Genomic DNA, 72,089 nt, shown 5'->3' on the forward strand with positions numbered 1-72,089 from the left:
TCTGTATCACGGAGCGCTCCGCACTGCTAAAGCTAACTCTCTCTCCTCTGCTCTCATCCTTCTAGACCTATCGGCTGCCTTCGATACTGTGAACCATCAGATCCTCCTCTCCACCCTCTCCGAGTTGGGCATCTCCGGCGCGGCCCACGCTTGGTTGCGTCCTACCTGACAGGTCGCTCCTACCAGGTGGCGTGGCGAGAATCCGTCTCCTCACCACGTGCTCTCACCACTGGTGTCCCCCAGGGCTCTGTTCTAGGCCCTCTCCTATTCTCGCTATACACCAAGTCACTTGGCTCTGTCATAACCTCACATGGTCTCTCCTATCATTGCTATGCAGGCGACACACAATTAATCTTCTCCTTTCCCCCTTCTGTGACCAGGTGGCGAATCGCATCTCTGCATGTCTGGCAGACATATCAGTGTGGATGACGGATCACCACCTCAAGCTGAACCTCGGCAAGACGGAGCTGCTCTTCCTCCCGGGGAAGGACTGCCCGTTCCATGATCTCGCCATCACGGTTGACAACTCCATTGTGTCCTCCTCCCAGGCGCTAAGAACCTTGGCGTGATCCTGGACAACACCCTGTCGTTCTCAACTAACATCAAGGCGGTGGCCCGTTCCTGTAGGTTCATGCTCTACAACATCCGCAGAGTACGACCCTGCCTCACACAGGAAGCGGCGCAGGTCCTAATCCAGGCACTTGTCATCTCCGTCTGGATTACTGCAACTCGCTGTTGGCTGGGCTCCCTGCCTGTGCCATTAAACCCCTACAACTCATCCAGAACGCCGCAGCCCGTCTGGTGTTCAACCTTCCCAAGTTCTCTCCGTCACCCCGCTCCTCCGCTCTCTCCACTGGCTTCCAGTTGAAGCTCGCATCCGCTACAAGACCATGGTGCTTGCCTACGGAGCTGTGAGGGGAACGGCACCTCAGTACCTCAGGCTCTGATCAGGCCCTACACCCAAACAAGGGCACTGCGTTCATCCACCTCTGGCCTGCTCGCCTCCCTACCACTGAGGAAGTACAGTTCCGCTCAGCCCAGTCAAAACTGTTACGCTGCTCTGGCCCCCAATGGTGGAACAAACTCCCCTCACGGCGCCAAGGACAGCGGAGTCAATCACCACCTTCCGGAACACCTGAAACACACTCTTTAAGGAATACCTGGGATAGGATAAAGTAATCCTTCTCACCCCCCCCTTAAAAGATTTAGATGCACTATTGTAAAGTGGCTGCTCCACTGGATGTCATAAGGTGAATGCACCAATTTGTAAGTCACTCTAGATAAAGCGTCTCTAAATGACTTAAATGTAAATGTGGGTGGAGTCTCTCTGTGTGATACCTACTGATTACAACATGTCAAGATGGGGAGTCTCTCTGTGTGATACCTACTGATTATAATCTCACAGCTATACAGTAACACTATATTAGTCCCAAATGGTATACTGGTGTGGGTGTTTATCGTCAATTAGTTTGAGAGTTGAATAAGGACTATGTTGACATTGTCTGTCTGACTGGCAGGTGAGTCTCCAAACGGCCATTGCCTTTGTGATACACAGAGTTGATGTTCATATCACAGAAACCTTTTGTTGTTTCCTAAATAATTCAGCAATGAGGCAGACAGCGATGTTCTGTCAGCTCGTCTCTCTCTCTCTCTCTGTCTCTGTCTCTCTCTCATTTTGTGTCTGTCTGTCTCTCTCTCTGTCTCTGTCTCTCTCTCGCTGTGTCTGTCTGTCTGTCTCTCTCTCTCTCTCTCTGTCTCTGTCTCTCTCTCTCTCTCTGTCTCTCTGTCTCTGTCTCTCTCTCTGTCTCTCTCTCTCTGTCTCTCTCTCTCTGTCTCTGTCTCTGTCTCTCTCTGTCTCTCTCTCCTTCCCTCTCTCAGAGCCTATTGCACTATAAAGGGAAGGCTTCTATTTAGGACCCAATCAAATAAATGAGGAAAAATACGAGCTGCATTCTAGATTTAAATAGACATCCCTAAGTCCACTCAGGAAATCAAAACAGTTGATTAGGGATGTATTTGAAACGTGCGTCCTCATTTAAAGCTTGAATCCCACTTCACCTAATTAATTATTTACCCCCTTCACTCAACCATGTCAATTATTCTGTTGTAAAACACAAACGAGTCCAATGTCAAAAGGCAACAGTGACCTCCCAATCCTTTCATACTGCTGCATAGTTAACATCCAATGCTCTCTGTGATTCTACATTGATAACCTAATGCATGTTTAAATTCAGCATTGGGGATAACTCTAGACAGACAGCCTCAAAACAGTGTCTTCTACCACCAAGACCCACAGGACTGAGAACATCTAAATCAACAAACCGAAACTTTGAATAAGAAACTAACATCATCACAGCGGATATATGTTTGTTTTTTTAAATGTAACTGTCACATTGTTCTAAGTATTTGAATGGCTTCAGCCTCATTCACACTAATATAGGGCTAGGCCTACTAGAAATGACAATATGGCTGAGAATGGACGCCTGCTTCATTCATTACTGATGAGGCTGTGGTGAATTAATTTCCTGCTAATACAAATGAAATTTCAGTACACAATCAGAGTTATACTTAAACTTCCTTTAATAATAATTAAGCTTTTGCAATAGCATTTTGACTTTCAACAATTCACTATCTCTAATGAAAAGTTAAGTTAATGTCAACATAATAATAACTGAGTCTTTTTTATAGCAAAGATCGCCTCTCAACTTACATGACAAACAGATCCTCAGGAACTCTTCACAAAGGTGCTTTGTTGAAGAAAGGGTATCCCATAGCCAGATAGCATTAGCTATAAATTATCATTCAGTTTGGTCTCCTAAGACGAGGTTCTAATCTCTTTCCTGGTACTTCATATTACAACATTCCCTCATCTAGTGTATCAATTGTCAACTTTAGATATCTCCATCAATTACACCCCACTCCTGGACAAGCTCTCTGAAGGTGGTGAGCCTCTAGGTCCTTATACTGTCAAGATAAGTCCAACATCCAGAGGACCTTGTGTTCCAGACACTGCCACTCCTCCCCAATGGGAAAAGGAGGTAGTGACTGGCGTACAGACGATTGTGGAGATAATTAATTGGTTCTCATTAATCCATACATCCCTTCATGGTTTGAAATAGGTAAAGACACATTCCCTTAAAGAACAATGTTTCAACTCATCCTCCTCCCCTTCTGATATTCTGCGCGCCAGATGGTTTATAAAGATACATTCACATGTGAAGACAAATCTGCCTCTACCCTCCTCTGGGCCCAAGTGACTGGTCCTAGCTGAGAAGGGATAAGTGCAAACTGCCAACCCTATTGTCCAAAGTGAAATATTCTAATGACAAATATCTCTACATAAGCATATTATGCAAATAAAACATCCCATCTATGTTACCCAACTAATTCTGATTCATCCGCTACAAGGCCTAAAAAGACAATGTATAGCAATCAAATTCTAAATGAAACAGCTTGGTTTAAATGGCTCTGTCACTTAGGCACCATCATTTCTCTCAGTGGGCTGTATAATATTAAAACCACTCAGACAATAAGAGAGTTACACACATCCAAACTTTTCACAAGAGCGCTGGACAAAGTCAATAAAATACAAAGTCAATATAAAGGACAAAGATCAATATAAAGGACAAAGATCCAATATAATGGACAAAAAAGATCAATACCCCCACACACCTTTATTTAACAAGGCTAGATGAAAAAGTTCTCATTTAGCTAAACCAAGGCAAGATAAAGCAAACAACACAGTGTTACACAGCTGGAATATAAAGAATAAGATCCGATATAAAGGACAAGATCCAATATAAAGGACAGATCAATATAAAGATAAAAATTAGTGCCCACTCACGTTATACTGCTCCCCAATAGGCCTATGATTTATGGACATAATCAGAACCATCTTACAGGTCAGATCACATTCACATCTCTAGAAGTGTTAATGCAAGCAGCACGGGCCGTTATCACCATAATACGGGAAGGTGTGAATCATTCTAAGTTTAATTGTAATAAAATGTAACAAAAACAGCAATCAATTATTATATAGCTTTTCTCCCCAAATTCCATAGTATCCAAAATGGTAGTTCCAGTCTTGTCCAATAGCTGCAACTCACGTACAGACTCAGGAGAGGAGGAAGTCTGAGCGTGCATTCTCAGCAAACCATTGACCAAGCTACGCTGATTCTGACGTGCTTCTGCTGCCAGTTTAAATAATGTAGACCCTGTCTCCTGCATGGATTAAATAATGTGGGTCATGCCTCCCTGCAGAGTTAAAATAGTGTTAGAGCCCTGCCTCCTGCCTCGGTTGTTAAATAATGTGCAGGCCTGCCTCCTGCGGTTAAATAATGTGGGTTCTGCCTCCTGCATGGTTGTTAAATAGTCTAGCGTCTGCCTTCTGCAGGTTCAAATAATGTGGGCCTACCTCCTGCATGGTTAAATAATGTGGGCCATGCCTCCTGCACTACTGGACAAATGAGTGAGGTCTGCCTCACTGCACGAGTTAAATACTGTGGGTCTCTGCCTCTACTTGCGGTTAAAGCTCAATGTGGTACATGCCTCCCTGCTGCGGTCAAATAGTGTGGGCATGCCTCCTGCACGGTTAAACTCAATGCTAGAGCCTGCCTCCTGCAGTTAAATAATGTGGGCCCTACCTCCTGCCTCGGTTAAATAATGTCAGCTACCCTATCTCCTGCCTGCAGTTAAAATGGCATCAGGCACCACTGCCTCCTGCACGGTTAAATAATGTAAGCAGCGCCTGCACCTCCTGCAGTTGAAAATAATGTGGGCCCTGCTTTGTGGGCCCCTCCGCTTCCTGCACGGTTAAAATAATGTTGTGGCATGCCTCCTGCAGCAAATAATGTGGGCCTGCCTACTCAGCATGGTTTAAATGATGTCGGGCCTGCCTATCCTGCATGGTTAAAAATAATGTGGTGCTCATGCCTCCTGCATCAGTTAAAAAATGATAGCAGACACTGCTGCTCCTGCTGCAGTTAAATAATGTGTGCCTGCCTGCACTGCGGTTAAATAATGTGTGGCACTGCCTCTGCTGCGGTTGAAATAATGTTGGGCCTGCCTCCCTGCACGGTTAAATAATGTGCAGGACCTGTCTCTACTGCAGTTTAAATAGTCGTAAGGCCTGCCTCCAGCATGGATTAGAAACAATGTTAGGTACTACCTCCTGCATGGTTAAATAATGTGGCATACCTCTGCATAGTTAAATAATGTGACACACCTGCCTCCACCACATTTAAAATAATATGTGCCTGCCTCCTCTACGGTTAGAAATAATGTGGGCCACACCTCTCTGCAGTTAAATAATGTGAGGCCTGCCTCCACTCCTGCGCTTAAATAATGTGGGCCTGCCTCCAGCATGGTTAAATAATGTGGGCCTGCATCCTGCATAGTTAAATAATGTAGGCATGCCTCCTGCATAGTTAAAATAATGTAAGGCCTGCCTCCTCTGCACGTTTAAAATAATGTGTGCCTGCCTCCTGCACGGTTAAATAATGTGGCCTGCCTCCTGCACGTTAAAATAATGTAGGAGCTACCACCTCCTGCACGGTTAAATAATGTGGACCTATCTCCTGCACGGTTAAAATAATGTGAGACCTGCCTCCTGCCACCCCAGTTAAATAATGTGGGCCTGCCTCCTGCAGTTAAATAATGGGCCTGCCTCTGCAGTTAAATAATGTAGGCCTGCCTCACTGCACGGTGAAATAATATTAGGCCTGCCTCCTACAGTTAAAATAATGTGGGCCTGCCTCCTGCACGGTTAAAAATGTGGTAGACCTGCCTCCCTGCAGTTAAATAATAATAGGCCTGCCTCCTCTACGGTTAAATAATGTGGGCCTGCCTCCTGCAGTTAAATAATGTAGGCCTGCCTCCTCTGGAGTTAAATAATGTAGGCCTGCCTCCTGCAGTTAAATAATGACCTGCCTCCTGCAGTTAAATAATGTGGGCCTACCCTCATTACGATTAAATAATGTGGGCCTGCCTCCTGCTGCAGTTAAATAATGTGACCCTTTGTTGGACTGCTTTCCTGCTGCAGTTAAAAAATATTGGTGCATGCCCATCTCTGCGCAGCAAATAGTAGTGGAGCCATGCCTCCCAGCATGGTTAAATAATGTGGGCACTGCTTACCTCCTGCATGGATTAAACAATGTAGGGCATGCCTCTGCACTACTTGTTAAAATAATGTGTACCTGCCTCCTGCACGTTTAATAATGTGTGTACCTGCACACCTCCTGCAGGTTAAACAATGTGACCTGCCTCCTGCTACAGTTAAAATAATGTGGGCCACACTCTGCCTCCTGCACCCTTAGAAAATGATGTGGGCCTCTTACTACCAGCATGGTTACAATAGTAATGTGGCCTCCGCCTCCTGCATGGTTAAATAAATGTTGGGCATGCCTCCTGCATAGTGACCCAAAATCATCTAGGCCCTGCACCTCCTGCGTTCAGAAATAATGTGTGCTACTTGCCTCCTGCACAGATTCAAAATATGTAGAGCCATGCCTCTACTGCACAGTTAAAAAAATAATGTGGGCCTGCCTCCTGCAGTTAAATAATGTGGACCTGTCTCCTGCACGGTTAAATAATGTGGGCCTGCCTCCTGCGGTTAAATAATAATGGAGCCTGCCTCCTCCTGCAGTTAAATAATGTAGGCCTGCCTCATACGGTGAAATAATGTGGCCCACTGCCTCCTGCCGAGTTAAATAATGTCCTGCACCTCACCTCCTGCAGTTAAATAATGTGGGCCACCTCCTGCAGCAGTGAAATAATGTGGCCTGCACCTCCTACGGTTAAAATAATGTGGGCATGCCACTCATCCTGCAGTTAAATAAATGTGGGCCTGCCTCCTGCTGCAGTTAATAATGTGGGCATGCCTCCTGCGCTTAAATAATGTGGGCCTACCTCATGGTTAATAAAAATAAAATAATGTGGGCATACACTCCTGCATAGTTAAAATAATGTGGAGGCACCTGCCTCATGATTTCCAAATAATGTGTACCTCCTACACGGTTAAATAATATGGGCTTTCATATACTAAGTTAAATAATAATGAGCCTGCCTCTGCAGTTAAATAATGTGGACCACCTCTCCTGCACGGTTAAATAATGTAAGACCTGCCTCTACGCTTAAATAATGGAGGCCTGCCTCCAATAAATAATGTGGACTCTTCTCCAGCATGGTTAAATAATGTGGGCATGCCTCCTGCATGGTTAAATAATGTGGGCCTGCCTCCTGCACGTTTAAAATAATGTGTGCCTGCCTCCTGCACGTTAAATAATGTGGGCCTGCCTCCTGCACGGTTAAAATAATGGACCTGTCTCCTGCACGGTTAAATAATGTGGGCCTGCCTCACTGCACGGTTAAATAATGTGGGCCTGCCTCCTGCACGGTTAAATAATGTGGCCTGCCTCCTGCACGGTGAAATAATGTGGACCTGTCTCCTGCACGGTTAAATAATGTGGGCCTGCCTCCTGCGGTTAAATAATGTGGGCCTGCCTGCTGCAGTTAAATAATGTGGGCCTGCCTCCTGCACGGTTAAATAATGTGGGCCTGTCTCCTGCACGGTTAAATAATGTGGGCCTGCCTCCAGCATGGTTAAATAATGTGGGCCTGCCTCCTGCATGGTTAAATAATGTGGGCATGCCTCCCTGCATAGTTAAAATAATGTGGGCCTGCCTCCTGCACGTTTAAAATAATGTGTGCCTGCCTCCTGCACGGTTAAATAATGTGGGCCTGCCTCCTGCACAGTTAAAATAATGTGGGCCTGCCTCCTGCAACTTAAATAATGTGGGCCTGCCTCAGCATGGTTAAATAATGTGGGCCTGCCTCCTGCATGGTTAAATAATGTGGGCATGCCTCCTGCATGGTTAAAGCATAATACTGGGCCTGCCTCTCCTGCCCAGTTTAAAATAATGTGTGCCTGCCTCCTGCTGGTTAAATAATGTGGGCCTGCCTCCTGCAGTTAAAATAATGTGGGCCTGCCTCTGCACGGTTAAATAATGTGGACCTGTCTCACTGCACGGTTAAATAGTGTGGGCCTGCCTCCTGCACCGTTAAATAATGTGGGCCTGCCTCCTGCACGGTTAAATAATGTGGGCCTGCCTCCTGCACCCAGTTAAATAATGTGGGCCTGCCTCCTGCCCCAGTTAAATAATGTGGGCCTGCCTCCTGCACGGTGAAATAATGTGGGCCTGCCTCCTACACGGTTAAAATAATGTGGGCCTGCCTCCTGCACGGTTAAATAATGTGGGCCTGCCTCCTGCACGGTTAAATAATGTGGGCCTGCCTCCTGCACGGTTAAATAATGTGGGCCTGCCTCCTGCACGGTTAAAATAATGTGGGCCTGCCTCCTGCACGGTTAAATAATGTGGGCCTGCCTCCTGCACGGTTAAATAATGTCGGCCTGCCTCCTGCACGGTTAAAATAATGTGGGCCTGCCTCCTGCACGGTTAAATAATGTGGGCCTGCCTCCTGCACGGTTAAATAATGTGGGCCTGCTTTGTGGGCCTGCTTCCTGCACGGTTAAAATAATGTGGGCATGCCTCCTGCATGGTTAAAATAATGTGGGCCTGCCTCCTGCACGTTTAAAATAATGTGTGCCTGCCTCCTGCACGGTTAAATAATGTGGGCCTGCCTCCTGCACGGTTAAAAATAATGTGGGCCTGCCTCCTGCACGTTAAATAATGTGGACCTATCTCCCTGCACGGTTAAATAATGTGGGCCTGCCTCCTGCACGGTTAAATAATGGGCCTGCCTCCTGCAGTTAAATAATGTGGGCTGCCTCTGCTACGGTGAAATCATGTGGGCCTGCCTCCTGCACGGTTAAATAATGTGGGCCTGCCTCCTGCACGGTTAAATAATGTGGGCCTGCTCCTGCACGGTATTGAAAATAATGTGGGCCTGCCTCCTACAGTTAAAAATAATGTGGGCATGCCTCCCTGCAGTTAAAAATAATGTGGGCCTGCCTCCTGCACGGTTAAATAATGTGGGCATGCCTCCTGCACACTTAAATAATGTGGGCCTGCCTCAGCATGGTTAAATAATGTGGGCCTGCCTCCTGCATGGTTAAATAATGTGGGCATGCCTCCTGCATAGTTAAAATAATGTGGGCCTGCCTCCTGCACGTTTAAAAATAATGTGTGCCTGCACTCCTGCACGGTTAAATAATGTAGGCCTGCCTCCTGCACGGTTAAAATAATGTGGGCCTGCCTCTGCAGGTTAAATAATGTGGACACTGTCTCCTGCAGTTAAATAATGTGGGCCTGCCTCTGCACGGTTAAATAATGTGGGCCTGCCTCCTGCACGGTTAAATAATGTGGGCTACCCTCCTGCACGGTGAAATAATGTGGGCACACCTCCTGCTGCCCCAGGTTAAATAATGTGGGCCTGCCTCCTGCAGTTAAATAATGTGGGCCTGCCTCCTGCACGGTGAAATAATGTGGGCATGCCTCCTGCAAGGTTAAAATAATGTGGGCATGCCTCCTGCACGGTTAAAATAATGTGGGCCTGTCTCCTGCACGGTTAAATAATGTGGGCCTGCCTCCTGCACGGTTAAATAATGTGGGCCTGCCTCCTGCACGGTTAAATAATGTGGGCCTGCCTCCTGCATGGTGAAATAATGTGGGCCTGCCTCCTGCACGGTTAAATAATGTGGGCCTGCCTCCTGCACGGTTAAATAATGTGGGCCTGCCTCCTGCACGGTGAAATAATGTGGGCATGCCTCCTGCACGGTTAAAATAATGTGGGCATGCCTCCTGCACGGTTAAAATAATGTGGGCCTGCCTCCTGCACGGTTAAATAATGTGGGCATGCCTCCTGCACGGTTAAATAATGTGGGCCTGCCTCCGGCACGTTAAATAGTGTGGGCCCGTCTACAATGCAGAGATAAAAAGGGAATTTTGATATTGATATTTTTAAAAAAAAGTTTAGAAAAAGCTTTGGTGTTTAAGATTTATTTCAAAACGGTCTCTGGAGCCACCTGGAGGCACCTGGAGGCACTTGGAAACACCTGGAGGTACCTGGAGGCACCTGGAAACACCTGGGGGCACCTGGATGTTCATCAACACTCTTGGAAGAATGTTCTATGGACAGATGAGTCAAAAGTATAACTTTTTGGACGAGATGGGCCCCATTATGTCTGGTTAAAACCAAACAGTGCATTCCACAGTAAGAACCTCATGCCAACGGTCAAGCATGGTGGTGGTAGTGTGATGGTTTGGGGTCAGCATGGTGGTGGTAGTGTGATGGTTTGGGGAAGCTTTGCTGCCTCAGGACCTGGACGACTTGCCTTAATAGAAGGAACCATGAATTCTGCTCTGTATCCGAGAATTGTACAGGAGGATGTCAGGCCATCTGTCTGTGAGCTGAAGCTGAACCGCAGTTGGGTCATGCAGGAAGGCAATGATCCAAAACACACAATCAAGTCAACATGAAAATGGCTTAAAATAAAATAACAAAAAATTGAAGTTTTGGAATGGCCTAGTCAAAGTCCAGACCTAATCCCAATTGAGATGTTGTTGCAGGACTTGAAATGAACAGTTCATGCTTGAAAACCCACAAATGTCACTGAGTTACAGCAGTTCTGTATGGAAGAGTTGGCCAAAATCCCTCCACAATGACGTGAGAGACTGATCAACAACTACAAGAAGTGCTTGGTTGGAGTCATTGCAGCTAAAGGTGGACTGATCAACAACTACAGGAAGTGTTTGGTTGGAGTCATTGCAGCTAAAGGTGGACTGATCAACAACTACAGGAAGTGTTTGGTTGGAGTCATTGCAGCTAAAGGTGGACTGATCAACAACTACAGGAAGTGTTTGGTTGGAGTCATTGCAGCTAAAGGTGGACTGATCCACAACTACAGGAAGTGTTTGGTTGGAGTCATTACAGCTAAAGGTGGACTGATCAACAACTACAGGAAGTGTTTGGTTGGAGTCATTACAGCTAAAGGTGGACTGATCAACAACTACAGGAAGTGTTTGGTTGGAGTCATTGCAGCTAAAGGTGGACTGATCAACAACTACAGGAAGTGTTTGGTTGAGTCATTGCAGCTAAAGGTGGACTGTTCAACAACTACAGGAAGTGTTTGGTTGGAGTCATTGCAGCTAAAGGTGGACTGATCAACAACTACAGGAAGTGTTTGGTTGGAGTCATTGCAGCTAAAGGTGGGCTGATCAACAACTACAGGAAGTGTTTGGTTGGAGTCATTGCAGCTAAAGGTGGACTGTTCAACAACTACAGGAAGTGTTTGGTTGGAGTCATTGCAGCTAAAGGTGGACTGATCAACAACTACAGGAAGTGTTTGGTTGGAGTCATTGCAGCTAAAGGTGGACTGATCAACAACTACAGGAAGTGTTTGGTTGGAGTCATTGCAGCTAAAGGTGGACTGTTCAACAACTACAGGAAGTGTTTGGTTGGAGTCATTGCAGCTAAAGGTGGACTGATCAACAACTACAGGAAGTGTTTGGTTGGAGTCATTGCAGCTAAAGGTGGACTGTTCAACAACTACAGGAAGTGTTTGGTTGGAGTCATTGCAGCTAAAGGTGGCACAGCCCGTTTTTGAGTGTAAGGGGGGCAATTACTTTTTCATACAGGGAGCATTATTGGGTGTTGCATAACTTTGTTTATGAAATAAATGAAACAAGTATGTAGGGTAGCCTAGTGGTTAGAGCGTTGGACTAGTAACCGAAAGGTTGCAAGTTCGAATCCCTGAGCTGACAAGGTACAAACCTGTTGTTCTGCCCCTGAACAGGCAGTTAACCCACTGTTCCTAGACCGTAATTGAAAATAAGAATTTGTTCTTAACTGACTTGCCTAGTTAAATAAAGGTAAAAAAAATAGTTGTGTTTTTTTGTTCACTCAGGTTCCCTTTATCTAATATTAGGTTTTGGTTGAATATCATAACATTCAGTATAAACATATGCAAAAGTAGAGAACATTTGAAAACTACTGTTTCACTCCATACAGAAATGGTTTGTTGAGATCAGAATGAAAGAAACTTGACTGGCCTGCACAGAGCCCCATCCAACACCTTTGGGATGAATTGGAATGCCACTGCGAGCCAGGCCTTATGGCCCAACATCAGTGCCCGACTTCACTAATGCTCTTGTGGCTGAATGGAAGCAAGTCCTCGCAGCAATGTTCCAACATCTAGTGTATGTGGATATATGTATGTGTGTGTGTGTGTGTGTGTGTGTGTGTGTGTGTGTGTGTGTGTGTGTGTGTGTGTGTGTGTGTATATGTATGTGACTATCTATCCTGCTAGGAGAGACAGAGATGCAGAGTCCTAGTGAGAGGATTCTGAATGATTGAACCCAATGTACTGCCGGCCCTCAAATCCTGTGCAAATAATACCATTCCTTAAAACATGAATTTATATGTATTTATCTATCTGAACTTTCTCTATCACGCTGGGAGATAATTAGGTCTCTGGTCTGAGTGAGGGAATTCTATCTGAGAGAGGAGTCTGAATAATCGTTATGAACTGAATGTTCTGCCCTCAAAACCTGTGTTGCAAAAAGTGTATTTTTCCTTGAAATAAATCTGCTGCTGTTTGACGTGACAGAGGCAGAGTGAGAGAGAGAACACGAGTGTGTGAGAGAGTAACTGATTGGCCACCCAGTACCTATCCTCCTGTTTCCCTTGTTATTGTGGAGAGAGAGAGAGGGTGGAGGGGAGACTGGAGAGAGAGCAGCTGGAGGGGGACAGGAGAGGCAGAGGGAGATGGTGGGAGGGGGAGAGAGTTCAGGGCAGCTGGAGGGGGACAGGAGAGGGAGAGGGAGATGGTGGGGAGGGGGCTCAGGAGCTCAGGGCAGCTGGAGGAGGACAGGAGAGGAACCCAGAGAGGGAGATGGTGGGAGGGATGGTGGGAGAGAGACCCAGAGCAGCTGGAGTAGCAAGGTGCTCTGTGGACAGGTTCAAGACGACATGACAAAGATGAAAGATTATCTATTACAACCCTGGTCCAGAACAACAATTATTGTTTTTATTTATTCTTTATTTAACTAGGCAAGTCAGTTAAGAACACATTCTGATTTACAATGACAGCCTAGGAACAGTGGGTTAACTGTTTGTTCAGGGGCAGAACAACAATTTTGTACCCTGGGGATTTGGACTAGGCTACCCTACCGCCCCATCTAGCACAACCCTGGTCCAGAACAACAATGATCTATTAAAACCCTGGTCCAGAACAACAATTATCTATTACAACCCTGGTCCAGAACAACAATTATCTATTACAACCCTGGTCCAGAACAACAATTATCTAAAACCCTGGTCCAGAACAACAATTATCTAAACCCTGGTCCAGAACAACAATTATCTATTAAAACCCTGGTCCAGAACAACAATTATCTATTAAAACCCTGGTCCAGAACAACAATTATCTATTAAAACCCTGGTCCAGAACAACAATTATCTATTAAAACCCTGGTCCAGAACAACAATTATCTATTAAAACCCTGGTCCAGAACAACAATTATCTATTACAACCCTGGTCCAGAACAACGATTATCTATTACAACCCTGGTCCAGAACAACAATTATCTATTAAAACCCTGGTCCAGAACAACAATTATCTATTACAACCCTGGTCCAGAACAACAATTATCTATTAAAACCCTGGTCCAGAACAAAGAGGAAAGAGGAGCAGCCACTTTAATGTCTGGAGTCTCTCTTATCATAGATAGTGCTGGATACTGTGGGATTCTCCTGACACAACAAGATGCACATATATTAAAACAATGTTAACCCCACAGACTGGATGGAGCCACAACAACTACAGTTAGACGTACCATTTATAGAGGAGAGGATAGGATAGGAGAGGAGAGGAGAGAGGAGAGGAGAGGAGAGGAGGGATAGGATAGGATAGGAGAGGAGAGGAAATAGGATAGGATAGGAGAGGAGAGGAGGGAGAGATAGGAGGGAGAGGAGAGGAGAGGAGAGGAAGGAGAGGAGAGGAGAGGATAGGAGAGGAGAGGAAAGGAGAGGAGAGGAGAGGAGAGGAGAGGAGAGGGGAGGAGAGAGAGAGGAGGGGGGATGGGATGGGATGGGATATGATAAGATATGATAGGATAGAGTTTAGTCCTGATCTAAATCAATACTCATTAACATTAGACTGTATGTATCTCAAATGTCACCCTATAGCACACCCCTATGGGCCTGGTAATAAGGACTGCATATAATACAGACAAATGAATACAGATGTAGAATCTTAATTTGAGCCAGTTTGCTACAGCAGTCAAATATTTTTTACCTTTATTTAACTAGGCAAGTCAGTTAAGAACAAATTCTTATTTTCAATGACGGCCTAGGAACAGTGGGTTAACTGCCTGTTCAGGGGCAGAACGACAGATTTGTACCTTGTCAGCTAGGCTAGGTTACCCAGCCTAGGTTACCCAGCCTAGGTTACCCAGCCTAGGCTACCCAGCCTAGGTTACCCAGCCTAGGCTACCCAGCCTAGGTTACCCAGCCTAGGCTACCCAGCCTAGGTTACCCAGCCTAGGCAGCCTTACCCAGCCTAGGCTACCCAGCCTAGGTTACCCAGCCGAGGTTACCCAGCCTAGGCTACCCAGCCTAGGTTACCCAGCCTAGGTTACCCAGCCGAGGCTACCCAGCCTAGGTTACCCAGCCTAGGCCCAGCCCAGCCTAGGTTACCCAGCCTAGGCTACCCAGCCTAGGTTACCCAGGAGCCGAGGCTACCCAGCCTGGCTACCCAGCCTAGGCTACCCAGCCTAGGCTACCCAGCCTAGGTTAGCCTTTGCAGCCTAGGTTACCCAGCCTGAGGCTAAAGCCTAGGTTACCCAGCCTGAGGCTTACCCAGCCTAGAGCTACAGCCTAGGTTACCAGCCTGCCGCTACCCAGCCTAGGTTACCCAGCCCCAGCCTGGTTAGCTGTTACCCAGCCTGGCTCCTAGGTTACCCAGCCTGGGTTACCAGCCTAGGCTACCCAGCCTAGGTTGCCCAGCCGAGGCCTACCCCAGCCTAGGTTACCCAGCCGAGGCTACCCAGCCTAGGTTACCCAGCCTAGGTTGCCCAGCCTAGGTTACCCAGCCTAGGTTACCCAGCCTAGGCTACCCAGCCCAGGTTACCCAGCCGAGGTTACCCAGCCGAGGCTACCCAGCCTAGGCTACCCAGCCGAGGTTACCCAGCCTAGGCTACCCAGCCTTAGGTTACCCAGCCTAGGCCCATACCCAGCCTAGGTTACCCAGCCTGTTACCCAGCCTAGGTTACCCAGCCTGCTACCCAGGTTACCCAGCCTAGGTTACCCAGCCGAGGTTGCTACCCAGCCTAGGTTACCCAGCCGAGGCTTGCCCCAGCCTAGGTTACCCAGCCGAGGTTACCCAGCCTAGGTTACCCAGCCGAGGTTACCCAGCCGAGGCTACCCAGCCTAGGTTACCCAGGCCGAGGTTACCCAGCCGAGGTTACCCAGCCTAGGTTACCCAGCCGAGGTTACCCAGCCTAGGTTACCCAGCCTAGGTTACCCAGCCTAGGTTACCCAGCCTAGGCTACCCAGCCTAGGTTACCCAGCCTAGGCTACCCAGCCTAGCCCAGCCTAGGCTACCCAGCCTAGGTTACCCAGCCGAGGCTTACCCAGCCTAGGTTACCCAGCCGAGGTTACCCAGCCTAGGTTACCCAGCCGAGCTACCCAGCCTAGGTTACCCAGCCGAGGCTACTACCAGCCTAGGTTACCCAGCCGAGGTTACCCAGCCTAGGCTACCCAGCCTAGGTTACCCAGCCTAGGCTACCCAGCCTAGGTTACCCAGCCTAGGTTACCCAGCCGAGGTACCCAGCCTAGGTTACCCAGCCGAGGCTACCCAGCCTAGGTTACCCAGCCTAGGTTAGCCTGGGTTACCCAGCCGGTTACCCAGCCTAGGCTACCCAGCCTAGGTTACCCAGCCTAGGCTACCCAGCCTAGGTTACCCAGCCTAGGCTACCCAGCCTAGGTTACCCAGCCTAGGCTACCCAGCCTAGGCTACCCAGCCTAGGCCACCCAGCCTAGGCTACCCAGCCTAGGTTACCCAGCCTAGGCTAGCCGAGGCTTACCCAGCCTAGGTTACCCAGCCTGAGCTTACCCAGCCGAGGTTACCCAGCCTAGGTTGCCCCTAGGCTACCCAGCCTAGGCTACCCAGCCTGGGCTACCCAGCCTAGGTTACCCAGCCGGCTACCCAGCCTAGGCTACCCAGCCTAGGTTACCCAGCCGAGGCTACCCAGCCTAGGCTACCCAGCCTAGGTTACCCAGCCGAGGTTACCCAGCCTAGGCTACCCAGCCTAGGGTTACCCAGCCTAGGTTACCCAGCCTAGGTTACCCAGCCCAGCCGAGGCTACCCAGCCTAGGTTACCCAGCCGAGGTTACCCAGCCTAGGTTACCCAGCCTAGGGTTACCCAGCCTGGCTACCCAGCCTAGGGGCTACCCAGCCGAGGTTACCCAGCCTAGGTTACCCAGCCGAGGTTACCCAGCCGAGGTTACCCGAGCCGAGGTTACCCAGCCGAGGTTACCCAGCCTAGGCTACCCAGCCTAGGTTACCCAGCCTAGGCTACCCAGCCGAGGCTACCCAGCCTAGGTTACCCAGCCCAGCCTAGGCTTACCCAGCCTAGGTTACCCAGCCTAGGCTACCCAGCCTAGGTTACCCAGCCTGAGGCCCAGCCTAGGTTACCCAGCCTAGGTTACCCAGCCCAGGCTACCCAGCCCAGGGCTACCCAGCCTAGGCTGCCCAGCCTAGGTTACCCAGCCGAGGTTACCCAGCCGAGGCTACCCAGCCTAGGTTACCCAGCCGAGCCCAGCCGGGGTTACCCAGCCTAGGTTACCCAGCCTAGGCTACCCAGCCTAGGTTACCCAGCCTAGGTTACCCAGCCTAGGCTACCCAGCCTAGGTTACCCATCCGAGGCTACCCAGCCTAGGTTACCCAGCCGAGGTTACCCAGCCGAGGTTACCCAGCCGAGGTTACCCAGCCTAGGTTACCCAGCCGAGGCTACCCAGCCTAGGCTACCCAGCCGAGGTTACCCAGCCTAGGTTACCCAGCCGAGGTTACCCAGCCTAGGTTACCCAGCCTAGGTTACCCAGCCTAGGCTACCCAGCCGAGGTTACCCAGAATAGGTTACCCAGCCGAGTTTACCCAGCCTAGGTTACCCAGCCTAGGTTACCCAGCCTAGGCTACCCAGCCGAGGTTACCCAGCCTAGGTTACCCAGCCTAGGTTACCCAGCCTAGGTTACCCAGCCTAGGTTACCCAGCCTAGGTTACCCAGCCGAGGTTACCCAGCCGAGGTTACCCAGCCTAGGTTACCCAGCCTAGGTTACCCAGCCTAGGCTACCCAGCCGCCTAGGTTACCCAGCCTAGGTTACCCAGCCCTAGGCTTTACCCAGCCGAGTTTACAGGTTACCCAGCCTAGGTTACCCAGCCTGAGGTTACCCAGCCTAGGTTACCCAGCCGAGGTTAGCCTAGGTTACCAGCCTAGGGTTGCCCAGCCTGAGGGGCTACCCAGCCTAGGTTACCCAGCCGAGGTTACCCAGCCGAGGTTACCCAGCCTAGGTTACCCAGCCTAGGTTACCCAGCCTAGGTTACCCAGCCTAGGTTACCCAGCCTACCCATGGATGGACATATTTGTAGTTTTTGTTGTTGTTGTTGAAATTTGGAAGTGAAAATGACAAACTTCAGAATCCTTTTTAATCCACAAATAACACTACACATTTGACATTTCGGGTATTGCAGGAAAAAGTTATCCTACAAACATGGTGATCAAATTAAGATCCTACATCTGTACAGATGCCATTTGGGATGCGCCTCATTGCTGCCACCGGACGACAATAATAGCACCATGTCACACTGCTTCCTTACAACATTATTACAGAGATCCATTGGACGAAGCATGTCAGAGTGGTGAAACAGGACCATTAGGAAGCCATTATCGAGGGAGTAGGATGTAAACATACAGAGAGAGAGAACACGTTGTGTTAACAGGATCATTAAGGGGTGCTCTTATCTGTAGCACATCTAATGACCCCTGTGGAACGCAAATGGGGTTTGATCACCTCACATAACTGGGTGAGAGGATCATCACCTTCATGTAGACCACAGGATGCTTTCATAGGGGTGGCAGGGGAGCCTAGTGGTTAGAGTGTAGAGGTGGCAGGGGAGTCTAGTGGTTAGAGTGTAGAGGTGGCAGGGTAGCCTAGTGGTTAGAGTGTAGAGGCGGCAGGGTAGCCTAGTGGTTAGAGTGTAGAGGTGGCAGGGGAGGCTAGTGGTTAGAGTGTAGGGGTGGCAGGGTTAGGCTAGTGGTTAGAGTGTAGAGGTGGCAGGGTAGCCTAGTGGTTAGAGTGTAGAGGCGGCAGGGTAGCCTAGTGGTTAGAGTGTAGAGGTGGCAGGGGAGGCTAGTGGTTAGAGTGTAGAGGTGGCAGGGGAGGCTAGTGGTTAGAGTGTAGGGACGGCAGGTAGCCTAGTGGTTAGAGTGTAGGGACGGCAGGTAGCCTAGTGGTTAGAGTGTAGAGGTGGCAGGGGCCTAGTGGTTAGAGTGTAGGGTGGCAGGGTAGCCTAGTGGTTAGAGTGTAGGGTGGCAGGGAGCCTAGTGGTTAGGAGTGTAGAGGTGGCAGGGTAGGCTAGTGGTTAGAGTGTAGAGGTGGCAGGGTAGCCTAGTGGTTAGAGTGTAGAGGTGGCAGGGTAGCCTAGTGGTTAGAGTGTAGAGGTGGCAGGGTAGCCTAGTGGTTAGAGTGTAGGGGTGGCAGGGTAGCCTAGTGGTTAGAGTGTAGAGGTGGCAGGGTAGGCTAGTGGTTAGAGTGTAGAGGTGGCAGGGTAGTCTAGTGGTTAGAGTGTAGAGGTGGCAGGGGAGCCTAGTGGTTAGAGTGTAGAGGTGGCAGGGTAGCCTAGTGGTTAGAGTGTAGAGGTGGCAGGGGAGCCTAGTGGTTAGAGTGTAGAGGTGGCAGGGGAGCCTAGTGGTTAGAGTGTAGAGGTGGCAGGGTAGCCTAGTGGTTAGAGTGTAGGGTGGCAGGGTAGCCTAGTGGTTAGAGTGTAGGGGGTGGCAGGGTAGCCTAGTGGTTAGAGTGTAGAGGTGGCAGGGGAGCCTAGTGGTTAGAGTGTAGAGGTGGCAGGGTAGCCTAGTGGTTAGAGTGTAGAGGTGGCAGGGTAGGCTAGTGGTTAGAGTGTAGAGGTGGCAGGGGAGCCTAGTGGTTAGAGTGTAGAGGTGGCAGGGTAGCCTAGTGGTTAGAGTGTAGAGGTGGCAGGGTAGCCTGGTGGTTAGAGTGTAGAGGTGGCAGGGTAGCCTAGTGGTTAGAGTGTAGAGGTGGCAGGGGAGCCTAGTGGTTAGAGTGTAGAGGTGGCAGGGTAGCCTAGTGGTTAGAGTGTAGAGGTGGCAGGGTAGCCTAGTGGTTAGAGTGTAGAGGTGGCAGGGGCCTAGTGGTTAGAGTGTAGAGGTGGCAGGGGAGCCTAGTGGTTAGAGTGTAGAGGTGGCAGGGAGCCTAGTGGTTAGAGTGTAGAGGTGGCAGGGGAGCCTAGTGGTTAGAGTGTAGAGGTGGCAGGGTAGCCTAGTGGTTAGAGTGTAGAGGTGGCAGGGAGCCTAGTGGTTAGAGTGTAGAGGTGGCAGGGTAGCCTAGTGGTTAGAGTGTAGAGGTGGCAGGGTAGCCTAGTGGTTAGAGTGTAGAGGTGGCAGGGTAGCCTAGTGGTTAGAGTGTAGGGGTGGCAGGGGAGCCTAGTGGTTAGAGTGTAGAGGTGGCAGGGTAGCCTAGTGGTTAGAGTGTAGAGGTGGCAGGGTAGCCTAGTGGTTAGAGTGTAGAGGTGGCAGGGGAGCCTAGTGGTTAGAGTGTAGAGGTGGCAGGGTAGCCTAGTGGTTAGAGTGTAGGGTGGCAGGGTAGCCTAGTGGTTAGAGTGTAGAGGTGGCAGGGTAGCCTAGTGGTTAGAGTGTAGAGGTGGCAGGGTAGCCTAGTGGTTAGAGTGTAGAGGTGGCAGGGTAGGCTAGTGGTTAGAGTGTAGAGGTGGCAGGGTAGCCTAGTGGTTAGAGTGTAGAGGTGGCAGGTAGCCTAGTGGTTAGAGTGTAGGGACGGCAGGGGAGCCTAGTGGTTAGAGTGTAGAGGTGGCAGGGTAGCCTAGTGGTTAGAGTGGAGGGTGGCAGGGTAGTCTAGTGGTTAGAGTGGAGGTGGCAGGGTAGCCTAGTGGTTAGAGTGTAGGGGTGGCAGGGTAGCCTAGTGGTTAGAGTGTAGAGGTGGCAGGGTAGCCTAGTGGTTAGAGTGTAGAGGTGGCAGGGTAGCCTAGTGGTTAGAGTGTAGGGGTGGCAGGGTAGCCTAGTGGTTAGAGTGTAGAGGTGGCAGGGTAGTCTAGTGGTTAGAGTGTAGGGGTGGCAGGGTAGCCTAGTGGTTAGAGTGTAGGGTGGCAGGGTAGCCTAGTGGTTAGAGGTAGAGGTGGCAGGGTAGCCTAGTGGTTAGAGTGTAGAGGTGGCAGGGTAGCCTAGTGGTTAGAGTGTAGAGGTGGCAGGGTAGCCTAGTGGTTAGAGTGTAGGGGTGGCAGGGTAGCCTAGTGGTTAGAGTGTAGGGGTGGCAGGGGTAGCCTAGTGGTTAGAGTGTAGGGGTGGCAGGGTAGCCTAGTGGTTAGAGTGTAGGGTGGCAGGGTAGCCTAGTGGTTAGAGTGTAGAGGTGGCAGGGTAGCCTAGTGGTTAGAGTGTAGAGGTGGCAGGGTAGCCTAGTGGTTAGAGTGTAGAGGTGGCAGGGTAGCCTAGTGGTTAGAGTGTAGAGGACTGGCAGGGTAGCCTAGTGGTTAGAGTGTAGGGACGGCAGGGTAGCCTAGTGGTTAGAGTGTAGGGGTGGCAGGGTAGCCTAGTGGTTAGAGTGTAGGGGTGGCAGGGTAGCCTAGTGGTTAGAGTGTAGAGGTGGCAGGGTAGCCTAGTGGTTAGAGTGTAGAGGTGGCAGGGTAGCCTAGTGGTTAGAGTGTAGAGGTGGCAGGGTAGCCTAGTGGTTAGAGTGTAGAGGTGGCAGGGTAGCCTAGTGGTTAGAGTGTAGGGGTGGCAGGGTAGCCTAGTGGTTAGAGTGTAGAGGTGGCAGGGTAGCCTAGTGGTTAGAGTGTAGAGGTGGCAGGGTAGCCTAGTGGTTAGAGTGTAGAGGTGGCAGGGTAGCCTAGTGGTTAGAGTGTGAGGTGGCAGGGTAGCCTAGTGGTTAGAGTGTAGAGGTGGCAGGGTAGCCTAGTGGTTAGAGTGTAGGGTGGCAGGGTAGCCTAGTGGTTAGAGTGTAGAGGGACGGCAGGGTAGCCTAGTGGTTAGAGTGTAGGGACGGCAGGGTAGCCTAGTGGTTAGAGTGTAGAGGTGGCAGGGTAGCCTAGTGGTTAGAGTGTAGAGGTGGCAGGGTAGCCTAGTGGTTAGAGTGTAGAGGTGGCAGGGTAGCCTAGTGGTTAGAGTGTAGAGGTGGCAGGGTAGCCTAGTGGTTAGAGTGTAGAGGTGGCAGGGTAGCCTAGTGGTTAGAGTGTAGGGGTGGCAGGGTAGCCTAGTGGTTAGAGTGTAGAGGTGGCAGGGTAGCCTAGTGGTTAGAGTGTAGGGGGTGGCAGGGTAGCCTAGTGGTTAGAGTGTAGAGGTGCAGGGTAGCCTAGTGGTTAGAGTGTAGAGGTGGCAGGGTAGCCTAGTGGTTAGAGTGTAGGGACGGCAGGGTAGCCTAGTGGTTAGAGTGTAGGGGTGGCAGGGTAGCCTAGTGGTTAGAGTGTAGGGACGGCAGGTAGCCTAGTGGTTAGAGTGTAGGGGCGGCAGGGTAGCCTAGTGGTTAGAGTGTAGGGACGGCAGGTAGCCTAGTGGTTAGAGTGTAGAGGTGGCAGGGTAGCCTAGTGGTTAGAGTGTAGAGGTGGCAGGGTAGCCTAGTGGTTAGAGTGTAGAGGTGGCAGGGTAGCCTAGTGGTTAGAGTGTAGGGACGGCAGGGTAGCCTAGTGGTTAGAGTGTAGGGGGTGGCAGGGTAGCCTAGTGGTTAGAGTGTAGGGTGGCAGGGTAGCCTAGTGGTTAGAGTGTAGGGGTGGCAGGGTAGCCTAGTGGTTAGAGTGTAGGATCTGGCAGGGTAGCCTAGTGGTTAGAGTGTAGGACGGCAGGGTAGCCTAGTGGTTAGAGTGTAGGGGTGGCAGGGTAGCCTAGTGGTTAGAGTGTAGGGGTGGCAGGGTAGCCTAGTGGTTAGAGTGTAGGGACGGCAGGTAGCCTAGTGGTTAGAGTGTAGGGACGGCAGGTAGCCTAGTGGTTAGAGTGTAGGGACGGCAGGGTAGCCTAGTGGTTAGAGTGTAGGGGTGGCAGGGTAGCCTAGTGGTTAGAGTGTAGAGGTGGCAGGGGTAGCCTAGTGGTTAGAGTGTAGGGACGGCAGGGTAGCCTAGTGGTTAGAGTGTAGGGACGGCAGGGTAGCCTAGTGGTTAGAGTGTAGGGACGGCAGGCAGCCTAGTGGTTAGAGTGTAGGGACGGCAGGGTAGCCTAGTGGTTAGAGTGTAGGGACGGCAGGTAGCCTAGTGGTTAGAGTGTAGGGACGGCAGGGTAGCCTAGTGGTTAGAGTGTAGGGGTGGCAGGGTAGCCTAGTGGTTAGAGTGTAGGGACGGCAGGGTAGCCTAGTGGTTAGAGTGTAGGGACGGCAGGGTAGCCTAGTGGTTAGAGTGTAGGGACGGCAGGGTAGCCTAGTGGTTAGAGTGTAGGGACGGCAGGGTAGCCTAGTGGTTAGAGTGTAGGGACGGCAGGGTAGCCTAGTGGTTAGAGTGTAGGGACGGCAGGGTAGCCTAGTGGTTAGAGTGTAGGGACGGCAGGGTAGCCTAGTGGTTAGAGTGTAGGGACGGCAGGTAGCCTAGTGGTTAGAGTGTAGGGTGGCAGGGTAGCCTAGTGGTTAGAGTGTAGGGACGGCAGGGTAGCCTAGTGGTTAGAGTGTAGGGACGGCAGGGTAGCCTGTGGTTAGAGACGGGACAGGGTAGCCTAGTGGTTAGAGTGTAGAGGTGGCAGGGTAGCCTAGTGGTTAGAGTGTAGGGACGGCAGGGTAGCCTAGTGGTTAGAGTGTAGAGGAGGCAGGGTAGCCTAGTGGTTAGAGTGTAGGGACGGCAGGGTAGCCTAGTGGTTAGAGTGTAGGGACGGCAGGGGTAGCCTAGTGGTTAGAGTGTAGGGTGGCAGGGTAGCCTAGTGGTTAGAGTGTAGGGACGCAGGGTAGCCTAGTGGTTAGAGTGTAGGGGCGGCAGGGTAGCCTAGTGGTTAGAGTGTAGGGACCCGCAGGGTAGCCTAGTGGTTAGAGTGTAGAGGAACGGCAGGGTAGCCTAGTGGTTAGAGTGTAGGGAAGGCAGGTAGCCTAGTGGTTAGAGTGTAGGGAAGGCAGGGTAGTCTAGTGGTTAGAGTGTAGGGGCGGCAGGGTAGGCTAGTGGTTAGAGTGTAGGGACGGCAGGTAGCCTAGTGGTTAGAGTGTAGGGACGGCAGGTAGCCTAGTGGTTAGAGTGTAGGGACGGCAGGTAGCCTAGTGGTTAGAGTGTAGGGACGGCAGGGTAGCCTAGTGGTTAGAGTGTAGGGGTGGCAGGGTAGCCTAGTGGTTAGAGTGTAGGGACGGCAGGGTAGCCTAGTGGTTAGAGTGTAGGGGTGGCAGGGTAGCCTAGTGGTTAGAGTGTAGGGACGGCAGGGTAGCCTAGTGGTTAGAGTGTAGGGGTGGCAGGGTAGCCTAGTGGTTAGAGTGTAGGGACGGCAGGGTAGCCTAGTGGTTAGAGTGTAGGGACGGCAGGGTAGCCTAGTGGTTAGAGTGTAGGGACGGCAGGTAGCCTAGTGGTTAGAGTGTAGGGACGGCAGGGTAGCCTAGTGGTTAGAGTGTAGAGGGGTGGCAGGTAGCCTAGTGGTTAGAGTGTAGGGGCAGCAGGTAGCCTAGTGGTTAGAGTGTAGGGACGGCAGGGTAGCCTAGTGGTTAGAGTGTAGGGACGGCAGGTAGCCTAGTGGTTAGAGTGTAGGGACGGCAGGGTAGCCTAGTGGTTAGAGTGTAGAGACTGCAGGGTAGCCTAGTGGTTAGAGTGTAGGGACGGCAGGGTAGCCTAGTGGTTAGAGTGTAGGGACGGCAGGGTAGCCTAGTGGTTAGAGTGTAGGGACGGCAGGTAGCCTATGGTTAGAGTGTAGGGACGGCAGGGTAGCCTAGTGGTTAGAGTGTAGGACGGCAGGGTAGCCTAGTGGTTAGAGTGTAGGGACGGCAGGCAGGTAGCCTAGTGGTTAGAGTGTAGGAAGGCAGGTAGCCTAGTGGTTAGAGTGTAGGAACTGCAGGGTAGTCTAGTGGTTAGAGTGTAGGAGGCAGGTAGCCTAGTGGTTAGAGTGTAGGGGTGGGCAGGGTAGCCTAGTGGTTAGAGTGTAGGGGTGGCAGGGTAGCCTAGTGGTTAGAGTGTAGGGACGGCAGGTAGCCTAGTGGTTAGAGTGTAGGGACGGCAGGTAGCCTAGTGGTTAGAGTGTAGACGGCAGGTAGCCTAGTGGTTAGAGTGTAGGACGGCAGGTAGCCTAGTGGTTAGAGTGTAGGGACTGGCAGGTAGCCTAGTGGTTAGAGTGTAGGGACGGCAGGTAGCCTAGTGGTTAGAGTGTAGGGAAGGCAGGGTAGCCTAGTGGTTAGAGTGTAGGGAAGGCAGGGTAGTCTAGTGGTTAGAGTGTAGGGGCGGCAGGGTAGCCTAGTGGTTAGAGTGTAGGGACGGCAGGTAGCCTGGTGGTTAGAGTGTAGGGACGGCAGGTAGCCTAGTGGTTAGAGTGTGGGACGGCAGGGTAGCCTAGTGGTTAGAGTGTAGGGACGGCAGGTAGCCTAGTGGTTAGAGTGTAGGGGTGGCAGGGTAGCCTAGTGGTTAGAGTGTAGGGACGGCAGGTAGCCTAGTGGTTAGAGTGTAGGGTGGCAGGGTAGCCTAGTGGTTAGAGTGTAGGGACGGCAGGTAGCCCAGTGGTTAGAGTGTAGGGACGGCAGGTAGCCTAGTGGTTAGAGTGTAGGGACCGGGCAGGGTAGCCTAGTGGTTAGAGTGTAGGGAAGGCAGGGTAGCCTAGTGGTTAGAGTGTAGGGACGGCAGGGTAGCCTAGTGGTTAGAGTGTAGGGACGGCAGGGTAGCCTAGTGGTTAGAGTGTAGGACTGCAGGGTAGCCTAGTGGTTAGAGTGTAGGGACGGCAGGGTAGCCTAGTGGTTAGAGTGTAGGGAAGGCAGGGTAGCCTAGTGGTTAGAGTGTAGGGACGGCAGGTAGCCTAGTGGTTAGAGTGTAGGACGGCAGGGTAGCCTAGTGGTTAGAGTGTAGAGACTGCAGGGTAGCCTAGTGGTTAGAGTGTAGGGACGGCAGGTAGCCTAGTGGTTAGAGTGTAGGGACGGCAGGGTAGCCTAGTGGTTAGAGTGTAGGGACGGCAGGTAGCCTAGTGGTTAGAGTGTAGGGACGGCAGGGTAGCCTAGTGGTTAGAGTGTAGGGACGGCAGGGTAGCCTAGTGGTTAGAGTGTAGGGACGGCAGGGTAGCCTAGTGGTTAGAGTGTAGGGACGGCAGGTAGCCTAGTGGTTAGAGTGTAGGGACGGCAGGGTAGCCTAGTGGTTAGAGTGTAGGGACGGCAGGGGTAGCCTAGTGGTTAGAGTGTAGGGACGGCAGGTAGCCTAGTGGTTAGAGTGTAGGGACGGCAGGGTAGCCTAGTGGTTAGAGTGTAGGGACGGCAGGTAGCCTAGTGGTTAGAGTGTAGGGACGGCAGGTAGCCTAGTGGTTAGAGTGTAGGGACGGCAGGTAGCCTAGTGGTTAGAGTGTAGGGACGGCAGGTAGCCTAGTGGTTAGAGTGTAGGGACGGCAGGGTAGCCTAGTGGTTAGAGTGTAGGGACGGCAGGGTAGCCTAGTGGTTAGAGTATAGGACGGCAGGGTAGCCTAGTGGTTAGAGTGTAGGAAGGCAGGATAGCCTAGTGGTTAGAGTGTAGGAAGGCAGGGTAGCCTAGTGGTTAGAGTGTAGGGTGGCAGGGTAGCCTAGTGGTTAGAGTGTAGGGACGGCAGGTAGCCTAGTGGTTAGAGTGTAGGGACGGCAGGTAGCCTAGTGGTTAGAGTGTAGGGACGGCAGGTAGCCTAGTGGTTAGAGTGTAGGGACGGCAGGGTAGCCTAGTGGTTAGAGTGTAGGACCTGGCAGGGTAGCCTAGTGGTTAGAGTGTAGGGACGGCAGGTAGCCTAGTGGTTAGAGTGTAGGGACGGCAGGTAGCCTAGTGGTTAGAGTGTAGGGACGGCAGGTAGCCTAGTGGTTAGAGTGTAGGGACGGCAGGTAGCCTAGTGGTTAGAGTGTAGGGACGGCAGGTAGCCTAATGGTTAGAGTGTAGGGACGGCAGGGTAGCCTAGTGGTTAGAGTGTAGGGATGGCAGGGTAGCCTAATGGTTAGAGTGTAGGGACGGCAGGGTAGCCTAGTGGTTAGAGTGTAGGGACGGCAGGTAGCCTAGTGGTTAGAGTGTAGGGACGGCAGGGTAGCCTAGTGGTTAGAGTGTAGGGACGGCAGGGTAGCCTAGTGGTTAGAGTGTAGGGACGGCAGGGTAGCCTAGTGGTTAGAGTGTAGGGACGGCAGGGTAGCCTAGTGGTTAGAGTGTAGGGACGGCAGGGTAGCCTAATGGTTAGAGTGTAGGGACGCAGGGTAGCCTAGTGGTTAGAGTGTAGGGACGGCAGGGTAGCCTAGTGGTTAGAGTGTAGGGACGGCAGGGTAGCCTAGTGGTTAGAGTGTAGGGACGGCAGGTAGCCTAGTGGTTAGAGTGTAGAGACTGCAGGGTAGCCTAGTGGTTAGAGTGTAGGAAGGCAGGGTAGCCTAGTGGTTAGAGTGTAGGAAGGCAGGTAGCCTAGTGGTTAGAGTGTAGGGACGGCAGGGTAGCCTAGTGGTTAGAGTGTAGAGACTGCAGGGTAGCCTAGTGGTTAGAGTGTAGGGACGGCAGGTAGCCTAGTGGTTAGAGTGTAGGGACGGCAGGTAGCCTAGTGGTTAGAGTGTAGGGACGGCAGGGTACCCTAGTGGTTAGAGTGTAGGGACGGCAGGTAGACTAGTGGTTAGAGTGTAGGCACGGCAGGTAGCCTAGTGGTTAGAGTGTAGGGGCAGGGTAGCCTAGTGGTTAGAGTGTAAAGGTGGCAGGGTAGCCTAGTGGTTAGAGTGTAGGGACGGCAGGGTAGCCTAGTGGTTAGAGTGTAGGGACGGCAGGTAGCCTAGTGGTTAGAGTGTAGAGGTGGCAGGGTAGCCTAGTTGTTAGAGTGTAGGGACGGCAGGGTAGCCTAGTGGTTAGAGTGTAGGGATGGCAGGGTAGCCTAGTGGTTAGAGTGTAGGGACGGCAGGTAGCCTAGTGGTTAGAGTGTAGGGACGGCAGGGTAGCCTAGTGGTTAGAGTGTAGGGACGGCAGGGTAGCCTAGTGGTTAGAGTGTAGGGACGGCATGGTAGCCTAGTGGTTAGAGTGTAGGGACGGCAGGTAGCCTAGTGGTTAGAGTGTAGAGGTGGCAGGGGAGCCTAGTGGTTAGAGTGTAGAGGTGGCAGGGTAGCCTAGTGGTTAGAGTGTAGGGACGGCAGGGTAGCCTAGTGGTTAGAGTGTAGAGGTGGCAGGGTAGCCTAGTGGTTAGAGTGTAGGGATGGCAGGTAGCCTAGTGGTTAGAGTGTAGGGACGGCAGGGTAGCCTAGTTGTTAGAGTGTAGGAGTGACAGGGTAGCCTAGTGGTTAGAATGTAGAGGTGGCATGGTAGCCTAGTGGTTAGAGTGTAGGGACGGCAGGTAGCCTAGTGGTTAGAGTGTAGGGAGGGCAGGTAGCCTAGTGGTTAGAGTGTAGGGACGGCAGGGTAGCCTAGTGGTTAGAGTGTAGGGACGGCAGGGTAGCCTAATGGTTAGAGTGTAGGGACGGCAGGGTAGCCTAGTGGTTAGAGTGTAGGGGCGGCAGGTAGCCTAGTGGTTAGAGTGTAGAGACTGCAGGGTAGCCTAGTGGTTAGAGTGTAGGAAGGCAGGGTAGCCTAGTGGTTAGAGTGTAGGGACGGCAGGTAGCCTAGTGGTTAGAGTGTAGGGACGGCAGGTTAGCCTAGTGGTTAGAGTGTAGAGGTGGCAGGGTAGCCTAATGGTTAGAGTGTAGGGACGGCAGGGTAGCCTAGTGGTTAGAGTGTAGGGACGGCAGGTAGCCTAGTGGTTAGAGTGTAGGGACGGCAGGGTAGCCTAGTGGTTAGAGTGTAGGGACGGCAGGTAGACTAGTGGTTAGAGTGTAGGGACGGCAGGTAGCCTAGTGGTTAGAGTGTAGGGGCGGCAGGGTAGCCTAGTGGTTAGAGTGTAAAGGTGGCAGGGTAGCCTAGTGGTTAGAGTGTAGGGACGGCAGGGTAGCCTAGTGGTTAGAGTGTAGGGACGGCAGGTAGCCTAGTGGTTAGAGTGTAGAGGTGGCAGGGTAGCCTAGTTGTTAGAGTGTAGGGACGGCAGGGTAGCCTAGTGGTTAGAGTGTAGGGACGGCAGGGTAGCCTAGTGGTTAGAGTGTAGGGACGGCAGGTAGCCTAGTGGTTAGAGTGTAGGGACGGCAGGTAGCCTAGTGGTTAGAGTGTAGGGAGGGCAGGTAGCCTAGTGATTAGAGTGTAGGGACGGCAGGGTAGCCTAGTGGTTAGAGTGTAGAGGTGGCAGGGTAGCCTAGTGGTTAGAGTGTAGGGACGGCAGGGTAGCCTAGTGGTTAGAGTGTAGAGGTGGCAGGGTAGCCTAGTGGTTAGAGTGTAGAGGTGGCAGGGTAGCCTAGTGGTTAGAGTGTAGAGGTGGCAGGGTAGCCTAGTGGTTAGAGTGTAGAGGTGGCAGGGTAGCCTAGTGGTTAGAGTGTAGGGACGGCAGGGTAGCCTAGTGGTTAGAGTGTAGGGGCGGCAGGGTAGCCTAGTGGTTAGAGTGTAGAGGTGGCAGGGTAGCCTAGTGGTTAGAGTGTAGAGGTGGCAGGGTAGCCTAGTGGTTAGAGTGTAGAGGTGGCAGGGTAGCCTAGTGGTTAGAGTGTAGAGGTGGCAGGGTAGCCTAGTGGTTAGAGTGTAGGGACGGCAGGGTAGCCTAGTGGTTAGAGTGTAGGGACGGCAGGGTAGCCTAGTGGTTAGAGTGTAGAGGTGGCAGGGTAGCCTAGTGGTTAGAGTGTAGAGGTGGCAGGGTAGCCTAGTGGTTAGAGTGTAGAGGTGGCAGGGTAGCCTAGTGGTTAGAGTGTAGAGGTGGCAGGGTAGCCTAGTGGTTAGAGTGTAGAGGTGGCAGGGTAGCCTAGAGGTTAGAGTGTAGGGGTGGCAGGGTAGCCTAGTGGTTAGAGTGTAGAGGTGGCAGGGTAGCCTAGAGGTTAGAGTGTAGAGGTGGCAGGGTAGCCTAGTGGTTAGAGTGTAGAGGTGGCAGGGTAGCCTAGTGGTTAGAGTGTAGAGGTGGCAGGGTAGCCTAGTGGTTAGAGTGTAGGGGTGGCAGGGTAGCCTAGTGGTTAGAGTGTAGGAACGGCAGGGTAGGCTAGTGGTTAGAGTGTAGGGGTGGCAGGGTAGCCTAGTGGTTAGAGTGTAGGGACGGCAGGTAGCCTAGTGGTTAGAGTGTAGGGACGGCAGGGTAGGCTAGTGGTTAGAGTGTAGGGGTGGCAGGGTAGCCTAGTGGTTAGAGTGTAGAGGTGGCAGGGTAGCCTAGTGGTTAGAGTGTAGGGACGGCAGGTAGCCTAGTGGTTAGAGTGTAGGGACGGCAGGTAGCCTAGTGGTTAGAGTGTAGAGGTGGCAGGGTAGCCTAGTGGTTAGAGTGTAGGGACGGCAGGGTAGCCTAGTGGTTAGAGTGTAGGGGTGGCAGGGTAGCCTAGTGGTTAGAGTGTAGGGACGGCAGGGTAGCCTAGTGGTTAGAGTGTAGGGGCGGCAGGGTAGGCTAGTGGTTAGAGTGTAGGGACGGCAGGTAGCCTAGTGATTAGAGTGTAGGGACGGCAGGTAGCCTAGTGGTTAGAGTGTAGGGACGGCAGGTAGCCTAGTGGTTAGAGTGTAGGGACGGCAGGGTAGCCTAGTGGTTAGAGTGTAGGGGTGGCAGGGTAGCCTAGTGGTTAGAGTGTAGGGGCGGCAGGGTAGCCTAGTGGTTAGAGTGTAGGGACGGCAGGGTAGCCTAGTGGTTAGAGTGTAGGGACGGCAGGGGAGCCTAGTGGTTAGAGTGTAGGGACGGCAGGTAGCCTAGTGGTTAGAGTGTAGGGACGGCAGGTAGCCTAGTGGTTAGAGTGTAGAGGCGGCAGGGTAGCCTAGTGGTTAGAGTGTAGGGACGGCAGGGTAGCCTAGTGGTTAGAGTGTAGGGACGGCAGGGGAGCCTAGTGGTTAGAGTGTAGAGGTGGCAGGGTAGCCTAGTGGTTAGAGTGTAGGGACGGCAGGTAGCCTAGTGGTTAGAGTGTAGAGGCGGCAGGGTAGCCTAGTGGTTAGAGTGTAGGGACGGCAGGTAGCCTAGTGGTTAGAGTGTAGGGACGGCAGGGGAGCATAGTGGTTAGAGTGTAGGGACGGCAGGGTAGCCTAGTGGTTAGAGTGTAGGGACGGCAGGGTAGCCTAGTGGTTAGAGTGTAGGGGCGGCAGGGTAGCCTAGTGGTTAGAGTGTAGGGACGGCAGGGTAGCCTAGTGGTTAGAGTGTAGAGGTGGCAGGGTAGCCTAGTGGTTAGAGTGTAGAGGTGGCAGGGTAGGCTAGTGGTTAGAGTGTAGGGACGGCAGGGTAGGCTAGTGGTTAGAGTGTAGAGGTGGCAGGGTAGCCTAGTGGTTAGAGTGTAGGGACGGCAGGGTAGCCTAGTGGTTAGAGTGTAGGGACGGCAGGGTAGCCTAGTGGTTAGAGTGTAGGGACGGCAGGGTAGCCTAGTGGTTAGAGTGTAGGGGCGGCAGGGTAGCCTAGTGGTTAGAGTGTAGAGGTGGCAGGGTAGCCTAGTGGTTAGAGTGTAGGGACGGCAGGGTAGCCTAGTGGTTAGAGTGTAGGGGCGGCAGGGTAGCCTAGTGGTTAGAGTGTAGGGACGGCAGGGTAGCCTAGTGGTTAGAGTGTAGGGACGGCAGGGTAGCCTAGTGGTTAGAGTGTAGGGGCGGCAGGGTAGCCTAGTGGTTAGAGTGTAGGGACGGCAGGGTAGCCTAGTGGTTAGAGTGTAGGGACGGCAGGGTAGTCTAGTGGTTAGAGTGTAGAGGCGGCAGGTAGGCTAGTGGTTAGAGTGTAGGGACGGCAGGGTAGTCTAGTGGTTAGAGTGTAGAGGTGGCAGGGTAGCCTAGTGGTTAGAGTGTAGGGGTGGCAGGGTAGCCTAGTGGTTAGAGTGTAGGGACGGCAGGGTAGCCTAGTGGTTAGAGTGTAGGGACGGCAGGTAGCCTAGTGGTTAGAGTGTAGGGACGGCAGGGTAGTCTAGTGGTTAGAGTGTAGAGGTGGCAGGGTAGCCTAGTGGTTAGAGTGTAGGGACGGCAGGGTAGCCTAGTGGTTAGAGTGTAGGGACGGCAGGGTAGCCTAGTGGTTAGAGTGTAGGGACGGCAGGTAGCCTAGTGGTTAGAGTGTAGGGACGGCAGGGTAGCCTAGTGGTTAGAGTGTAGGGACGGCAGGTAGTCTAGTGGTTAGAGTGTAGGGACGGCAGGTAGTCTAGTGGTTAGAGTGTAGGAAGGCAGGGTAGCCTAGTGGTTAGAGTGTAGGGACGGCAGGTAGTCTAGTGGTTAGAGTGTAGGGACGGCAGGTAGTCTAGTGGTTAGAGTGTAGGAAGGCAGGGTAGCCTAGTGGTTAGAGTGTAGGGGTGGCAGGGTAGCCTAGTGGTTAGAGTGTAGGGACGGCAGGTAGCCTAGTGGTTAGAGTGTAGGGGTGGCAGGGTAGCCTAGTGGTTAGAGTGTAGGGACGGCAGGTAGCCTAGTGGTTAGAGTGTAGGGACGGCAGGTAGCCTAGTGGTTAGAGTGTAGGGACGGCAGGTAGCCTAGTGGTTAGAGTGTAGGGACGGCAGGTAGCCTAGTGGTTAGAGTGTAGGGACGGCAGGTAGCCTAGTGGTTAGAGTGTAGGGACGGCAGGTAGCCTAGTGGTTAGAGTGTAGGGAAGGCAGGGTAGTCTAGTGGTTAGAGTGTAGGGAAGGCAGGGTAGTCTAGTGGTTAGAGTGTAGGGACGGCAGGGTAGCCTAGTGGTTAGAGTGTAGGGACGGCAGGTAGCCTAGTGGTTAGAGTGTAGGGACGGCAGGTAGCCTAGTGGTTAGAGTGTAGGGACGGCAGGTAGCCTAGTGGTTAGAGTGTAGGGACGGCAGGTAGCCTAGTGGTTAGAGTGTAGGGGTGGCAGGGTAGCCTAGTGGTTAGAGTGTAGGGACGGCAGGTAGCCTAGTGGTTAGAGTGTAGGGGTGGCAGGGTAGCCTAGTGGTTAGAGTGTAGGGACGGCAGGTAGCCTAGTGGTTAGAGTGTAGGGACGGCAGGTAGCCTAGTGGTTAGAGTGTAGGGAAGGCAGGGTAGTCTAGTGGTTAGAGTGTAGGGAAGGCAGGGTAGTCTAGTGGTTAGAGTGTAGGGACGGCAGGGTAGCCTAGTGGTTAGAGTGTAGGGACGGCAGGTAGCCTAGTGGTTAGAGTGTAGGGACGGCAGGTAGCCTAGTGGTTAGAGTGTAGGGACGGCAGGTAGCCTAGTGGTTAGAGTGTAGGGAAGGCAGGGTAGCCTAGTGGTTAGAGTGTAGGGACGGCAGGTAGCCTAGTGGTTAGAGTGTAGGGACGGCAGGGTAGCCTAGTGGTTAGAGTGTAGAGACTGCAGGGTAGCCTAGTGGTTAGAGTGTAGGGACGGCAGGTAGCCTAGTGGTTAGAGTGTAGGGACGGCAGGGTAGCCTAGTGGTTAGAGTGTAGGGACGGCAGGTAGCCTAGTGGTTAGAGTGTAGGGACGGCAGGGTAGCCTAGTGGTTAGAGTGTAGGGACGGCAGGTAGCCTAGTGGTTAGAGTGTAGGGACGGCAGGTAGCCTAGTGGTTAGAGTGTAGGGACGGCAGGTAGCCTAGTGGTTAGAGTGTAGGGACGGCAGGGTAGCCTAGTGGTTAGAGTGTAGGGACGGCAGGGTAGCCTAGTGGTTAGAGTGTAGGGACGGCAGGTAGCCTAGTGGTTAGAGTGTAGGGGTGGCAGGGTAGCCTAGTGGTTAGAGTGTAGGGACGGCAGGTAGCCTAGTGGTTAGAGTGTAGGGACGGCAGGTAGCCTAGTGGTTAGAGTGTAGGGACGGCAGGTAGCCTAGTGGTTAGAGTGTAGGGACGGCAGGTAGCCTAGTGGTTAGAGTGTAGAGACTGCAGGGTAGGCTAGTGGTTAGAGTGTAGGAAGGCAGGGTAGCCTAGTGGTTAGAGTATAGGAAGGCAGGGTAGCCTAGTGGTTAGAGTATAGGAAGGCAGGGTAGCCTAGTGGTTAGATTGTAGGAAGGCAGGGTAGCCTAGTGGTTAGAGTGTAGAGGTGGCAGGGTAGTCTAGTGGTTAGAGTGTAGGGACGGCAGGTAGCCTAGTGGTTAGAGTGTAGGGACGGCAGGTAGCCTAGTGGTTAGAGTGTAGGGACGGCAGGTAGCCTAGTGGTTAGAGTGTAGGGACGGCAGGGTAGCCTAGTGGTTAGAGTGTAGGGACGGCAGGGTAGCCTAGTGGTTAGAGTGTAGGGACGGCAGGTAGCCTAGTGGTTAGAGTGTAGGGACGGCAGGTAGCCTAGTGGTTAGAGTGTAGGGACGGCAGGTAGCCTAGTGGTTAGAGTGTAGGGACGGCAGGTAGCCTAGTGGTTAGAGTGTAGGGACGGCAGGTAGCCTAATGGTTAGAGTGTAGGGACGGCAGGGTAGCCTAGTGGTTAGAGTGTAGGGATGGCAGGGTAGCCTAATGGTTAGAGTGTAGGGACGGCAGGGTAGCCTAGTGGTTAGAGTGTAGGGACGGCAGGTAGCCTAGTGGTTAGAGTGTAGGGACGGCAGGGTAGCCTAGTGGTTAGAGTGTAGGGACGGCAGGGTAGCCTAGTGGTTAGAGTGTAGGGACGGCAGGGTAGCCTAGTGGTTAGAGTGTAGGGACGGCAGGGTAGCCTAATGGTTAGAGTGTAGGGACGGCAGGGTAGCCTAATGGTTAGAGTGTAGGGACGGCAGGGTAGCCTAGTGGTTAGAGTGTAGGGACGGCAGGGTAGCCTAATGGTTAGAGTGTAGGGACGGCAGGGTAGCCTAGTGGTTAGAGTGTAGGGGCGGCAGGTAGCCTAGTGGTTAGAGTGTAGAGACTGCAGGGTAGCCTAGTGGTTAGAGTGTAGGAAGGCAGGGTAGCCTAGTGGTTAGAGTGTAGGGACGGCAGGTAGCCTAGTGGTTAGAGTGTAGGGACGGCAGGTTAGCCTAGTGGTTAGAGTGTAGAGGTGGCAGGGTAGCCTAATGGTTAGAGTGTAGGGACGGCAGGGTAGCCTAGTGGTTAGAGTGTAGGGACGGCAGGTAGCCTAGTGGTTAGAGTGTAGGGACGGCAGGGTAGCCTAGTGGTTAGAGTGTAGGGACGGCAGGTAGACTAGTGGTTAGAGTGTAGGGACGGCAGGTAGCCTAGTGGTTAGAGTGTAGGGGCGGCAGGGTAGCCTAGTGGTTAGAGTGTAAAGGTGGCAGGGTAGCCTAGTGGTTAGAGTGTAGGGACGGCAGGGTAGCCTAGTGGTTAGAGTGTAGGGACGGCAGGTAGCCTAGTGGTTAGAGTGTAGAGGTGGCAGGGTAGCCTAGTTGTTAGAGTGTAGGGACGGCAGGGTAGCCTAGTGGTTAGAGTGTAGGGATGGCAGGGTAGCCTAGTGGTTAGAGTGTAGGGACGGCAGGTAGCCTAGTGGTTAGAGTGTAGGGACGGCAGGGTAGCCTAGTGGTTAGAGTGTAGGGACGGCAGGGTAGCCTAGTGGTTAGAGTGTAGGGACGGCATGGTAGCCTAGTGGTTAGAGTGTAGGGACGGCAGGTAGCCTAGTGGTTAGAGTGTAGAGGTGGCAGGGGAGCCTAGTGGTTAGAGTGTAGAGGTGGCAGGGTAGCCTAGTGGTTAGAGTGTAGGGACGGCAGGGTAGCCTAGTGGTTAGAGTGTAGAGGTGGCAGGGTAGCCTAGTGGTTAGAGTGTAGGGATGGCAGGTAGCCTAGTGGTTAGAGTGTAGGGATGGCAGGGTAGCCTAGTTGTTAGAGTGTAGGAGTGACAGGGTAGCCTAGTGGTTAGAATGTAGAGGTGGCATGGTAGCCTAGTGGTTAGAGTGTAGGGACGGCAGGTAGCCTAGTGGTTAGAGTGTAGGGAGGGCAGGTAGCCTAGTGGTTAGAGTGTAGGGACAGCAGGGTAGCCTAGTGGTTAGAGTGTAGGGACGGCAGGGTAGCCTAATGGTTAGAGTGTAGGGACGGCAGGGTAGCCTAGTGGTTAGAGTGTAGGGGCGGCAGGTAGCCTAGTGGTTAGAGTGTAGAGACTGCAGGGTAGCCTAGTGGTTAGAGTGTAGGAAGGCAGGGTAGCCTAGTGGTTAGAGTGTAGGGACGGCAGGTAGCCTAGTGGTTAGAGTGTAGGGACGGCAGGTTAGCCTAGTGGTTAGAGTGTAGAGGTGGCAGGGTAGCCTAATGGTTAGAGTGTAGGGACGGCAGGGTAGCCTAGTGGTTAGAGTGTAGGGACGGCAGGTAGCCTAGTGGTTAGAGTGTAGGGACGGCAGGGTAGCCTAGTGGTTAGAGTGTAGGGACGGCAGGTAGACTAGTGGTTAGAGTGTAGGGACGGCAGGTAGCCTAGTGGTTAGAGTGTAGGGGCGGCAGGGTAGCCTAGTGGTTAGAGTGTAAAGGTGGCAGGGTAGCCTAGTGGTTAGAGTGTAGGGACGGCAGGGTAGCCTAGTGGTTAGAGTGTAGGGACGGCAGGTAGCCTAGTGGTTAGAGTGTAGAGGTGGCAGGGTAGCCTAGTTGTTAGAGTGTAGGGACGGCAGGGTAGCCTAGTGGTTAGAGTGTAGGGACGGCAGGGTAGCCTAGTGGTTAGAGTGTAGGGACGGCAGGTAGCCTAGTGGTTAGAGTGTAGGGACGGCAGGGTAGCCTAGTGGTTAGAGTGTAGGGACGGCAGGGTAGCCTAGTGGTTAGAGTGTAGGGACGGCATGGTAGCCTAGTGGTTAGAGTGTAGGGACGGCAGGTAGCCTAGTGGTTAGAGTGTAGAGGTGGCAGGGGAGCCTAGTGGTTAGAGTGTAGAGGTGGCAGGGTAGCCTAGTGGTTAGAGTGTAGGGACGGCAGGGTAGCCTAGTGGTTAGAGTGTAGAGGTGGCAGGGTAGCCTAGTGGTTAGAGTGTAGGGATGGCAGGTAGCCTAGTGGTTAGAGTGTAGGGACGGCAGGGTAGCCTAGTTGTTAGAGTGTAGGAGTGACAGGGTAGCCTAGTGGTTAGAATGTAGAGGTGGCATGGTAGCCTAGTGGTTAGAGTGTAGGGACGGCAGGTAGCCTAGTGGTTAGAGTGTAGGGAGGGCAGGTAGCCTAGTGGTTAGAGTGTAGGGACGGCAGGGTAGCCTAGTGGTTAGAGTGTAGAGGTGGCAGGGTAGCCTAGTGGTTAGAGTGTAGAGGTGGCAGGGTAGCCTAGTGGTTAGAGTGTAGAGGTGGCAGGGTAGCCTAGTGGTTAGAGTGTAGAGGCGGCAGGGTAGCCTAGTGGTTAGAGTGTAGATGTGGCAGGGTAGCCTAGTGGTTAGAGTGTAGGGGTGGCAGGGTAGCCTAGTGGTTAGAGTGTAGATGTGGCAGGGTAGCCTAGTGGTTAGAGTGTAGTGACGGCAGAGTAGCCTAGTGGTTAGAGTGTAGAGGTGGCAGGGTAGCCTAGTGGTTAGAGTGTAGGGGCGATAGGGTAGCCTAGTGGTTAGAGTGTAGAGGTGGCAGGGTAGCCTAGTGGTTAGAGTGTAGAGGTGGCAGGGTAGCCTAGTGGTTAGGGTAGTGGTTAGAGTGTAGGGGTGGCAGGGTAGCCTAGTGGTTAGAGTGTTGGACTAGTAACCGTGAAGGTTGCAAGTTCAAACCCCTGAGCTGAGAAGATACAAATCTGTTGTTCTGCCTCTGAACAGGCAGTTTAACCCACTGCTCCTAGACCGTCATTGAAAATAAGAATTTGTTCCAAACTGACTTGCCTGGTTAAATAGAGGTTGGAGGTTGGTCTCTCAACTTGTTCACGTGTGTTTTACTCTAGTTACTCGCTGTGGGTTTCAACACAACGTGTATTTTACAGCTCTATACTGGTTTATTTATTTACTCTCCTGTTGATACAGGGATTATTTTAGCATGTGATTCCAGCAACTGTCTCCCGTCCTCTCATAACTCTCCTGTTAATACACAGATTATTTTAGCATGTGATTCCAGCATCTGTCTCCCGTCCTCTCATAACTCTCCTGTTAATACAGAGATTATTTTAGCATGTGATTCCAGCATCTGTCTCCCGTCCTCTCATAACTCTCCTGTTAATACACAGATTATTTTAGCATGTGAATCCAGCATCTGTCTCCCGTCCTCTCATAACTCTCCTGTTAATACAGGGATTATTTTAGCATGTGATTCCAGCATCTGTCTCCCGTCCTCTCATTACAGTGGGGGGGTGGCAGGTATCCTAGCGGTTAGAGCAGTGGGCCAACAACCAAAAGGTTGCTGGATCGAATCCCCGAGCTGACAAGGTAAAAAGTCTGTCATTCTGCCCCTGAACAGGCAGTCAAACCCACTGTTCCCCGATAGGAGGGGGGACAGGAGAGAGAGCAGCATGGTGGGAGGGGGAGAGAACCCAGAGCAGCAAGGTGCTCTGTGGACAGGTTCAAGGCGACATGACAAAGATTAAACATTATTAATTGTTTATTTTTACCTTTATTTAACCAGGCAAGTCAGTTAAGAACAAATTCTTATTTTCAATGAGGGCCTAGGAACAGTGGGTTAACTGCCTGTTCAGGGGCAGAACAACAGATTTGTACCTTGTCAGCTCAGAGGTTTGAAATTGCAACCTTCCAGTTACTAGTCCAACACTCTAACCACTAGGCTACCTGCCGTCCGTACACTCTAACCACTAGGCTACCTGCCGTCCCTACACTCTAACCACTAGGCTACCTGCCGTCCCTACACTCTAACCACTAGGCTACCCTGCCGCCCCTAAATAACAATTTGTTCTTAACTGACTTGCCTAGTTAAATAACGTTTTTTTAAATTATTTTATGTAAATGAACGCTGGGTGAGAGCTGAGAGCAATAGAGGTGCCGGGGATGGATCGGTAGGTAGTAACGTTGTAATGAGAGAGAGAAAGCCCATCGACTGCATAATAATCATTTCTGGAATGGAGCTATGTTTACCCCCAATGCTATTTTAATTGGAGCTCTGTTTACCCACAATGCTGTTTTAATTGGAGCTTTGTTTACCCACAATGCTGTTTTAATTGGAGCTCTGTTTACCCACAATGCTGTTTTAATTGGAGCTCTGTTTACCCACAATTCTGTTTTAATTGGAGCTCTGTTTACCCACAATGCTGTTTTAATTGGAGCTCTGTTTTGCTGTTTTAATTGGAGCTCTGTTTACCCACAATGCTGTTTTAATTGGAGCTCTGTTTACCCACAATTCTGTTTTAATTGGAGCTCTGTTTACCCACAATGCTGTTTTAATTGGAGCTCTGTTTACCCACAATGCTGTTTTAATTGGAGCTCTGTTTACCCACAATGCTGTTTTAATTGGAGCTCTGTTTACCCACAATCTGTTTTAATTGGAGCTCTGTTTACCCACAATGCTGTTTTAATTGGAGCTTGTTTACCCACAATGCTGTTTTAATTGGAGCTTTGTTTACCCACAATGTTTTTAATTGGAGCTCTGTTTACCCACAATGCTGTTTTAATTGGAGCTCTGTTTACCCACAATGCTGTTTTAATTGGAGCTCTGTTTACCCACAATGCTGTTTTAATTGGAGCTCTGTTTACCCACAATGCTGTTTTAATTGGAGCTCTGTTTACCCACAATGCTGTTTTAATTGGAGCTCTGTTTACCCACAATGCTGTTTTAATTGGAGCTCTGTTTACCCACAGCTCTGTTTTAATTGGAGCTCTGTTTACCCACAATGCTGTTTTAATTGGAGCTTTGTTTACCCACAATGCTGTTTTAATTGGAGCTCTGTTTACCCACAATCTGTTTTAATTGGAGCTCTGTTTACCCACAGCTCTGTTTTAATTGGAGCTTTGTTGACCCGAAGAGTCTAAAGGTCCCGGAGTCTGGACTGTAACCAAACATTTATTATATCCCAGTTTAAAGAGAGAAATGAGGGACAGAAGAAAAAGAAGAGTGTTTGTCCTCTGCTCAGAAGAGCTTTTTTTTAAATTTACCTTCCACAGAGTGTGTTCTATTATCCTGTTTAAAGGGCTTGAGAAGCAGGGCATTAATGATTCCTCACAGCCTATGAAATCAATGAGCCTGTAGTCCTGGGAACCAACAAATCAAGTCCAGCCTCGTTGGGCAAGGCTTAACAGGACTATTAAAAACCTGACACATAACACAACTAGAATTATGGACAGCTGAGGAGGAAAGGGTACGCGGAGACCTCAAAACAAGGTGGCTGTGATTAACCCAGAACATCATCTGCATTTTTATTTATTTATATGTTTTACCTTTATTTAACTAGGCAAGTCAGTTAAGAACAAATTCTTATTTTCAATGACAACTTAGGGTTAACTGCCTGTTCAGGGTAGAACGACAGATTTGTACCTTGTCAGCTCAGGGGTTTGAACTTGCAACCTTCCGGTTGCTAGTCCACCACTCTAACCACTAGGCTACCCTGCTGGATGGGGAGGAGAAGAGTCAAACAGACTGAGAGACACTGATTACTGCTAGAAGAGGGAACAAGGCTGAGAATAACCGTATTTCACCTGATAAAGCAAATATCTGATGAGAATAACCTTATTTCACCTAATAAAGCTAATATCTGATGAGAATAACTGTATTTCACCTAATAAAGCTAATATCTGATGAGAATAACCGTATTTCATGACTGATGACACCCACCTCTACAGCTGATTTCACGAGGCGAACTACGAGCCCTAAAGAAGGAGATTGACTTTAGAACTAACCACAATTAATGCCTCTTATATTTTAACTTCCAGCCCAATTTTTAAAAAAATTCAAAATGTATTTATTTTGTATTTAACTAGGCAAGTCAGTTAAGAACAAATTCTTATTTACAATGACGGCCATCCCCCGGCCAAAACACAGACGGACGACACTGGGCCAATTGTGCCCCACCGTATGGGAATCCCAGATCAAGCCAGATGTGATGCAGCCTGGATTTGAAGCAGAGACGCCTCTTGCACTGTGATGCAGTACCTTAAACCGCTGTGCCACTTTGGAGCTGTGAAGAATGAAAGCCTTATGGAAATGTAGATTTATTGTGGATCTGGTTTCTTATTGTTAAATAACTGTTCACTATGTAGGGTGACATCTTGAACACACCTGATACAAGAGCTAGGATGGCTCCGTTACATAGACAACAAGCTGACTCAGGCATTATACAACAAAGCTTGTCTGTATGGACAATTTCTTGAAGAAGGAGGGCGCATTATACAGTTGTTTCAGTGTTTATTTTTCAAAAAATAAATGTAATCGAGTGAGCAAAAATATATTTATATTCAGAGCATGTAAGTTATCTCAAAATACAGTCAGAGTTTCTGCAGAATTTTCTTTATCATTGTCATTCAAGTATCTTTGTCGAAACATTGTCAGTCAAATATCTTTGTCGAAACATTGTCAGTCAAGTATCTTTGTCGAAACATTGTCAGTCAAGTATCTTTTGTCGAAACATTGTCAGTCAAGTATCTTTGTCGAAACATTGTCAGTCAAGTATCTTTGTCGAACCATTGTCATTCAAGTATCTTTGTCGAAACGTTGTCAGTCAAGTCAAATTTATTTACATCAAGTCAAATCTGAATTACATAACATTTACCTCGACGTGAATTGAATTGGAAGTCGACAGCTAAATGAAGCAGATATCATTCAAGCAGGAAGAAGACACATTAAACTTTGAATACAACACCTGGCTCCTATAAATAGATGAGAAGACGTGCTCCTCTCTGACATTGACAAGTGGTAGGAAGCAGAGAGAGAGAGCCTGAAATAAATTAATTTGGGAATCGTTTCTGCGACATTGTTTTGTGGCATGAGGGTTGATGGGAAAAATCCTAAAAACATCTCAAAATAATGTAACAAACATTTAAAACCGCAAATAGCACCCATTTAGGGAGGTATAGGGAGGTTTTGATAGACAGCTAGTAATTAGTAATTCACCTATGAAAGTTAGATTCCAATCGCCATATAAGTCCGAAGAAGAAAAAGCCTGGAAGGGGGAGAGATGACTAGAAATGATTTGGTTGACTGTTTTATGTGGATTAATTGTCGGAGTAGAGGAACTTGTGCATTTCAGGTAAAATAACAACTCAACATTTATATTCCAGGACAAATTAGCTAGCAACAGCAAGCTAGCTAAATAGGACAAATTTGCTAGCAACTGCAAGCTGGCTAGCTAAATTGCCATGAATGTTTAATGCTTTTCCACCTTTGATACTTTTCGAGTTTGTTTTGATATTTCAACCTACGTGTCGTGATCGCGTTTGATGTGGGAGGACAAAATCTATTTGGAGAGAAGGCCTCCAACAGAGAACCAGACGGATGTTTGTTGTCTATGAGGACTTCCTTTGTGGTTTATGAGGACTTCCTTTTCGCGTTTGATGTGGGAGGACTTATGAGGACTTCCTTTTCACGTTTGATGTGGGAGGACTTATGAGGACTTCCTTTTCGCGTTTGATGTGGGAGAACTTATGAGGACTTCCTTTTCGCGTTTGATGTGGGAGGACTTATGAGGACTTCCTTTTCGCGTTTGATGTGGGAGGACTTATGAGGACTTCCTTTTCACGTTTGATGTGGGAGGACTTATGAGGACTTCCTTTTCGCGTTTGATGTGGGAGGACTTATGAGGACTTCCTTTTCACGTTTGATGTGGGAGGACTTATGAGGACTTCCTTTTCGCGTTTGATGTGGGAGGACTTATGAGGACTTCCTTTTGTTGCGTTGATGTGGGAGGACTTATGAGGACTTCCTTTTCGCGTTTGATGTGGGAGGACTTATGAGGACTTCCTTTTCACGTTTGATGTGGGAGGACTTATGAGGACTTCCTTTTCGCGTGTGATGTGGGAGGACTTATGAGGACTTCCTTTTCGCGTTTGATGTGGGAGGACTTATGAGGACTTCCTTTTCGCGTTTGATGTGGGAGGACTTATGAGGACTTCCTTTTCACGTTTGATGTGGGAGGACTTATGAGGACTTCCTTTTCGCGTTTGATGTGGGAGGACAAAATCTATTTGGAGAGAAGGCCTCCAACAGAGAACCAGACGGATGTTTGTTGTCTATGAGGACTTCCTTTGTGGTTTATGAGGACTTCCTTTTCGCGTTTGATGTGGGAGGACTTATGAGGACTTCCTTTGTGGTTTATGAGGACTTCCTTTGTGGTTTATGAGGACTTCCTTTGTGGTTTATGAGGACTTCCTTTTCGCGTTTGATGTGGGAGGACTTATGAGGACTTCCTTTTTGGTTTATGAGGATTTCCTTTGTTGTCTATGAGGACTTCCTTTGTGGTTTATGAGGACTTCCTTTTCGCGTTTGATGTGGGAGGACTTATGAGGACTTCCTTTGTGGTCTATGAGGACTTCCTTTGTGGTTTATGAGGACTTCCTTTTCGCGTTTGATGTGGGAGGACTTATGAGGACTTCCTTTGTGGTCTATGAGGACTTCCTTTGTGGTCTATGAGGACTTCCTTTGTTGTCTATGAGGACTTCCTTTGTGGTTTATGAGGACTTCCTTTATGGTCTATGAGGACTTCCTTTGTGGTTTATGAGGACTTCCTTTGTGGTTTATGAGGACTTCCTTTGTTGTTTATGAGGACTTCCTTTGTGGTTTATGAGGACTTCCTTTGTTGTTTATGAGGACTTCCTTTGTGGTTTATGAGGACTTCCTTTTCGCGTTTGATGTGGGAGGACTTATGAGGACTTCCTTTGTGGTTTATGAGGACTTCCTTTGTTGTCTATGAGGACTTCCTTTGTTGTTTATGAGGACTTCCTTTTCACGTTTGATGTGGGAGGACTTATGAGGACTTCCTTTGTGGTCTATGAGGACTTCCTTTGTGGTTTATGAGGACTTACTTTTCGCGTTTGATGTGGGAGGACTTATGAGGACTTCCTTTGTGGTCTATGAGGACTTCCTTTGTTGTCTATGACGACTTCCTTTGTGGTTTATGAGGACTTCCTTTATGGTCTATGAGGACTTCCTTTGTGGTTTATGAGGACTTCCTTTGTGGTTTATGAGGACTTCCTTTTCGTGTTTGTTGTGGGAGGACTCATGAGGACTTCCTTTTCGCGTTTGATGTGGGAGGACTTATGAGGACTTCCTTTTCGCGTTTGATGTGGGAGGACTTATGAGGACTTCCTTTTCGCGTTTGATGTGGGAGGACTTATGAGGACTTCCTTTTCGCGTTTGATGTGGGAGGACAAAATCTATTTGGAGAGAAGGCCTCCAACAGAGAACCAGACGGATGTTTGTTGTCTATGAGGACTTCCTTTGTGGTTTATGAGGACTTCCTTTTCGCGTTTGATGTGGGAGGACTTATGAGGACTTCATTTGTGGTTTATGAGGACTTCCTTTGTGGTTTATGAGGACTTCCTTTGTGGTTTATGAGGACTTCCTTTTCGCGTTTGATGTGGGAGGACTTATGAGGACTTCCTTAGTGGTTTATGAGGACTTCCTTTGTTGTCTATGAGGACTTCTTTTGTTGTTTATGAGGACTTCCTTTTCACGTTTGATGTGGGAGGACTTATGAGGACTTCCTTTGTGGTCTATGAGGACTTCCTTTGTGGTTTATGAGGACTTCCTTTTCGCGTTTGATGTGGGAGGACTTATGAGGACTTCCTTTGTGGTCTATGAGGACTTCCTTTGTTGTCTATGAGGACTTCTTTTGTGGTTTATGAGGACTTCCTTTATGGTCTATGAGGACTTCCTTTGTGGTTTATGAGGACTTCCTTTGTGGTTTATGAGGACTTCCTTTGTTGTCTATGAGGACTTCCTTTGTGGTTTATGAGGACTTCCTTTTCGTGTTTGATGTGGGAGGACTTATGAGGACTTCCTTTGTTGTCTATGAGGACTTCCTTTGTGGTTTATGAGGACTTCCTTTTCGTGTTTGTTGTGGGAGGACTTATGAGGACTTCCTTTGTTGTCTATGAGGACTTCCTTTGTGGTTTATGAGGACTTCCTTTGTGGTTTATGAGGACTTCCTTTATGGTCTATGAGGACTTCCTTTGTGGTTTATGAGGACTTCCTTTGTGGTTTATGAGGACTTCCTTTTCGTGTTTGTTGTGGGAGGACAACATCTATTTGCACACGATGACGCGCATCCGGTTTGGGTCCGGTGTTATTGTCAAATGAAGATGGTCGGGACTTTTTACAATTGATTTAAAGCACAAATAAATAAATAAAAACGAACAAATACTTGAAGAAAATCCAGATTTGTTTCCTAAACCAGTCAATCGTCTCTAAAGTCTTTGGACTTGATGGATAAAGTCATTATATTCCCCAGAGGGTGAATGACTGCTACATGTGTTGTCTAACTGACCTACAGGACCTGGGTCTGTTGCCATATCACATGGGTCTGTGTCCCAAATGGCACCTGATTCCCTATTTAGTGCGCTACCCTATGGGCCCTGGTCAAGACTAGTGCACTATAGAGGGAATGTAAGGTCCCATTCGGGCCACATACATGGTTATGGAATAGAATCGTTGCCCAGGAATCATTACTAGATAACTACAGGAGAGAAGGCCTCCAACAGAGAACCAGACGGATGGATTTCTCTGAGCAGAGCTGCCTGACTGGGGATGGATCACTTCATCATCTACTCCCATTCCTGTTGAATACCTGTTAGGGGAATTGGCTATTTTCCTCACAGAGACATGCACCTGTAAGCTGTGTGGTTTATGAGGACTTCCTTTGTGGTCTAGGAGGACTTCCTTTATGGTCTATGAGGACTTCCTTTGTGGTCTATGAGGACTTCCTTTATGGTCTATGAGGACTTCCTTTGTGGTCTATGAGGACTTCCTTTGTGGTCTAGGAGGACTTCCTTTATGGTCTATGAGGACTTCCTTTATGGTCTATGAGGACTTCCTTTGTGGTTTATGAGGACTTCCTTTATGGTCTATGAGGACTTCCTTTGTGGTTTATGAGGACTTCCTTTGTGGTTTATGAGGACTTCCTTTGTGGTTTATGAGGACTTCCTATGTTGTCTATAAGGACTTCCTTTGTGGTCTATAAGGACTTCCTTTGTGGTTTATGAGGACTTCCTATGTTGTCTATAAGGACTTCCTTTGTGGTCTATAAGGACTTCCTTTGTGGTTTATGAGGACTTCCTTTATGGTCTATGAGGACTTCCTTTGTGGTCTATGAGGACTTCCTTTGTGGTCTATGAGGACTACCTTTGTGGTCTATGAGGACTTCCTTTGTGGTCTATGAGGACTTCCTTTGTGGTCTATGAGGACTTCCTTTGTGGTCTATGAGGATTTCCTTTATGGTCTATGAGGACTTCCTTTATGGTCTATGAGGACTTTTGTCCTTCTCAGTCTGTTTGGAACTGAATCTTTCAGAATATATTAATGAGGAATGAATAAATCCTTTGCACAGAGGGCATCACATTTGGGTACATTGCCTAGTGAAATAATGTAATCTTTATTATGATGCACATGATTCATTATTCCACAGGATCATATCGTTACTTAGCCAGAGGATAGATCGGTTAAGTAACACAACATGTGGTAAAGGGGGTGGAGCAAAGATACAGAGAGAGAGAGAGAGAGAGAGAGAGATGGGTTTAAGCAGGAGTGCGTGGGGTCAGTGGAGAGCATGATTTATGATTTAAAAAGTCCCCTAGATATATTTTGTTCAATACAAAAAGTTAGGAACAACACATGAATAAACTAATACATTCTACTTCCAGACTAAGCAATTGAAACAGCCAAAAGACCAATTAACTCCACTTTCTTTAGTTAGATAAATGAAAACGGACTACCCAATGAATTAAAGACGTAATAGCTTTAGACATGAATTATTGAAATATGATTAAAACATTCAAACTGAACACGATCCTAATTCATTAACCGTACTGCGAAGGGAGATCAGTGTAATGGAGAGTGTGTTAGTGTTTTAACAGTAACGACAGCTCTGTTATTACGACTAGATGACACACTCACCGAGCCGAGTATTAATCCATCCAAGTCTTTGTGGTAGATAACCACCTTTCTGTGTGATTTATTCAGCTCCTAGTCTACTGTAATTAGGCTGTTACTTAGAGAATAGAGTGCGGGACACTACCCTATCTAGTGCACTACATTTGATCAGAGACCCCTATGGGCCTTGGACAAAAGTAGTGCACTAGATAGGGACTAGGGGTCCAATTAGGACGGCACATTGTTATTTGTCCTCCAATTAGATGAGAGGAAAGTTTGAAGGAAGATTAACATCAAGATAGGATCCATAAACTACTACTACTACTGCTACTACTGCTACTAACGTCTACTACTACTGATACTAACTACTACCACCACTACTACTAACTACTACTACTACTACTACTGCTACAAACTTCTACTACTGCTACTAACTAGTCCTGCTACTAACTACTACTACTAATACTAACTACTACTGCTACTAACTACTACTACTAACTACTACTACTGCTACTAACTACTACTACTACTACTACTACTACTACTAACTACTCCTGCTACTAACTACTACTGCTACTAATACTAACAACTACTACTAACTACTACTACCACTACTACTAGTATTACTACTACTACCACTACTACTAATAACACTACTACTACTATCACTACTACTAATAACACTACTCCTAATACTACCACAACTACTACGACTACTACTACTACTACTATTACTACTACCACTACTACCACTACCACTACTACTACTACCACTACTAACACTACTACTACTGCTACTAATAGCACTACTACAGCTAACACTACTACTTCTGCTACTACTACTAATAGCACTACTACTGCTAACACTACTACTACTAATAATAATAATAACAATAACACCACTGATACGACTACTACTACTAATAATAATAATAGCACCACTAATACTACTAACACTACTACTACTAACACTACCACTACTACTACTACTACTACTACTACTACTACCACTACCACTACTAACACTACTACTACTGCTACTAATAGCACTACTACAGCTAACACTACTACTTCTGCTACTACTACTAATAGCACTACTACTGCTAACACTACTACTACTAATAATAATAATAATAATAATTATAATAACACCACTGATACGACTACTACTACTAATAATAATAATAGCACCACTAATACTACTAACACTACTACTACTAACACTACCACTACTACTACTACTACTACTACTACTACTACCACTACCACTACTAACACTACTACTACTGCTACTAATAGCACTACTACTGCTAACACTACTACTACTACTACTAATAGCACTACTACTGCTAACACTACTACTACTACTACTACTACTACTACTACTACTAATAATAATAATAATAATAATAATAATAATAACACCACTAATACTACTACTACTAATAATAATAATAACAATAACACCACTAATACTACTAACACTACTACTACTAATAATAATAATACCACTACTACTACTACTACTACTACTACAAACACTACTACTACTATTATTAACACTACTACTACTACTACCACTGCCACTACAGCTACTACTACTACTACTACTACTAATAGCACTACTACTACCATTAATAGCACTACTACTACTACTACTAATAACACTACTACTAATACTACTACCACTACAAATAACACTACTACTACTACTAATAACACTACTACTACTACTACTAATACTACTACTACTAATACTACTACTACTACCAATACTAATAACACTACTACTACTACTAATACTACTACTACTACCACTACTAATAACACTACTACTACTACCACCACTACTACCAGTACTACTACTCCTACCTCCAGTACTCCTTCCACTACTACTACTACTACCACCAGTACTACTGCTACTACTACTACTACTACTACTACTACCACCAGTACTACTACTACTACTACTACTACTACTACTACTACCACCAGTACTACTACTACTACTACTACTACTACTACTACTACTACCACCAGTACTACTACTACTACTACTACTACTACCAGTACTACTACTACTACTACTACTACTACCACCAGTACTACTACTACTACCATCAGTACTACTACTACTACTACTACTACTACTACTACTACTTCCACCAGTACTACTACTACTACTACTACTTACACCAGTACTACTACTACTACTACTACTACTACTACCACCAGTACTACTACTACTACTACTACTACTACTACTACTACACTACCACCAGTACTACTACTACTACTACTACTACTACAACACTACCACCAGTACTACTACTACTACTACTACTACTACCATCAGTACTACTACTACTACTACTACTACCACCAGTACTACTACTACTACTACCACCAGTACTACTACTACTACTACTACCACCAGTACTACTACCACCAGTACTACTACTACCACCAGTACTACTACTACTACCACCAGTACTACTACTACTACTACCACTACTACTACTACTACTACTACCACCACTACTACTACTACTACTACTACTACTACCACCAGTACTACTACTACTACCACAAGTACTACTACTACTACTACTACTACCACCAGTACTACTGCTACTACTACTACTACTACTACACTTCCACCAGTACTAGTATTACTACTACACTACCACCAGTACTACTACTACTACCACCAGTACTACTACTACTACTACTACTACCACCAGTACTACTACTACTACCACCAGTACTACTGCTACTTAAATCAGCTCATGTAATCTAGTCATAGTTAAGCACAACTTGAGTGAAGGACAGCCATTGAAAGCAACACAGAGAGTTAGATACAGGAGTTACAGCTGTGGACAGGCATATGCCTCTAACACGTCCGTCATGAAGAATCTCAGAGTGCCGATTTAAGCCGGCCCACAGGGAGCCTCCGGTAAAAGCAACAGCCATTACACTGAACTTCATTGAGCTCACAGGATGAGCTATAACACCCCTACCTGCCAGCGCCAGACAAGTCAACAGGGAGAGGCGTAGTCAGAGAGGGATTCTTCACCAGAGGACAGGAATAAATGAAACGATGATGATAGCCAGGCTTTCATGTGACACGTCCAGCTGCTACAGCCATGTTGGATGACTATGGGGAGGGACGGTCAATGCTTGGCCGTACTGTCAGAGTTTACAGTTATGGAGGAATGTTGTATGTTGTAACTGTGTGAATGTTGATGTGTGCATCGTTAATTATATGACAAGAGCTTGGGATTTCTGTCAACGTGTATTTATTGACATAGCCTTGCTCTGTGCAATGTTCTCCACCTCATCTAATTACACCAAGTCATGTCTTTCAATTTAAATAATACAAGATCAAATAAAAAAAAATCTATCTCACACTATTCAAATCAATGGGGGTTCTGAAATGTAAGCCAATTATCTCCGAGTCATTTTTTTTGCAGATAGAACCTTAGAATTCTAAACGTCACTCACTATTGGTCAATATATAACCTTGTGATAGAACCTTAGAATTCTAAACGTCACTCACTATTGGTCAATATATAACCTTGTTTTTTTTCTCCCTTCCTCGACATGACAGAATCATTTTCACCTTCATATGATCTGAAATGGCTTTGTAAAGGATTATCCCAATAGGACACCATGTGCACAGGGAGGATTATACAACACCAGATGTACATGATGGAATATACAGAACTGACTTCTATAGAAACGTGTTGAAGTTGTGAGACAGACACTGTTCCACCTTGGAGAGTAATGACTATACAGGACTTCATCTAGTGTGAGGAAAAGTGAAAGAGAATGTCTTCTTCGTGGGATAAACATCAGGGAATGTCTTCTTCGTGGGATAACCATCAGATAACCTCTTTCTTTTCTACATTTCTTATTTTCTTTATCGTTTTACCGTTTTATCGTGACAGGAGCTTATGCCGTTTTCCTGATTAAAAAGGAAGTACCTTTCTTTTGCTCCTACAGAAATGTTTTACAGCAGAGAGCAGGTATGACCTACATATGACTTGATAGAGAGAGCAGGTATGACCTACATATGACTTGATATAGAGAGCAGGTATGATCTACATATGACTTGATAGAGACAGCAGGTATGACCTACATATGACTTGATAGAGACAGCAGGTATGACCTACATATGACTTGATAGAGAGAGCAGGTATGATCTACATATGACTTGATAGAGAGAGCAGGTATGATCTACATATGACTTGATAGAGAGAGCAGGTATGACCTACATATGACTTGATATAGAGAGCAGGTATGACCTACATATGACTTGATATAGAGAGCAGGTATGATCTACATATGACTTGGTATAGAGAGCAGGTATGATCTACATATGACTTGGTATAGAGAGCAGGTATGATAATCATATGACTTGATATAGAGAGCAGGTATGACCTACATATGACTTGATATAGAGAGCAGGTATGATCTACATATGACTTGATAGAGACAGCAGGTATGATAATCATATGACTTGATACAGAGAGCAGGTATGATCTACACATGACTTGATATAGAGAGCAGGTATGAATGAATGGAATGGAATGTTCGCACAGCCTGTTTTGACTGGAGTGATGCTTAGAATTCCATTTCGCCTAAACGGCACAAAACATTATATCCCTTTTTATTTTACCACTACAATCTGTTAGTCTCACGAAACTGAAAAAAACACTCGATGGTGTCAACTGTGCTTATGTCTGCGTAATGAGAAAGTAGGGAAGAAATTAAAACATCTGATTATTTCTGGTCTAGTAATCGATGACAAACGAGCTCGCTGCCCAGACTTACATAATTACTAAGAGGAGATTCTCCTGATTAAAACAGTGCCCGTTTAGAATATACACATTGTGAGATATTTGGCAAAATAGACCGGCATGCCTCTCCATAGGAAAACAATGGGGGGGAGCTCAGCGTTCCAAGGGCAAAACGTATTTTAGGGCTAGCATTTGATGACAACCAAGCTCGCTGCCCGGACTTACATAATTACAAAGAGGAGATTCTCATGATTAAATTGGCGACTGACTTGAAAATAAACCAAATAGACACATTGCGAGATATTTGGCTAAATATACAGACATGCCTATATTTGCCCTATAGGAAACAATGGGACGACCTCATAGTTCCATGAGTCATTTTAATTAACTACCAACAACGTGATCAGGTCTCATAGCCAATGAAAGTGAAGCAGGCATTGTGATGTAGAACAATAAGCTGGGAATAGAACGTTCGGAAGACGAGCTGTTGCCACGGTGCTCAATAGAACTAATAGGAGCTGGCAGGGTGAAAAATGCACAAAATAAGGCCAGGTTTTTTGTGATTACTTCAAAACGACAGCAAGCAGCTGGGAAATATGGTCATTTTATGAAACTGTGCTCCACGGCGGATGCAGTTAATTAGTTATCAGAAAAAAAAAAACATTGTTTAAAATGTAATGTGTCCTAGCCTACCGTTGCAGACGATAACACGTTAGGTAGTTTAGTCACCAAACCAACATATTTTGTTCATTTAAAATCCGGCAGTCGACTTGGTTGTAAAGTGTACCAAAAGGAGAAACACTATAGACTAACGTATACAAGACTCCTGTATGTATGTCAATTGTTAGGCTCATTGCAATAACTGTCACTGTCGTCTTAAGACTCATTTGTATTTATATCAATTGTGCATGGGGTCATTGCATATACTGAAATGCAACACAGAAGATAGACTGTGTGTGTGTTTAATAATAATTTATAACGTAACAACACCAATAATAACAATAATAATAATACTACATGTTCTATTCCCTTGTTTACAGAGTAGGTGTGCAGCAGTCAAACCCAGTGATGCTACTGGTCTATCCTCATCTACAGTTGTGACACAGACACTCCAGCAAGCATTTAAAAAGGCACTAGGCTACCCTGCCGCCCCAACAAGGCAGCAGAGAGGTGAAGAGGGTCAGATTCGACCACCACAGAAGAAGAGATCAAGGTCTACCTATCTCTGCCAACCATTCCAGCAGAAGAGGATCCACTGGTGTGATGGAGGGGCCCTGCATCAGACCTGCCTCACCTTGCCAGGGTTGCCAGGAAGCGTTTGTGCCTCCCGGCAACCAGCGTGACATCAGAGAGAGAGTGTTCAGTGCCAACGGGCACATTGTCTCCGTCGCAGATCACTACTTTAACCGGACAAAATAAATATGCTGACATTTTTACATTTCAATCTCAAGTGAACAAATATGCATACAGGCAGGATGTTAGGCCAATATACAGGATGTTAGGCCAGCATACAGGATGTTAGGCCAGCATACAGGATGTTAGGCCAACAAACAGGATGTTAGGCCAACAAACAGGATGTTAGACCACCATACAGGATGTTAGACCACCATACAGGATGTTAGACCAGCATACAGGATGTTAGACCAGCATACAGGATGTTAGGCCACCATACAGGATGTTAGACCAACATACAGGATGTTAGACCAACATACAGGATGTTAGGCCAGCATACAGGATGTTAGACCAACATACAGGATGTTAGGCCACCATACAGGATGTTAGGCCAACATACAGGATGTTAGACCAACATACAGGATGTTAGACCAACATACAGGATGTTAGACCAACATACAGGATGTTAGGCCACCATACAGGATGTTAGACCAACATACAGGATGTTAGACCAACATACAGGATGTTAGACCAACATACAGGATGTTAGACCAACATACAGGATGTTAGGCCACCATACAGGATGTTAGACCAACATACAGGATGTTAGACCAGCATACAGGATGTATAACCGTGGTAATACTGGTAACAGTGATAATACTGATAACCATAATACTACCTATAACCGTGGTAATACTGGTAACAGTGATAATACTGATAACCATAATACTACCTATAACCGTGGTAATACTGGTCACCGTGGTAATACTGATAACCATAATACTACCTATAACCGTGGTAATACTGGTAACAGTGATAATACTGATAACCATAATACTACCTATAACCGTGGTAATACTGGTCACCGTGGTAATACTGATAACCATAATACTACCTATAACCGTGGTAATACTGGTAACAGTGATAATACTGATAACCATAATACTACCTATAACCGTGGTAATACTGGTAACAGTGATAATACTGATAACCATAATACTACCTATAACCGTGGTAATACTGGTAACAGTGATAATACTGATAACCATAATACTACCTATAACCGTGGTAATACTGATAACCATGATAATACTGATAACCATAATACTACCTATAACCGTGGTAATACTGGTAACAGTGATACTACTGATAACCATAATACTACCTATATCCCTGGTAATACTGATAACCATGATACTACCTATATCCGTGGTAATACTGGTAACCATGATACTACCTATATCCGTGGTAATACTGGTAACCATGGTAATACTGATAACAGTGATAATACTGAAAACCATGACACTACCTATAACCGTGGTAATACTGGTCACCGTGGTAATACTGATAACCATGGTAAACGTGGTAATACTGATAACAGTGATAATACCGATAGTCATGATACCACCTATAACTGTGGTAATACTGATAGTCATGATACCACCTATAACTGTGGTAATACTGATAGTCATGATACCACCTATAACTGTGGTAATACTGATAACCGTGATATTACTGATAACCGCGGCAATACCGATAACCGTGATAATACTCAAAACCGCGATAATACTGATACCCGTGATAATACTGATAGTCATGATACCACCTATAACCGTGGTAATACCGATAACCGTGATATTACTGATAACCGTGATATTACCGATAACCGCGACAATACCGATAACCGTGATAATACTGATAACCGCGGCAATACTGATAACCGTGATACTACTGATAACCGTGATAATACCGATAACCGTGATGTTACAGATACCCGTGATACTACCTATAACATAGTTTTATTACAGACTTAAATACTCCTCAGTTTCATCTGCTGTGCCTGGGGGGCTGATCTCAGACGATCCCGCAGGTGAAGAAGCTGGATGTAGACGTCCTGGGATGGCGTGGTTACACGTGGTCTGTGGATGTGGACGTCCTGGGATGGCGTGGTTACACGTGGTCTGTGGATGTGGACGTCCTGGGATGGCATGGTTACACGTGGTCTGTGGATGTGGACGTCCTGGGATGGCGTGGTTACACGTGGTCTGTGGATGTGGACGTCCTGGGATGGCGTGGTTACACGTGGTCTGTGGATGTGGACGTCCTGGGATGGTGTGGTTACACGTGGTCTGTGGATGTGGACGTCCTGGGATGGCGTGGTTACACGTGGTCTGCAGTTGTGAAGCCGGTTGGAAGTGCTGACAAATTCTCTAAAACGACGTTGGCAGAGAAATTAACATTCAAATACTGTATCTGGCAACAGCTCTGGTGGATATCCCTGCAGTAAACATCCCAATTGCATGCCCCCTTAAAACTTGAGACATCTGTGGCATTGTGTTATGTGAGAAAACTGCACATTTTAGAGTGGCCTTTTATTGTCCCCAGCACAAGGTGCACCTGTGTAATGATTGTGTCGGCCCCTCCCTGCTCTGTCTACTGGGTTTTGCTGAGCTTACTTCCTGCAGGAGATTGATAGGTGGAGTAGGAGAGATGGGCGGAGCTGGGAGGGTGGTCAGTGCTCATAGGACACGCCTGTGAAAGCTCAGCTGTGGCATAAAGCCACCGTTACCCCATTCAGCAAGAGATTCCTCTCTCCATGCATATCTTATTGATGTTTCGTTGTGACTTTGGCAGTTGACACCTAATTTATTGACCTTCATGCCTCATCTGATTATTGTTGTGAGTGTTGACTTTATTTACGGGATGAATTCATGTGTTGTTTCCCCATTGTTTGTTACAATCTTGAGACAGGTTGTAAGATGAACGTGCTGTTTAATCATCTCGATATGCCACATCTGTCAGGTGGATGGATTATCTTGGCAAAAGGAGAAATGCTCACGAACAGGCATGTAAACAAATGTAAAAACACAACAATGAGGAGAAGTAAGACTGTTTGTGCGTATGAAAACATATCTGTGATCTTTTATTTCAGCTCATGAAACATGGGACCAACACTTTTACATGTTGTGTTTATATATTTGTTCAGTAAAATTCAAAACACTTAAAAACGTAAACCGTTAAAGATCTTCGATATCATGATATCCCCCCCCTCTGGTCGACTTTAACCCCTTTTTTAAATGTAATTTCAGTCACTGTGTTGAACTTTGTGAATCAAAATGTAACGTGACCATCACAGAAAAATATGGATCTGTAGGAACCAGTACCAGGCTGAGTCCCAAATGGTGCCATATTGCCTATACAGTGCACTGCTCTATAGGGCTGAGCATAGGACCCCATAAGGGATGTAGACACTGCTCTATAGGGCTGAGCATAGGACCCCATAAGGGATGTAGGCACTGCTCTATAGGGCTGAGCATAGGACCCCATAAGGGATGCAGACACTGCTCTATAGGGCTGAGCATAGGACCCCATAAGGGATGCAGACACTGCTCTATAGGGCTGAGCATAGGACCCCATAAGGGATGTAGACACTGCTCTATAGGGCTGAGCATAGGACCCCATAAGGGATGTAGACACTGCTCTATAGGGCTGAGCATAGGACCCCATAAGGGATGCAGAAACTGCTCTATAGGGCTGAGCATAGGACCCCATAAGGGATGTAGACACTGCTCTATAAGGCTGAGCATAGGACCCCATAAGGGATGTAGACACTGCTCTATAGGGCTGAGCATAGGACCCCATAAGGGATGCAGACACTGCTCTATAGGGCTGAGCATAGGACCCCATAAGAGATGCAGACACTGCTCTATAGGGCTGAGCATAGGACCCCATAAGGGCTGAGCATTGGACCCCATAAGGGCTGAGCATAGGACCCCATAAGGGATGTAGACACTGCTCTATAGGGCTGAGCATAGGACCCCATAAGGGATGCAGACACTGCTCTATAGGGCTGAGCATAGGACCCCATAAGGGATGCAGACACTGCTCTATAGGGCTGAGCATAGGACCCCATAAGGGAGGTAGACACTGCTCTATAGGGCTGAGCATAGGACCCCATAAGGGATGTAGACACTGCTCTACGGGGCTGAGCATAGGACCCCATAAGGGATGTAGACACTGCTCTATAGGGCTGAGCATAGGACCCCATAAGGGATGTAGACACTGCTCTATAGGGCTGAGCATAGGACCCCATAAGGGATGCAGACACTGCTCTACAGGGCTGAGCATAGGACCCCATAAGGGATGTAGTCACTGCTCTATAGGGCTGAGCATAGGACCCCATAAGGGATGTAGACACTGCTCTATAGGGCTGAGCATAGGACCCCATAAGGGATACAGACACTATTAAAGCTGAGTGATATATATTCAATACAGCTGAATGTGTTAATGACATTTCTATTTTGTCCTATCAACATAGCGATGTGTCATCTTTCCCTGGCATAATCAGGCAAACTCAGCCACGTGCAACTGCAACACTCAATTTGGCCACTATATTTGACTGAACAATGTATACCGGCACAACATTCGCGGGGGTAAGGCTATAATGACAAACAATTCTATTATTTGGGGTTGGTTTGTTATATATATATATTTTATACAGCTGATCAAATAAAGGGAAGGTCTTACTAACTTAGGCCCATTGTTCCTCTGGGAGCATCGACCCCCTCTCCATCTCATTCTGTTCTGGGCGGTCTTCTCCAGCTCCTTCCACCCCATGCCGGTTTTCCTTGTGGTTCTCTAGCTTGTTCCACCCCATGCCGGTTCTCCTTGTGTTTCTCTAGCTTGTTCCACCCCATGCCGGTTCTCCTTGTGTTTCTCTAGCTTGTTCCACCCCATGCCTGTTCTCCTTGAGTTTCTCTAGCTCATTCCACCCCATGCCGGTTCTCCTTGTTTCTCCAGCTCCTTCCACCCCATGTCGGTTCGCCTTGTGTTTCTCTAGCTCGTTCCACCCCATGCCGGTTCTCCTTGTGTTTCTCTAGCTCGTTCCACCCCATGCCGGTTCTCCTTGTGTTTCTCTAGCTCGTTCCACCTCATGTCGGTTCGCCTTGTGTTTCACTAGCTCATTCCACCCCATGCCGGTACTCCTTGTGTTTCTCTAGGTCATTCCACCCCATGCCGGTTCTCCTTGTGTTTCTCTAGCTCGTTCCACCCCATGCCGGTTCTCCTTGTGTTTCTCTAGCTCATTCCACCCCATGCCGGTTCTCCTTGTGTTTCTCTAGCTCGTTCCACCCCATGCCGGTTCTCCTTGTATTTCTCTAGCTCGTTCCACCCCATGCCAGTTCTCCTTGTGTTTCTCCAGCTCATTCCACCCCATGCCGGTTCTCCTTGTTTCTCCAGCTCATTCCACCCCATGCCGGTTCTCCTTGTGTTTCTCCAGCTCCTTCCACCCCATGCCGGTTCTCCTTGTGTTTCTCCAGCTCCTTCCACCCCATGCCTGTTGTCTCCTTGTGTTTCTCCAGTGGTCCTCTTTTACTCTTGCCTTGTGGGTTCCAGGAAATGGTTTCCCTGGTGATGGGAGTGTCATACACAGTCAATGTACAGTAAAGTCTAAATTCTGAATGGTTTCAGATGATCAACCCCACAAAATATGTTACATTAATGAATGACAGACTACGATGAGAAACGTCATTACTCTCCTTTCAGCTTGGGCAATGCAGCGCTTGCCTGTGTTAATGACATTTCTATTTTGTCCTATCAACATAGCGATGTGTCATCTTTCCCTGGCATAATCAGGCAAACTCAGCCACGTGCAACTGCAAAACTCAATTTGGCCACTATATTTGACTGAACAATGTATACCGGCACAACATTCGCGGGGGTAAGGCTATAATGACAAACAATTCTATTATTTGGGGTTGGTTTGTTTTGTGGAGGCTCATTTCAAAGTCCTGAAAAAACAGGTTTTGAGATGAGTGTTTGCATCAGAGCAGAAACAGCAGTATTTCACGGTGCACTGTACACACTCAGATCCAATACTAAAGAAGAAGATGGTGATTTGTACTATATAGACCCACAGTACAAATACTTCTTACACTCCTATACAAGAGATCCTCCTTATTTACACTCAATACACATCATATTTCAAACTCCTCCATACTAAAGAGACATATTTTGCCTGTCTCCAACCTATAATGTCCCTGTCCGGCTCTCTTCTCCAACCCAAAATGTCCCTGTCCAGCTCTCTTCTCCAACCCATAATGTCCCTGTCCATCTCTCTTCTCCAACCCATAATGTCCCTGTCCAGCTCTCTTATCCAACCCATAATGTCCCTGTCTAGCTTCTTTCTCCATTCCATAATGTCCCTGTCCAGCTCTCTCCTCCAATCTATAATGTCCCTGTCCAGCTCTCTTCTCAAACCCATAATGCCCCTGTCTAGCTCCCTTCTCCAACCCATAATGTCCCTGTCCATCTCTTCTCCAACCCATAATGTCCCTGTCCAGCTCTCTGCTCCAACCCATAATGTCCCTGTCCAGCTCTCTGCTCCAACCCATAATGTCCCTGTCCAGCTCTCTTCTCCAACCCATAATGTCCCTGTCCGGCTCTCTTCTCCAACCCATAATGTCCCTGTCCGGCTCTCTTCTCCAACCCAAAATGCCCCTGTCCAGCTCTCTTCTCCAACCCATAATGTCCCTGTCCAGCTCTCTCCTCCGACCTATAATGTCCCTGTCCATCTCTTCTCCAACCCATAATGTCCCTGTCCGGCTCTCTTCTCCAACCCATAATGTCCCTGTCCGGCTCTCTTCTCCAACCCATAATGTCCCTGTCCATCTCTCTCCTCCAACCCATAATGTCCCTGTCCAGCTCTCTTCTCCAACCCATAATGTCCCTGTCTAGCACTTCTCCAACCCATAATGTCCCTGTCCAGCTCTCTTCTCCAACCCATAATGTCCCTGTCTAGCACTTCTCCAACCCATAATGTCCCTGTCCAGCTCTCTTCTCCAACCCATAATGTCCCTGTCCAGCTCTCTTCTCCAACCCATAATGTCCCTGTCCGGCTCTCTTCTCCAACCCATAATGTCCCTGTCCAGCTCTCTTCTCCAACCCATAATGTCCCTGTCCAGCTCTCTTCTCCAACCCATAATGTCCCTGTCCCGTCCCTGTCCAGCTCTCTTCTCCAACCCATAATGTCCCTGTCCAGCTCTCTTCTCCAACCCATAATGTCCCTGTCCATCTCTCTTCTCCAACCCATAATGTCCCTGGCCCTGTCCATCTCTTCTCCAACCCATAATATCCCTGTCCAGCCCTCTCTTCTCCAACCCATAATGTCCCTGTCCAGCTCTCTTCTCCAACCCATAATGTCCCTGTCCATCTCTCTTCTCCAACCCATAATGTCCCTGTCCAGCTCTCTTCTCCAACCCATAATGTCCCTGTCCAGCTCTCTTCTCCAACCCATAATGTCCCTGTCTAGCACTTCTCCAACCCATAATGTCCCTGTCCAGCTCTCTTCTCCAACCCATAATGTCCCTGTCCGGCTCTCTTCTCCAACCCATAATGTCCCTGTCCGGCTCTCTTCTCCAACCCATAATGTCCCTGTCCAGCTCTCTTCTCCAACCCATAATGTCCCTGTCCGGCTCTCTTCTCCAACCCATAATGTCCCTGTCCGGCTCTCTTCTCCAACCCAAAATGCCCCTGTCCAGCTCTCTTCTCCAACCCATAATGTCCCTGTCCAGCTCTCTTCTCCAACCCATAATGTCCCTGTCCGGCTCTCTTCTCCAACCCATAATGTCCCTGTCCAGCTCACTTCTCCAACCCATAATGTCCCTGTCCGGCTCTCTTCTCCAACCCATAATGTCCCTGTCCGGCTCTCTTCTCCAACCCATAATGTCCCTGTCCAGCTCTCTGCTATGTATTCCCTGTACTCTACTCTGATTACAACCATACTGTACATCCGTATGGCACACTGTCAAGTAACTAACCGTCATTCCAGCAGTTTTGTGAGATGTCTTGCAAGGAGTGGTTTTCGGAGGTGAACACAACCTGTTGTAAACCTGAAAGAGAGAACAGAAGTGGTTTTAGGAGGTGAACACAACCTGTTATAAACCCGACAGAGAGAAGAGAAGTGGTTTTAGGAGGTGAACACAACCTGTTGTAAACCCGACAGAGAGAAGAGAAGTGGTTTTAGGAGATGTACACAACCTGTTATAAACCTGACAGAGAGAAGAGAAGTGGTTTTAGGAGGTGAACACAACCTGTTGTAAACCTGACAGAGAGAAGAGAAGTGGTTTTAGGAGGTGAACACAACCTGTTATAAACCAGACAGAGAGAAGAGAAGTGGTTTTAGGAGGTGAACACAACCTGTTGTAAACCCGACAGAGAGAACAGAAGTGGTTTTAGGAGGTGAACACAACCTGTTGTAAACCTGACAGAGAGAAGATAAGTGGTTTTAGGAGGTGTACACAACCTGTTGTGAACCTGACAGAGAGAACAGAAAACCCAACAGAGAGAAGAGAAGTGGTTTTAGGAGGTGAACACAACCTGTTGTAAACCTGACAGAGAGAAGAGAAGTGGTTTTAGGAGGTGAACACAACCTGTTGTAAACCTGACAGAGAGAAGAGAAGTGGTTTTAGGAGGTGAACACAACCTGTTGTAAACCCGACAGAGAGAAGAGAAGTGGTTTTAGGAGGTGAACACAACCTGTTGTAAAGTACAAACGTTGGATAAAAGTGAGAGCAGTTTTTAGTTCTAATTGGTCGACTGTAACACACTAATCTATAACTCTACACACACACACACACACACACACACACACACACACACACACACACACACACACACACACTCTTCCTTTTTCCCTGCAAACACCTCCGTCTCCAGAGAAACACCCACCAGAAACAGCCTGTTGTCACAGCCATTGTTTTTCCCAACACTTCACTTTTAGTAAATAGGCAGCTTTCTTTCACTCGTGTTGTGCCATCTCTTAGATCGGTTGTGTCTGCCACGTTTACAAGTCCCTATGTAACAGAACGTCTTGCAATGTTGGTTCAGAATAAAGATACTGTCTACGCATCATGTAAAAAAAAAAGATAGTCACCACTGAAAAGATGACTGAATAATAGATGATGATATGACAACATTTTGTTGGCGGGTATTGATCAGCACAGAGTAAGACAATGCAGGCACTAGTACTTTGGAAGTGTAAAGAATCTCTTCTTCGTCTGAGGAAGAGTAGTCAAGATCGGACAAAAGAACAAGAGAATAAATGTAAACCGAAACAGTCCCGTATGGTGCAAACACTGAAATGGAAAATAATCACCCACAACTCAAAATGGGAAAACAGGCTGCCTAAGTATGGCTCTCAATCAGGGACAACGATAGACAGCTGCCTCTGATTGAGAACCATACCAGGCCAAACACATAGAAACAGAAAACCTAGAACTACAACATAGAATACCCACCCACATCACACCCTGACCAAACTAAAAATAGAAACATACAAAGCATACAAAGCTGATCTACGGTCAGGGCGTGACAGGAAGAGCTTAAACATTCCACAAGCTGTATTCTTGTGAGCAAACACAACCCAGAACACATCTGAACCGATTTGGATGTTGAACAGAAATCAAAACAATTTATAAACATCTAAAAGTCCTGGCGGATCCTGGCTGACTGGCGGCTCTGGCGGCTCCTTGCAGACTGGCGGCTCTTTGCAGACTGGAGGCTCTGGTGGCTCCTTGCAGACCGTGCATCCGGAAAGTATTCATACCCCTGGACTTTTTCCACATTTTGTTACGTTACAGCCTTATTCTAAAATGGATTAAATAGTTTTCCCCCCTCTCATCAATCTACACCCAATACCCCATAATGACAAAGCAAAAAACAGGTTTCGACATTTTGTAATCGTATTAAATAAATAAAAAACTGAAATATCACATTTACATAAGTATTCAGACCCTTTACTCAGTACTTTGTTGAAGCATTTTTGGCAGTGATTACAGCCTGGAGTCTTCTTGGGTATGACGCTACAAGCTTGGAACACCTATATTTGGGGAGTTTCTCCCATTCTTCTCTGCAGATCCTCTCAAGCTCTATCAGGTTGGGGAGCGTTGCTGCACAGCTATTTTCAGGACTCTCCAGAGATGTTTGATGGGGTTTCAAGTCCGGGCTCTGGCTCTGGCTGGGCCACTCAAGGACATTCAGAGACTTGTCACGAAGCCACTCCTGCATTGTCTTGGCTGTGTGCTTATTGTTGTTGTCCTGTTGGAAGATGAACCTTCGATCCCAGTCTGAGCTCCTGAGTGCTCTGGAGCAGGATTTCATCAAGGATCTCTCTGTACTTTGCTCCGTTCATCTTTCCCTTGATCCTGACTAGTCTCCCAGTCCCTGCCGCTGAAAGATATCCCAACAGAATGATGCTGCCACCACCATACTTCCCCATAAGGATGGTGCCAGGTTTCCTCCAGACGTGACGCTTGGCATACAGGCCAAAGAGTTCAATCTTGGTTTCATCAGACCACATAATCTGCTTTCTCATGGTCCGAGTCCTTTACTTGCTTTTTTTGGCAAACTGCAAGTGGGCTGTCGTGCCTTTTACTGAGGATTGTCTTCAGTCTGGCCACTCTAACATAAAGGCCTGATTGGTACAGTGCTGCAGAGATGGTTGTCCTTCTGGAAGGTTCTCCCATCTCCACAGAGGAACTCTGGAGCTATGTCAGTAACCATCAGGTTCTTGGTCACCTCCCTGACCAAGGCCCTACTCCCCCGATTGCTCAGTTTGGCCGGGCTGCCAGCTCTAGGAAGAGTTTTGGTGGTTCCAAACTTCTTCCATTTAAGAATGATGGAAGCCACTATGTTATTGGGTACCTTCAATGCTGCAGAAATGTATTGGTACCCTTCCCCAGATCTGTGCCTCGACATAATCCTGTCTCGGAGCTCTTTCCAAATCATGTCCAATCAATTGAATTTACCACAGGTGGAATCCAATCCAGTTGTAAAAATTGTTCAAGAGTGATAAATGGAAACAGGATGCACCTGAGCTCAATTTCAAGTGTCAGAGCAAAGGGTCTGAATACTTATGTCAATAAGGTATGTTTAAAAAAAAATGTTTTAATACATTTGGAAACATTTCTAAAAACCTGTTTTTGCTTTGAGGTAGTGTGATGTCATTATGAGGTATAATAAAGTTTATAATAAAGTTTAAATAAAAAAATTGCCTGAAGGTATGGAACGGCAGTTCAGTTCCTCTTGCTGCTACGTAGGCAAGTACCATGGTCTTGTAGTGGATGCGAGCTTCGACTGGAAGCCAGTGGAGTGTGTGGAGGACCGGGGAGACATGGGAGAACTGCAGCATTCTGGATAAATTACAATGGTTTGATGGCATAAGCGGGGATCCCCACGAACAGCGAGTTGCAGTAGTCTAGACGGGAGATGACAAGAGCCTGGATTAGTTTCCTGTATGAGGTAGGGTCGTACTCCACGGATGTTGTAGAGCATGAACCTGCAGGAGCGGGCCACTGCTTTGATGTTCGCAGAGTACAACAGGGTGTGGTTCAGGGTTCTTTGCACTCTGGTAGGACGACACTATGGAGTTGTCAACCGTCATGGAGGAGTCTTTGAGCGGACAGGCCTTCACAGGAGGAAGAGAAGCTCAGCCTTGTTGAGCTTGAGGTGGAGGGCCGACATCCAAGCTGAGATATCTGCCAGGCACACAGAAATGCGTGTCGCCACCTGGGAGTCAAAAGGGCAAAGTAGAAAAGCAGTTGAGTGTCATCCGCATATCAATGATAGGAGATACAATGTGCAGATACGATGGAGCCGAGTGACTTTGTGTATAGAGAGAAGTGGAGGGGGCCTAGAACCGAGCCCTGGGAGACACCAGTAGTGAGAGTATGTGGTGCAGACACAGATCCACGTCACCTAGTAGGGAGCGGCCTGCCAGGTAGGACGTAATTCAAGAGTGTGCAGAGCCTGAGACGCCCAGCCCTGAGAGGGTGGAGAGGAGGATCTGACTGAGCCTGAGACGCCCAGCCCTGAGAGGGTGGAGAGGAGGATTTGACAGAGCCTAAGACGCCCAGCCCTGAGAGGGTGGAGAGGAGGCAGAGCCTGAGACGCCCAGCCCTGAGAGGGTGGAGAGGAGGCAGAGCCTGAGACGCCCAGCCCTGAGAGGGTGGAGAGGAGGCAGAGCCTGAGACGCCCAGCCCTGAGAGGGTGGAGAGGAGGCAGAGCCTGAGACGCCCAGCCCTGAGATGGTGAAGAGGAGGATCTGATAATTCAAGGTGTCGAAGGCAGTGGATAGATCTAGAGTTGGAAAGAAATAAAGCGAAGGCCGACAGTGCGAGGTTGAAGACGCCAAGTACAAAGAGTGGTGAGAAAATTAGCTTATCAAGGTGTCAAGCTCATTGAGGAACTCTCTAAGGGCACCTGGTGGGCGATAGATGACAATAATGTTAAGTGGGCAAGAGACAGTGACAGCATGGAACTCAAATGGGGAGATGGACAGGTGAGAGAGAGATGGACAGGTGAGAGAGGAGATGGACAGGTGAGGAGGGAGAAAAGAGAAAATCTCCAGTTAGTAGGAATGAGTAGCTCTGTTCCATCACCGTGACGATCAGATGTTCTCAGACTATGAGAGAAAAGGTAGTCAGATGAAGAGAGAGCAGCTGGAGTAGCAGTGTTCTCTGGGGTGAGCCATGTCTCCGTCGGGGCCAAAAGGTCTAGGGATAGAAGGGCAGCATAGGCTGAGATGAACTCTGTGTTCTTGACCGCAGATGGGCAGTTCAAACCGCTGCCGGAGGCCAGGAATAACTCCTGGGTTGTGCGAGCAGGGTCCACTAAATTAGAAGGATTGCAGCCAAGGGGTGGGGAGCGTCTGTAAAGCCGACAGGGAGAGGAGCGAACTGGGATAGAAAACACACACATGGTTGCCAAAGCTACAAAAAGAGCAAAATGAGATAATCTGTAAATACAGTGCCTTGCGAAAGTATTCGGCCCCCTTGAACTTTGCGACCTTTTGCCACATTTCAGGCTTCAAACATAAAGACATAAAACTGTATTTTTTGTGAAGAATCAACAACAAGTGGGACACAATCATGAAGTGGAACGACATTTATTGGATATTTCAAACATTTTTAACAAATCAAAAACTGAAAAATTGGGCGTGCAAAATTATTCAGCCCCTTTAAGTTAATACTTTGTAGCGCCACCTTTTTGCTGCGATTACAGCTGTAAGTCGCTTGGGGTATGTCTCTATCAGTTTTGCACATCGAGAGACTCTCGATTGGATTCAGGTCTGGACTTTGACTTGGCCATTCTAACACCTGGATATGTTTATTTTTGAACCATTCCACAGTTTTATATCTTTATGTTTGAAGCCTGAAATGTGGCAAAAGGTCGCAAAGTTCAAGGGGGCTGAATACTTTCGCAAGGCATTGTAACTAGTTAAGATACTGAAGTGAGAGTCTTCCTCTCTTTCCTACAGGGAGAGGAGCGAACTGGGATAGAAAACACACACATGGTTGCCATGGTTCCTCTCTTTCCTTCCTCGAACAACTCGGCAGAACCGTCTTTGTTTCAGCAACGGCCTTAGTTTTGCCGACGAGACCCAGACCCCTCTTTAAACGCTGCTGCTACTCTCTTTTTATTATCTATGCATAGTCACTTTAACTCTACCTACATGTACATAATACCTCAATTACCTAGAGTACACACACATGGTTGCCTCCACATTGACCCTGTATCAGTACCCCCTGTATGTAGCCTCCACATTGACTCTGTACCAGTACCCCCTGTATATTGCCTCCACATTGACTCTGTACCGGTACCCCTGTATATAGCCTCCACATTGACTCTGTACCAGTACCCCCTCTATATAGCCTCCACATTGACTCTGTACCAGTACCCCTGTACATAGCCTCCACATTGACTCTGTACCGGTACCCCTGTATATAGCCTCCACATTGACTCTGTACCAGTACCCCTGTACATAGCCTCCACATTGACTCTGTACCAGTACCCCTGTATATAGCCTCCACATTGACTCTGTACCGGTACCCCTGTATATAGCCTCCACATTGACTCTGTACCAGTACCCCCTCTATATAGCCTCCACATTGACTCTGTACCAGTACCCCTGTACATAGCCTCCACATTGACTCTGTACCGGTACCCCTGTATATAGCCTCCACATTGACTCTGTACCAGTACCCCTGTACATAGCCTCCACATTGACTCTGTACCGGTACCCCTGTATATAGCCTCCACATTGACTCTGTACCAGTACCCCCTCTATATAGCCTCCACATTGACTCTGTACCAGTACCCCTGTACATAGCCTCCACATTGACTCTGTACCAGTACCCCTGTATATAGCCTCCACATTGACTCTGTACCGGTACCCCTGTACATAGCCTCCACATTGACTCTGTACCAGTACCCCTGTATATAGCCTCCACATTGACTCTGTACCAGTACCCCTGTACATAGCCTCCACATTGACTCTGTACCAGTACCCCTGTATATAGCCTCCACATTGACTCTGTACCGGTACCCCTGTATATAGCCTCCACATTGACTCTGTACCAGTACCCCTGTATATAGCCTCCACATTGACTCTGTACCGATACCCCTGTATATAGCCTCCACATTGACTCTGTACCAGTACCCCTGTATATAGCCTCCACATTGACTCTGTACCAGTACCCCTGTATATAGCCTCCACATTGACTCTGTACCAGTACCCCTGTACATAGCCTCCACATTGACTCTGTACCAGTACCCCTGTATATAGCCTCCACATTGACTCTGTACCGGTACCCCCTGTATATAGCCTCCACATTGACTCTGTACCGTAACACCCTGTATATAGCCTCCACATTGACTCTGTACCAGTACCCCTGTATATAGCCTCCACATTGACTCTGTACCAGTACCACCTGTATATAGCCTCCACATTGACTCGGTACCAGTACCCCCTGTAAATAGCCTCCACATTGACTCTGTACCAGTACCCCTGTATATAGCCTCCACATTGACTCTGTACCAGTACCACCTGTATATAGCCTCCACATTGACTCTGTACCAGTACCCCCTGTATATAGCCTCCACATTGACTCTGTACCAGTACCACCTGTATATAGCCTCCACATTGACTCTGTACCAGGACCCCCTGTATATAGCCTCCACATTGACTCTGTACCGGTACCCCCTGTATAAAGCCTCCACATTGACTCTGTACTGGTACCCCCTGTATATAGCCTCCACATTGACTCTGTACCGGTACCCCCTGTATATAGCCTCCACATTGACTCTGTACCGGTACCACCTGTATACAGCCTCCACATTGACTCTGTACCGGTACCCCCTGTATATAGCCTCCACATTGACTCTGTACCGGTACCACCTGTATATAGCCTCCACATTGACTCTGTACCGGTACCACCTGTATATAGCCTCCACATTGACTCTGTACCGGTACCCCTGTATATAGTCTCCACATTGACTCTGTACCAGTACCCCCTGTATATAGCCTCCACATTGACTCTGTACCGGTACCCCCTGTATATAGCCTCCACATTGACTCTGTACCAGTACCCCCTGTATATAGCCTCCACATTGACTCTGTACCAGTACCACCTGTATAAAGCCTCCACATTGACTCTGTACCAGTATCACCTGTATAAAGCCTCCACATTGACTCTGTACCAGTACCCCTGTATATAGCCTCCACATTGACTCTGTACTGGTACCCCTGTATATAGCCTCCACATTGACTCTGTACCGGTACCCCCTGTATATAGCCTCCACATTGACTCTGTACCGGTACCCTGTATATAGCCTCCACATTGACTCTGTACCAGTACCCCTGTATATAGCCTCCACATTGACTCTGTACCGGTACCCCCTGTATATAGCCTCCACATTGACTCTGTACCGGTACCCCCTGTATATAGCCTCCACATTGACTCTGTACCGGTACCCCCTGTATATAGCCTCCACATTGACTCTGTACCGGTACCCCCTGTATATAGCCTCCACATTGACTCTGTACCAGTACCCCCTGTATATAGCCTCCACATTGACTCTGTACCAGTACCCCTGTATATAGCCTCCACATTGACTCTGTACCAGTACCCCCTGTATATAGCCTCCACATTGACTCTGTACCAGTACCCCTGTATATAGCCTCCACACTGACTCTGTACCGGTACCCCTGTATATAGCCTCCACATTGACTCTGTACCGTACCCCTGTATATAGCCTCCACATTGACTCTGTACCGGTACCCCTGTATATAGCCTCCACATTGACTCTGTACCAGTACCCCTGTATATAGCCTCCACATTGACTCTGTACCAGTACCCCTGTATATAGCCTCCACATTGACTCTGTACCAGTACCCCCTGTATATAGCCTCCACATTGACTCTGTACCAGTACCCCCTGTATATAGTCTCCACATTGACTCTGTACGGTACCCCTGTATATAGCCTCCACATTGACTCTGTACCAGTACCCCTGTATATAGTCTCCACATTGACTCTGTACCGGTACCCCCTGTATATAGTCTCCACATTGACTCTGTACCGGTACCCCTGTATATAGCCTCCACATTGACTCTGTACCGTACCCCCTGTATATAGCCTCCACATTGACTCTGTACCGGTACCCCTGTATATAGCCTCCACATTGACTCTGTACCAGTACCCCCTGTATATAGCCTCCACATTGACTCTGTACCGGTACCCCTGTATATAGCCTCCACATTGACTCTGTACCGGTACCCCCTATATAGCCTCCACATTGACTCTGTACCAGTACCCCTGTATATAGCCTCCACATTGACTCTGTACCAGTACCCCTGTATATAGCCTCCACATTGACTCTGTACCAGTACCCCCTGTATATAGCCTCCACATTGACTCTGTACCAGTACCCCCTGTATATAGTCTCCACATTGACTCTGTACCGGTACCCCTGTATATAGCCTCCACATTGACTCTCCTGTACCAGTACCCCTGTATATAGTCTCCACATTGACTCTGTACCGGTACCCCCTGTATATAGTCTCCACATTGACTCTGTACCAGTACCCCTGTATATAGCCTCCACATTGACTCTGTACCGGTACCCTGTATATAGCCTCCACATTGACTCTGTACCAGTACCCCCTGTATATAGCCTCCACATTGACTCTGTACCAGTACCCCCTGTATATAGCCTCCACATTGACTCTGTACCAGTACCCCTGTATATAGCCTCCACATTGACTCTGTACCAGTACCCCCTGTATATAGCCTCCACATTGACTCTGTACCGGTACCCCCTGTATATAGCCTCCACATTGACTCTGTACCGGTTACTCCTGTATATAGCCTCCACATTGACTCTGTACCGGTACCCCCTGTATATAGCCTCCACATTGACTCTGTACCAGTACCCCTGTATATAGCCTCCACATTGACTCTGTACCAGTACCACCTGTATATAGCCTCCACATTGACTCTGTACCAGTACCCCCTGTATATAGCCTCCACATTGACTCTGTACCAGTACCCCTGTATATAGCCTCCACATTGACTCTGTACCAGTACCCCTGTATATAGTCTCCACATTGACTCTGTACCGGTACCCCTGTATATAGCCTCCACATTGACTCTGTACCAGTACCACCTGTATATAGCCTCCACATTGACTCTGTACCAGTACCCCCTGTATATAGCCTCCACATTGACTCTGTACCAGTACCACCTGTATATAGCCTCCACATTGACTCTGTACCAGTACCCCCTGTATATAGCCTCCACATTGACTCTGTACCGGTACCCCCTGTATAAAGCCTCCACATTGACTCTGTACTGGTACCCCCTGTATATAGCCTCCACATTGACTCTGTACCGGTACCCCCTGTATATAGCCTCCACATTGACTCTGTACCGGTACCACCTGTATACAGCCTCCACATTGACTCTGTACCGGTACCCCCTGTATATAGCCTCCACATTGACTCTGTACCGGTACCACCTGTATATAGCCTCCACATTGACTCTGTACCGGTACCACCTGTATATAGCCTCCACATTGACTCTGTACCGGTACCCCTGTATATAGTCTCCACATTGACTCTGTACCAGTACCCCCTGTATATAGCCTCCACATTGACTCTGTACCGGTACCCCCTGTATATAGCCTCCACATTGACTCTGTACCAGTACCCCCTGTATATAGCCTCCACATTGACTCTGTACCAGTACCACCTGTATAAAGCCTCCACATTGACTCTGTACCAGTATCACCTGTATAAAGCCTCCACATTGACTCTGTACCGGTACCTCTGTATATAGCCTCCACATTGACTCTGTACCGGTACCCCCTGTATATAGCCTCCACATTGACTCTGTACCGGTACCCCTGTATATAGCCTCCACATTGACTCTGTACCAGTACCCCTGTATATAGTCTCCACATTGACTCTGTACCAGTACCCCCTGTATATAGCCTCCACATTGACTCTGTACCGGTACCCCTGTATATTGCCTCCACATTGACTCTGTACCGGTACCACTGTATATAGCCTCCACATTGACTCTGTACCGGTACCCCTGTATATAGCCTCCACATTGACTCTGTACCAGTACCCCCTGTATATAGCCTCCACATTGACTCTGTACCAGTACCCCTGTATATAGCCTCCACATTGACTCTGTACCGGTACTCCCTGTATATAGCCTCCACATTGACTCTGTACCGGTACCCCCTGTATATAGCCTCCACATTGACTCTGTACCGGTACCCCTGTATATAGCCTCCACATTGACTCTGTACCAGTACCCCCTGTATATAGCCTCCACATTGACTCTGTACCAGTACCCCCTGTATATAGCCTCCACATTGACTCTGTACCAGTACCCCTGTATATAGCCTCCACATTGACTCTGTACCAGTACCCCCTGTATATAGCCTCCACATTGACTCTGTACCGGTACCCCTGTATATAGCCTCCACATTGACTCTGTACCAGTACTCCCTGTATATAGCCTCCACATTGACTCTGTACCGGTACCCCCTGTATATAGCCTCCACATTGACTCTGTACCGGTACCCCTGTATATAGCCTCCACATTGACTCTGTACCGGTACCCCTGTATATAGCCTCCACATTGACTCTGTACCGGTACCCCTGTATATAGCCTCCACATTGACTCTGTACCGGTACTCCCTGTATATAGCCTCCACATTGACTCTGTACCAGTACCCCCTGTATATAGCCTCCACATTGACTCTGTACCGGTACCCCTGTATATAGCCTCCACATTGACTCTGTACCAGTACCCCTGTATATAGCCTCCACATTGACTCTGTACCAGTACCCCTGTATATAGCCTCCACATTGACTCTGTACCAGTACCCCCTGTATATAGCCTCCACATTGACTCTGTACCAGTACCCCTGTATATAGCCTCCACATTGACTCTGTACCAGTACCCCCTGTATATAGCCTCCACATTGACTCTGTACCAGTACCCCTGTATATAGCCTCCACATTGACTCTGTACCAGTACTCCCTGTATATAGTCTCCACATTGACTCTGTACCGGTACTCCCTGTATATAGCCTCCACATTGACTCTGTACCGGTACCCCCTGTATATAGCCTCCACATTGACTCTGTACCAGTACCCCTGTATATAGCCTCCACATTGACTCTGTACCAGTACCCCCTGTATATAGCCTCCACATTGACTCTGTACCAGTACTCCCTGTATATAGCCTCCACATTGACTCTGTACCAGTACCCCCTGTATATAGCCTCCACATTGACTCTGTACCGGTACCCCTGTATATAGCCTCCACATTGACTCTGTACCGGTACCCCTGTATATAGCCTCCACATTGACTCTGTACCAGTACCCCTGTATATAGCCTCCACATTGACTCTGTACCAGTACCCCTGTATATAGCCTCCACATTGACTCTGTACCAGTACCCCCTGTATATAGCCTCCACATTGACTCTGTACCAGTACCCCTGTATATAGCCTCCACATTGACTCTGTACCAGTACCCC

This window comes from Oncorhynchus nerka, unplaced genomic scaffold (genome assembly GCF_034236695.1).
Source record: "Oncorhynchus nerka isolate Pitt River unplaced genomic scaffold, Oner_Uvic_2.0 unplaced_scaffold_771, whole genome shotgun sequence".
Classification (NCBI taxonomy): domain Eukaryota; kingdom Metazoa; phylum Chordata; class Actinopteri; order Salmoniformes; family Salmonidae; genus Oncorhynchus; species Oncorhynchus nerka.